This window comes from Geotrypetes seraphini, chromosome 10 (genome assembly GCF_902459505.1).
Source record: "Geotrypetes seraphini chromosome 10, aGeoSer1.1, whole genome shotgun sequence".
Classification (NCBI taxonomy): Eukaryota; Metazoa; Chordata; class Amphibia; order Gymnophiona; family Dermophiidae; genus Geotrypetes; species Geotrypetes seraphini.
In genome coordinates, this window is record NC_047093.1 from 135,606,250 (window position 1) to 135,669,120 (window position 62,871).

The following is a 62,871-nucleotide window of genomic DNA, read 5'->3' on the forward strand; positions in this document are numbered from 1 at the left end:
ACCACTACCCACAGGTCAGAGAGATTCTTAATCTTACTTTGAGGCCCATTTTTAAAAGAGAAAATAACCCGAAATGTGACATAAAACGTCCATTGGAGTCTGATTGGTCCAGATACCAAAGGCCTCTCCCAGGGCATCCCAGGATGTACCAGCAAGGAGGCCTAAGACTCTGATTGGCCTAAGTGCCTAAGGCCCATCCTATGGTGGGGTCCTTAGGTATCTGGACCAATCAGATCCTTAAGTCCCTCCCAAGTGCATCCCAGCCATTTTGGAAGAGGCAGACCTGCCAGACAGGTGTCCTATACAGAACCAGCTCCTGAGTGCTATCGAAGTCTATGATTTATGTAATTTAAACAATGACAAAGTTGGTGATGTGTTCATTATTTTTTCACAACAGATCACGTACACCTCACAGAGTCTTTATATGAGTGACACCAATAGGTTTCCTTATTTCTACCGGACTGTCCCCAATGAGTTGTACCTCTGTGCTGGAATAGGTAAGTTACTGAAGCATTTTGGCTGGAACTGGGTCAATATCATATCACCCAATGATGACCGCAGTGTGAAGGTTGTTCAGATCCTGAGAGAAGGGATTGAGCGGAGCAGTGGCTGCATCGCATTCCATGAAACCTTCCCACACCATGGTAAAATCCCAAATGAGCAAATAGAGAAAATCCTGGCACTAATTGAAGAATCATCTGCTGTGAACATTCTATACTTGAATGAAAACTATGCATTTGCAACGCATGAGACATTCAGATTTTATTCTCTGCTGATGCCTGGCAAAGTTTTCATTACCATAGATCAGATAGAGATAAATAGAGACACTTCAATTTACTTTCAAATGAAGAACAACACTTTGATCTTCAAAATATATAGGAGTGATATGCCAAACTTTTTAAAATTTATCCGTGAGATGAAGCCTATCTGGCTTACAAATGATGCCTCCTATGGTTTGAATTGGTGGTTGGGCATGTGTGATGGTCAATGCCCGAAGAATATCAAAAGACAATGCAACTTTTCAAAGGTATTCACCCCTGTGGAAAAATCTATGTTCAGCTCTCACTGTCAAACCGAATACTTTGGGAGCAGCTATGGTGTGTACAATGCGGTATATGCCGTGGCACACGCACTGCATGACATGATCATGTCTGGATCAGGAAATGACACCACACGGACTAAAGAAAATAGGGAAGTTTTGGATTATTTGCCATGGAAGGTAACTTTAATATTTATTAGTGAAATTATTTATTCAAAAGAAAAAGAGTAGTATTCTTTGGCATAGTGTGAAGGGGAAGCTTTCACTGAAGCAGGAGAGGGGTGTTGTAGAGACCGGACGACCACACAGATGCTCAGTCCTCACCATCTCCTTGGATCTCACAGCAGCTTTTGACACAGTCAACAACACACTGCTCCTTGACAGACTTCATTCCTCCAGAATTTCAGCTAAGGCTTTAGACTGGTTCTTTTCTTATTTTCAGGATGGCAAATATCAACCAAGTTTTAATAACACCATATCCACTCCCATCCCTCAAAAATACAGCATTCCAAAAGGTTTCATTCTTTCTTCATTACTCGTCAATGTTTTCCTAGCCCCTTTGCTAATGTTGCCCAATCCATAGGATTCGCCTTATTTGCTTATGCAAATGACATTCACACCCCCTTGATCCCAAAACAATATATGACATCCAAGCAATTAATCTCATACTGACTAAAATCAGCTCCTGGCTTTCACCAAAATATGCTAGAACTGAATGTCATAAATATGAAATTCCCTGCTTCTGATAATGAAGTTCTACCACTGCCCATCATCATAGACTCTGCAACAGTCCAGATAGATACCAAGATTAAAATATTAAGAATAATCTTAGATCAAAAACCTAAATTTTCATGCACAAATCAGTTCCATCATTCATAAAAATATAAGAGTTGCCGCTGTTGGGTCAGACCAGTGGTCCATCATGCCCAGCAGTCCCCTCACGTGTTGGCCCTCTGGTCAAAGACCAGCGCTCTAGATGAGAATAGCCCTACCAGCATATGTCCTTATTTAGCAGGAACTTGTCTAACTTTGCCTTGAATCCCTGGAGGGTGTTTTTCTCTATAACAGACTCCAGAAGAGCGTTCCGGTCTTCTACCACTCTTTGGGTGAAGAAGAACTTTCTTACATTTGTGCGAAATCTATCCCCTTTCAACTTTAGAGAGTTCCCTCTTGTTCTCTTAATCTTGGAGAGGGTGAACAACCTGTCCTTATCTAGTAAGTCTATTCCCTTTAGTATCTTGAATGTTTCGATCATGTCCCCTCTCAATCTCCTCTGTTCGAGGGAGAAGAGGCCCTGTTTCTCTAATCTTTTGCTGTACGGTAGCTCTTCCAACCCCTTAACCATCTTCGTCGCTCTTCTCTGAACCCTTTTGAGTAGTACCGTGTCCTTCCTCATGTACGGTGACCAGTGCTGTACGCAGTACTCCAGGTGAGGGCACATCATGGCCTTGTACAGTGGCATGATAACCTTCTCCGATTTGTTCCTGATCCCCTTCTTTATCATTCCTAGAATTCTGTTTGCTCTTTTCGACTCCTCTTCCATAAACATTCTTATCTACTCTTTAGTAATTTCCCATATCGACTATTGTAATTCATTATACCAAGGAATAACCCAGAACAAGATTTGCAGACTTTAAATTCAACAAAATACAGCAGTTAAACTTATCTACAACACAAAGAAATATGATCATGTAACCCCCCTTCTTTAGGTGCCTATTGGCTCCCCATATCATACCAATCCAACACTCCAGCCTTCATTGACAAACTTGTGAATCCTTACTCACCAAGCATAACATTACGTTCCAACAATCAAGATCTTTTAGTAATTCCCTCTGCTCATGAAATCTTTTACAATTCAACCAGAAAGGGCATTTTCTCTGTCACATCCCCCACATTATGGAATGCCCTCCCTCTCCATATTAAGCTAGAACCTTCTTTACAAAACTTTAGATCCAAAATTAAAACTTTTCTATATAAAGATGCATTTAACGGTTAGGATTTTCTTCCTTCCCTATAAAGGACAACCTCTCTGCAAAGAATAACAACTCAATACATACATTGAACCACACTCATGCCTCCATCCAACCTAATATGGATTCAGATCTCAACACAGCATCGAAATTCTCCTAACTCTCACAGCCATCACCATTCAAACTCTAAGAAAAAGTCAACAAGCGATTCTACTCCAGTTTAACCTCTCTGCAGCCTTCAACTGCAAGGATTATTATCTTCTCCTGTCAAAACTCCTTTCTCCTTCCCTTCCCTACGCCCAGTGCCCTGCATCTCTCCTTCCCATGGTATAGAATCTTCTTTTCTTTCTTCCTTCCTTCCTTCCCCATGGTCTGGCATCTCTTTTTCCTCTCCTCTCCTCTCTCTTACCTGGACTTCATTCCTTCCTTCCCTCTTTCTCCCCAATTGGGAGCAGTATTTCTCTACCCCTCCCCTCTATCCCTCCCTCTCTCTCTCTTTGTCACCACTCCACTCACTCCATCAACAGAGTAGCATTCACAACTCATGGCTCTTGCTGGCTTTCGGCCTTCCTCTGTAATGGGTCCTGCCTGTTTCCACAAAGTCAGGACACAGTAGAGAGGAAGCCCAACACTGGCAGAGTAGTGAATTTTGAATGCTGCCACTGCTGGAAGAAGTTCATGAAACTGTCCCTTGGAGTACCCCCTTATAAGCTGCATCTAGGACAGACTGCCCCCCCCCCCACACACACACACACACTTGGTACACCACTGCCTTAGACTTGGCATGTCCAACATTTTGCAATTAATCATAAAATTTAACAAACATTTTCTACTATCCTCTTTTTAATAATGCTTTTTTGAATTTCATCATCATTTCTTGTCTCCGCCACATTGGTCACCTTACATTACTTCTGGCCTATCAATCCACTACCTCTATTTAAATCCTGCAGTTTTATGGTTTTTCTGGCTCAGGAAAATGTCTGATTTTATATTAATACGTTTCAAGTTTTAAACATCTATATAATATCTCCCCTATCCCTCCTTTCCTCTAGGGTATATATATTCAGGTCTTCCAATCTCTTCTCATACATCTTTTGGTGTAAATCCTATACCATTTTCACCACTTAATTCTTTTTAATTGCTTAGCAAGATGTGGCCTACAAAACTAAACATAATACTTCAAATGGGGCCTCACCAATGACTTGTACAGAGGCATCAGCACCTCCATTTTTCTGCTGGTTTTACTTTTCTCTATGCAGCCTAGCACCCTTCTAGCTGTAACCACTGCCTTGTCACACTTTTTGGTTGCCCTGAGATCCTCAGACACTATCATCCCAAGGTCCCTCACCCTGCCTGTACACATCAGCTTCTCACTTTCTAGCACAAATGGCTCTGTTGAATTTGAACTCCACAAGTGCATCACTCTGCACTTCTTTGCATCAAACTTTAAGTGCAAAATATTAGACCATTCTTCTAAATTTGCAAATCACTTTTCATAGTGCAAAATATAGACAGCGGAATTGACTGGGCAGCGATTAGCAGCAGAACGGAGGTAAGGAGAGCAGCAGTGGCAGACGGGGGAGGGCTTTTTTTTTTTTGCGTGTTAGGGAAGGACAGGAAGCGATTGCCTGTCGCTTTGTCCCCGCGTACAGGAAAATGGACATTGGACCTACAGAAATGGTTTTGAAATTTGTTCTCTCTATAATTATAAAGAAAATAAACTATTTTGTAACTTGAGATTAATGAAAATTTATACCTCACTCTTTAGCTCCATCGTTATCTGAGGAACCTCCACTTTAAGAATGGAATGGGGGAAGAGATGTGGATGGATGAGAAAGGAGACCTCATCACTGGATACATTATTTTAAATATGATCTTTTTACCTGATGGGAGATCGAAATATGACATTGTTGGAAATTATAATCCTTCTGCTCCCCCAGGGCAGGATTTCACTATTAATGAGAAGGCAATCGTGTGGGAGAGTTCATTCAATCAGGTCAGATTTAAGTAGTTTTAGAGCAGGGGTCTCAAAGTCCCTCCTTGAGGGTCGCAATCCAGTTGGGTTTTCAGGATTTCCCCAATGAATATGCATGAGATCTATGTGCATACATTGCTTTCAATGCATATTCATTGGGGAAATCCTGAAAACCCGACTGGATTGCGGCCCTCAAGGAGGGACTTTGAGATCCCTGTTTTAGAGCATGATGAGAAGTGCTGATCAAAACAGGTATCATGAAACTTGTCATAAACCTTCGCACCATAAAACCTGCGCACCATAAAAAAATACTTTGAAGATTCCTCTTTCCGCTTATTGGTACAATCCTCCGTGCTCAGTGTACTAGACTATTGCAATGTCATTTACTTGTGCTCCACAAAGAAAACCATGAGGAGACTAAAATTGATCCAGAACACTGCCGTCCGCCTCATATTCGGCCTGAACAAATGGGACCACATCACGCCTTTCTACCACCAACTGCACTGGCTCCCTTTCGAATCCAGAGTCATATTCAAATTCGCCTGCTTCTGCTACAAAACAGTTTTTGGCTTATTACCGAGTTACCTCAATCACCATTTCACGCTGAATCTCACCAACAAGAAATCACGTAGAACCCAGCTGTTCGCCTTCCCACCCATAAAATTATGCCACTTCAATAGATTTCTCAACAAAACCTTTGCTTACCAGGCGGCTAAGCTGAACCCTTGGCTTGCCCAAATAATACTCGAGGCCCCCTCTTACCTTAGTTTTAGAAAACTCCTCAAAACGCACCTCTTCCGTGAACAGGGATCTCAATCCCATTTGCCACCGGCTTCTCCCCCTTCCCACTCTCCCCCCCTCCACACTTGATCTCACACTCGCTAGCGCGTACCAACCCTTCCTTCTGTCTTACCACTACCCCTGCTAAATCTCAGCTATAGTTTTTTTCCTCTCGCCCCCCCCCCCCTCTTCATCGCTTGTAATTTTTTGTTACAACTCTGTAATTTTGTAGTTTTGACAGTTCTGTAACTTCGTTACAACTCTGTAAATTTGTAATTTTGTCAATATTTTGTAATTTGTGTAAATTTGTAATTTTGTCAATATATTGTAAATCCGTGTATCACCGCGGACTGTAATTAATGAATGTGAACCGCCTAGAACTTTTTGGGTATGGCGGTATACAAGAATAAAATTATTATTATTATTATTATTATTATAAAATGGTTGCCAATCATTGGCTGCTCAGGTAAACTGTATATGTTTTGTGTATTCTGATCCAGTGGCCAAAAGCTTAGCAGGTTAGAACTGAAAGTTCAAGTTTACTGGCTTTTCTGCCACAGTGTAAACATGCCCCAAAAACTCCTGCTCTAAAAGCAAAATTAGACAGTGATAATTAACTGTTGCATGAGGAAATATTTGAGCTAGTTTGATCAAAACAGGTCAGGTATGAGAACCTGGTCCTTCACAGATACATCCAGAACAAGATTCTTTATTATCACAAAATATACTGAGGCTCGTTACTTCATAGGTACAGTCATTTAAGAGTAAAGTGTCTGGAGATTCAGTTCCAATCTTTATACAGACCTGTTTCAACACACCATAAGTCCAAAGTGTGTACAGCCTAACTATGGCATTGTATAAAATCAGGCCTGGCTCTAGCCAGCCCTCAATAAATAGGATTGCTGTAAGACTCTAACACTTAAGCTTGGCCTACTTTAGCCATGTTTCTTAAGCTTGAAATTCAAGTGTTAAGGTTACGCTGTAGGGCTTCTTCTCTCTCTCTTTCTCCTTGGCCTCCCTTGTTTGACTGTGCTCAGGAGTTTTATCTTATTATCTGGACCAGGCTGAACCCTAAATGAGCCATTTCCTCTCTATTTTGAAGTTCAGGACCTGGTTTCTTAATGTGGCTCTGTGGGGTTAAGTGGAAGTAGTATGTGGAACTGGCAACTCCCTATACTCTCTTTAGTATTCCCTCTCCCTCTGCTCAGTCATGTCCTCTTAAACACTACCAGATGCATGCAACGCTGTAAATTAAACACACATGAGATGGTCCCTGCCCAAAAGCGCTTACAATCTAATTATGATAAACATACTGGACAAATGGTGAATCAATATATGGTGCTCATATAGGGAAATACAAAGGGAAGATGTGGTAGAGAGGGCAGGAGACTATGGAGGGAATGACTAACAAATACACTTCCCCCTCCGAATCCGTGGATTCGGTTATTCGCGATTTTTAAAGGGAAAAAAAAGAAAAGATTTGTTTCGGATCTTCTCCATATCTCTCCCGCCTTCCCCCCGGCATCCCAGCCTTACCTGGTGATCTAGCGGGGCTTTCGGGGCAGGAGCGATCTTCCTACGCTTCTGCCCCGTGCAGATTGCCAATAGGAAATGGCTGACATGAGCTCCCGTAGTAGTCTCGAGAGAATACGGGAGCTCACGGCAGCCATTTCTTATTGGCGATCTGCATGGGGCAGGAGCGTAGGAAGATCGCTCCTGCCCCAAAAGCCCTCTAGACCACCAGGTAAGGCTGGCAAAGGTTACCCAGCCCAGAGAGGAAAGATCTTCTCTCTGCCCGGCCCGGAGCGGGGAAAGGAGACCGAAGCACCTGCACTGGCCCCTGCAAACACGCACGGAAGGAGGCGATTGAAGGTGGAGAACACCAGGTAAGGTCTGGGGGTGGGTCAGAGCTGGCACAAAGTTATGCGCGATTTTTCACACTTCACGGTCCGGCTCTACAAAACTGGTAGGGTTAGGACTTAAATGCAGCTTTGAAGAACTGGGCCTTCAGTTTGAATTTGAATCCCGCTACAGATAGAGTTTGATGTATTGAGTCAGGCAGGTTTTCCATGCATATTGCGCAGCAAGGCAGAAGGGATAAATTGGCAGTAGAGGAGAAGGGAGACTAACCCAACAAACAGTGGTCCTGAGATGGAGTATAAGAAGAAATAAGAGAGGAGAGATAATGAGGAGCTACAGAGCAAATACACTTGTAGGTCAGTCAGTAAGAGGAGTTTGAACTGTATGCAGAAGTGGACAGGGAGACAATTATGTTACCTGAGGAGAGGAGAAACATGAGCATAATGACACTGGCAGAAAATGAGGTATGCAGCAGAATTCTAGACAGATGGAAGGGGAGAGAGATGGCTTAGCAGAAGACCTGAGAGAAGCAAATTGCAGTAATCTAGGAGAGAAGTGATGAGAGTGTGAGTGAGGGTCTTGGCAGCTGTGTTCAGAAAGCAAAGTCCAGATTTTAGTGCCATTATATAGAAAGAAGTGACAAGTTTTGGTGGTCTGTTGGATATGAGAAGAGAAGGTGAGCGATCAGTCATAATTACCCCAAAGTTATGAACGAATGAGACAGGGAGGATGAGAGCATTATTCACTGAAATAGAAAATGGAGGAAGTTGAGAAGTGGATTTAGGAGGAAAGACCAGGAGTTCAATCTTGGTTTTGTTCAATTTTAGATGACGGTGAGCCATCCAGGTAGCAATGTCAGCCAGACAGGTTGAGACTCGGGCCTGGATTCCCGTAGGAATTATGGGCATAGAGGTAAGTCATTGGGAACCATTCTTTATGATAAGTCAGCCACTTGAGGGCTCATGGTCTGTTACCAGGGTAAAAAGGCACCCAATGAAATAATATAGGTAGGGTTACTAGATTTTAAGACGGACAACCCTGGATGCATGCCCCAGCCCCACCCCGTCCCCCACCTCCAGCCCCCCACCTCCAAAAAGCCACTTTTCTTTTTCTAGACCCCCAGGCCATGTCTGGAGGGTCTCCAGCATGCATGAATGCATGCGCCATCATCCACGCATGCTTGTCGAAGGCCCTCCAGATGCGGGTGGAGCTCAATGCTTTCCAAAACGTGGACAAACCTCTGGGTTTTGGAAAGTCTGTCCAGGAACCTGGACAATCCCCTAATAAGAGGACATGTCTGTGTTTTCCTAAATATGGGACCATTTCTAGTGCCTGTGTACACTATAGTTCTTATGAGGAAGCAACTTCTGATTGATGAAAGCCATGGGGTATTCTTCTCCCTGTACTTCCTGGACCAGGACTACACTGAGGCTCACACTGGATGCATCAGTTTGCACCACAAATGTTAGACTGAAGTCAGGGCTAATCAAGAGTGATTCGGAAAAAGGGGCACCCATCAGCTTCAGAAGGCAGCATCTAACTGAGAAGACTAGCAAGCCTTATCCAGGGACTTCTTTTGTAAAAGGTGAGTCATCAACAGCTCTGCCTTCTCACCAAAATCATTTATTGGATAACTCAACTATTCCTACCCCCACAAGCTTTGTCCCTTTCCTGTTCCCAAGAGTTCTGTCCCTGTCTCTACCCACAAACTCTGTTCTCATTCCTACCCCATCCCCATGAACTCAGTCTCTCCTGGCTGGTTAAATCATTTTGAATCATTTGAGTCTATTGTCAATAAATTTTGCCACACATCTTCTTTTATTCATGAAAACACTTGTGCTATTTTACAAGACCATTTCTAAGCATGGAAAATGCTATTCCACATGGTCATTTAAAAAAATTATCCTCAAATATCCATTTCAGGTATTCAAAGAAAATGGGACTCAGAAAAGGAGCATTGCATCTTAGAAACAACCATCCAGTGTCAAATGAAGTTACCTAACTTGTTTTCTTAATCCTCAGACACCACCACAGCCCAGATGCAACCCACGATGCCATCCTGGTTACAGGAAATTACCCAGGGAAGGAAAGCCCGTCTGCTGCTATGACTGTATTCGCTGTGCAGAGGGAGAGGTCTCCAACCAAACTGGTGGGCGATATCATGAAACACATGGGGTGAACATAGATATGGGCTATTCATTATGGTGAAAAAACCCCAAAGAAGGCCAGCAAAGAGTCTATAAACCAAGTGGTTAACTCTGTGAGGGAAAGGACTTCAAACCGAACACAAAATCTGAAATCTAGCGATTATATTGGTTTAGTTGTCATTCATTAGTCCTGAAAACACTTTTTTAAATTTTATTTTCTTCTGCATTTTGTGAAAATGCTTATTTTTCCATGTTTATTGGTTCAAATCTTTGAAATACTAAAACTAATTAATTCATCTCTAAACCTCAATTGATTTGAATGCTCCTATAGAAAATACACTTAGAGGGGCATAATCAAAAAATACGTCTAAGTCCATTTTGGGCCTAAGTTGATAGTCGCCCAAGTCAGACATGGATAAAGTCCATTTTCGAAAAATACATCCAAAATGTGGGGTTTTTTTGAAAATTTTCTAACTGTACATCCGGCCGTCAGATCATCTAGACCACTAAGTCATCATTTTCATCCAAAAATTTGTCCAAGTCAAAAATGCCTAGAAAAAGACATTTTGGACGTGGGAGGGTTTAGCAAAGTGATAGACTGGACACCCAATCATTGCACCAGAGTAGTGGAATACCTTACAGGGCACTACTGTGACCTTCACAAAAAAGGTTGCCACATACACATCTCACCACAACAACCTTATAGGACATGGTGAGCCCCCCCAAACACCCCCCAGAACCTACTAGTCCAATAGCCCTTATGGCTGCAGGTGCCACTTATATGGCAGTACATAAGGGTTTTGGGGAGTGCACATGTTTCATCATACATGCAGTGGTTAGAGTGGCTTATGGGCCAGGGTCCTCCTCTCCTTGGTTCACTAGCCCACTCCCAGACTACTTAAGCCACCTCTGTGCAGCTCTACTAGGCTTTCCTATGCTAGGCTGTTAGGTGCTGATGTTCTGGTGGCAGATATGTGAGGTTTTTATTATGAATTTTATGGCGGTGGGGGAGGGGGAAGGTCATTGATCACTGGGGGAGTGTGTAGGAGTCTGTACTTTGTCCCTGCAGTGGTTATCTGGTCACTTTGGATACCTTCTTGTGACTTAGACCTAAGTCACAACGTCCAAGTTCCATCTAGACAGTGATGTTAAACTTTCGGTTATACATACAGTACGACTAATGGCTCCTTTTACTAAGCCGTGTTAGCGGGGTTAGCGCCATGACTTTTAATCACGCGCTAACCCCCGGGCTGTCCAAAAAACTACCGCCTGCTCAAGGCAGGCGTTAGTGGCTAGTGCGGCCGATGGTTTAACGTGCGCTATTATTCGCATTAAACCACTAGCGTGCTTAGTAAAAGGAGCCCTAAGTCTAGGACGCCCCCATGTCCCGCCCAAATCCCGCCCTCACAACTTCTCCTAAAACAATCCTTTTAGCTCTGGGCGTACTACAGCACTGTGAAGGCCTAAGTCGTTTTTAGGTACATCTAAAACCTGGTTCGATTATCGGCACTTGGACGACTTGTCTCACTGATCGTCTAAGTGCCGATTTAGGACGGTTTTTAGATATATTTCCGTTTCAATTATGAGCCCCTTAGATTAAAGTATTGCCAATGGGTTCCTTCATCAGGGCTGGTATTAGGGCAGATTCCAAATTTCCAACTAAAACTTCCCATGAGCTCTTGTGAAATTTAAGTGACTACATGGCTCCTCGGTCTCAGCCGTATTAAGGGGTTTAGGAATTACAGTATTTTATTTAAATTTTCCATTTTTATTTATCCTGGGCATATTTAATTATGCTGTTTTCCTTCTCCTTTTTTCCCCGCCTCTGTTTACTTCTCCCACTACTCCTGCTCTTCCCCTCCTTTAGGCGATCCAAAGCTTATTTACTTTTACCCATATATGGTTTCATGTCCTTCAGTTTGCTACACTCTGTTCTGGCAGAGTCTGTGTTCTCAAGCAGCTGCAAAGAATGTCTTATCTCCCTCTCCTTTCGATCCCAGTCAGCCAGTAAGTTCTTCCCCCTGCCTCTTTCCCCATCCTTCCTCTCACATACTGTTCCTGCATGCATCTGCAACAGTTGACATCAGAATATTAATAAAAGTATTATAAGGCCTTCCCTTCTCATACTTCTCACACTCCTCTTTCTCTTCTTTCTTACTTCCATATTTACTATAATTTAGATTGTGAGCCCTTAGGGACAGAGAGGATGACCTCATTTTACTTTATTAGAAGTGTTAACCGCTTAATACTAATGTACAAGCAGAATATCAAATTTAATAAATCAAATCAAACTAAACCATTATGACCACTAGACTTCAGATTTTGTCTACAGCTTGGTTTTCTGAAGTTCTTTCCCCCACAGATGTACCCACTTGTTGGTTTATGTACTCTTTTGCTGGCTTTGTTTTTCCACCGTTGTGTAGTTTTGCCAGTGGCCATTTTGGATTATCCAGTTATTCGTTATGGTCATATTTCTATGAAATTACGTAGGGAATCCAATCCTCAGAAAGTATGATTGATTATTCCACAGGCTGTTGGTATTTTATTTCCTTTACAAAATGAGAAAAAAAATCAATTAATATGTTCCTCATTTCCAGTCAACTATGGTGATGGCTCTTTACACTGAAAATGTCTCTTTACACTGAAAACATTTTTTAGGGTGTACAGAGTCACCAAAGAATAAATAAATCCTATCAAGGAAATTAAGCATACTGGGCCCCAATATTACCAAAATGTAAAAAAAAATATGATTTTCTATAATGAATAATCTCCCATGAAACTACTGTATGTCAAAATGTCTATAAACCCATTCTAAACTTTAAAATGATATTGGATGGGTCTTAATTGATAGCAGCATCTTCACCCAACTGTCTCAGGTCATTTCCTCCTTCTCCAGCCTCCTCGTCAACCTAGAAACATAGAAATATGATGGCAGATAAAGGCCAAATGGCCCATCTAATCGGCCCATCCACAGTAACCATTATCTCTTTCTCTCTCTGAGAGATCCCACGTGCCAATTCCCGGCCCTTGGGTTTTTGCAGCCCAAATGCATGACCTTGCATTTCTTAGCATTAAATTGTAGCTGTCAAATTTCAGACCATTTTTCAAGCTTCGCCAGGTCTTTCTTCATGTTATTTACACCATCCGGCGTGTCTATTCTAGTGCAGATTTTTGTATCATCTGCAAAGAGGCAAATCTTACCCGACAACCCTTCAGCAATATCGTTTATAAAAATGTTAAAAATAACAGGCCCAAGAACAGAACCTTAAGGCACACCACTGGTAACAACCCTTTCCTCAGAGTGATCTCCATTGATCACTACCCTCTGTCGCCTTCCACTCAACCAGTTCTTGACCTAGCCCATCACTTTGGGACCCATCCCGAGGGCACTCAGTTTATTTATTAGACGTTTGAATGGAATTCTGTCAAAGGCTTTGCTAAAATCTAAATAACCTACATCTAGCGCACATCCTCTATCAAATTCTCTGGTCACCCAGTCAAAGAAATTGATCAGATTTGTCTGACAAAACCTACCTGTAGTGCAGTGGTCCAAACTTGCGGCCCGCCAGGTTCTATTTTGAGGCCCTCGGTATGTTTATCATAATCACAAAAATAAAATAAAACTGTTTCTTGATCATATATCTCTTTAGCTATAAATTACAATATTATTATTAAGACTTAGCCAAAAGGAAAGATTTATAAACTATAAAGAGTTTTACCTCATGCAAAATTGTCATTTCTTTAATAAGATATTAACTACAAATCCAAAATGTGGCACTGCAAAGGGTTTGAGTTTGAAACCACTGCTCTAGTGAATCCATGTCGCCCCTTTAGCCAATGGTTTAGGAGAAAATGGAGAATCCAGGAGAGAATTGGTAATATCAGACATTAGATGTGAAGGGCCTCCAGTTCTAGTCTAATTCTATAGGGAGGAATGGCCTATAGCTTCAGCACCCTGAGGTTGGGGGTTCAAGCCTGTTTAAGGTAGTATTCTATATATATTTTTTTATTTACTATCTTTGTGAATAAATTCACCCATGGAAGTCTACAGCAATGGTTCCCAACCCTGTCCTGGAGACCCTCAGACCAATCAAGTTTTCAGGCTAACCCTAATGAATATACATGAGAGAGATCTGCATATAATGGAGGTGCCAAGCATGCAAATTTGCTCCATGCATATTCATTAGGGCTATCCTGAAAACCCGACTGGCCTGGGAGTCCTCCAGGAGAGGGTTGAAAACCACTGGTCTACAGGACTAAAGACCTAGCCATTGGTAATATGCAATGAAAGTAGTAAAAAAAAAAAAAATCATTCAAATATCAGTATACACTATAACATGGGGTGGGGGGGGGGGCGGCATTTTCAATATGACATCTAAATCTGATTCTGGACTTTTTGCAGAACACGTCCAAAAATCCAATAGCGAACATGATCATTTTCAAAACAAGAAAGCTATCTTTCTGTTTCAAAAAAGGTCAGTACGTCAATCTTTCTTATCCATCTTAGAAAAAAAAAAAATCCAAAAGAAGAACTCTTAAAACAAGCCACTGGGATGCAGGAAGGGTTAGCATTTTTTGTAGACTGGCCACACAGACATCCCAGGAGAGCATTGGGGCACCCTAGGGGGAACTACAGTGAAACTTCATATAAAAAGACCCCCTTATATTTAATGAGAGCCCTCCAAAACCCACCCAAAACCTATTGGACTCAACTGTATACCACAATAATAGCCCTTATGCCTATAGGTATCACTTATATCAGAGGCTGCAACCTTTTTACAGAAAAAAGCTAATTTATCCAAAATGTTTGACCTAATAGTTACAAAGAGCCACAAGGTCTAGTTTCTCTCCCTTCCAACCCCTTGCAGGTTTCTGCACCTCTCATTCCTCCCTCCCCTGCCACTTCCCTTTCCCCTAACCAATAGCCAAGATTCTCTCCCCTCTCGAGGTCCTGACCCTTTAATCTCCCTGCTAACCCCATAATTTTCCCCCCCACAGGCCTATCAAAATACTTGTTAGTCCAGTAGGAGTCTTTGTGGCAGGACTGTAGCTCTCTCGCTCCTGCCTCCTCATGGCTGCCTTCAAAAATCGCTGCCATAGCCTCTCACAGCAGCTTAAGGTACTATAGGATGTGCATGTACTGTATAGAGAACATCCAGACACAGTCCCAAGCTCAGGGAAGGAGACATGTGGTTTGTGTGAGGGTGAACATAAGAACATAAGCAATGCCTCCGCTGGGTCAGACCTGAGGTCCATCGTGCCCAGCAGTCCGCTCACGCGGCGGCCCAACAGGTCCAGGACCGGTGCAGTAATCCTCTATCTATACCCCTCTATCCCCTTTTCCAGCAGGAAATTGTCCAATCCTTTCTTGAACCCCAGTAATGTACTCTGCCCTATTACACCCTCTGGAAGCGCATTTCAGGTGTCCACCACACGTTGGGTAAAGAAGAACTTCCTAGCATTCGTTTTGAATCTGTCCACTACGCATAAAAAATAGGGACGCCCAAAACTAATAGCAAAGAACTGTTCAAGTTGGTAAACAGACACTACCCAAATCCTGCTACGGGAAAGTGAATGTATGCCCTCAGCAGAAACCCTTGACACTTTTTTCAACAATAAAATCTTAGACATAAGAGCGACCATACCTTCACCCTCACCCAACTTCGAATTCCAACTCGGACCCCAGGAAAAAGAACCCAGAGTAGACTTGGCCTGGAACCATTTTGAACCTCCAAATTGGCACCAATTTCTAACCCTGTTCAATAAATATACTAAATCAAACTGCCTTCTAGACGTATGTCCTTCCAAGACCTTGAAAGCAGCCACACTAGATTTTAAAAAGGATCTATTTAACTGGATAACAACCACTCTCACGGAAGGAACATTTCACGAGGAAATGGGAGAAATACTTATCACATCCATCCCTAAAGATCAAAAAAACTCACTAGCCTTGAAGACCAACTACAGACCCATAGCAAGCATCCCTATATTTACAAAATTACTTGAAGGATTGGTCAACTTGGAGCTAGTGAACCACCAAGACAAATTTAGCATTCTCAATGAACACCAATCAGGATTCAGAAAAGGATTTAGCACTGAAACAGTCCTAGCCTCAATACTAAATCACCTATACGGCCTATTCAGCAAAGGAACAAGTGCTCTGATTTTACATTGATCATGAAATAATGCTGCACTGCCTAGATGCAATAGGAATTACGGAAAGAGTAACGAACTGGATAACAAAGAGATCATACCGTGTGGTTAGTGGTGGGACATACTCAAACTTCTGGAGAAACCCCTCGGGAGTACCACAGGGTTCTCCACTATCACCTACACTATTCAATATTTACATATCATCCCTAGGACACTTATTGCAAAAGCTAAACTTGAACTACTACATATATGCAGATGACATTTCCATCTTAGTTCCAGTGAACAGCATAACAAACGAAATCTCAGAATACATTTCCCATATTATGAGCGAAATAGAACATTGGACAATCAACTTCAAACTGAAACTATACACAGAAAAAACAAAAATCTTCCTTGCAAGCCCAACGGACAAAATTACCAAAACAATGCTATATATAAAAAACCACTACTACCCGATTACTAAAACAATAAAAATATTGGGAGTCACATTAGACACAAAATTGACAATGGCAGAACACACGAATATAGTGGTAAAAAAATGATTCCTGATATTATGGAAACTAAAGACCATCAAAAAATACTTTGACCCATTATCATTCAGATTACTAGAGCAATCAATAGTGCTCTCTACACTGGACTATTGCAATATCGTTTATATATACCCCAAAAAAACAGCGAGGAAACTTAGAATTGTTCAAAACGCAGCGGTCCGTTTGATATTTGGATTGAAAAAAAGCGACCATGTTAGCCCCTACTACAGACTACTGCAATGGCTGCCAATCGAGGCACGAGTGATATTCAAGTTCTCTTGCATATGCTTCAAGCTAGTTTGGGGACTAGCTCCTACATACTTGCTATTTCACTTCGTATTATACAGCCTAAAAAGACAAATCAGAAACTGCAAGCTATTTGCATACCCAAGCATCACCGGCTGTACATATAAAACATTTCTGGATAGAACTTTTATGTACCAAGCAAACAAACAACACTGGCTAGACAACTACATTAATGAAGCTAGACTGACCTATGACGCTTTTAGAAAAGTCATAAAAATTGCCTTATTCGACAGATATATCACCCAAACAGTAATTACACCAAACACATGTTCCATTGCTTTTTCCATATGTCTCCTCTGAAATTCTAAACAAACTGTACATTGTAATTCGCTGCATTTCTTTTAAGTTTCTACTTACTATAATTTCACTGACTATTCTACATATTGTAACTCGCTGATTGTCCAGCTCTCTTCATTGTAAACCGCCTAGAAGTCGCAAGATTATGGCAGTATAGAACAATAAAGTTGTTATTATTATTATTATTTCAACTTTTCCGAATACCCTCTTGTTCTTTTATTTTTCGAAAGTTTGAAGAATCTGTCCCTCTCTACTCTCTCTATGCCCTTCATGATCTGGTAAGTCTCTATCATATCCCCTCTAAGTCTCCTCTTCTCCAGGGAAAAGAGTCCCAGTTTTCCCAATCTCTCAGCGTATGAAAGGTTTTCCAAACCTTTTATCATACGTGTCGCTCTCCTCTGAACCCTCTTGAGTATCGCCATATCCTTCTTACGGTAAGGAGACCAATATTGGATGCAGTACTCCAGATGCGGACGCACCATCGCCTGATACAACAGCAGGATAACTTCTTTCGTTCTGGTTGTAATACCCTTCTTGATTATACCTAGCATTCTATTTGCTCTCTTAGCGGCCGCTGCGCACTGTGCCGTCAGCTTCATTGTCGTATCCACCATTGCCCCCAAGTCCCTTTCTTGGGTACTCTCATTCAATAACATCCCTCCCATCGTATAGTTTTATCTCGGGTTTCTGTTACCCACATGTAATACTTTACATTTCTCAATGTTGAACTTCATCTTCCATCTCGTCGCCCATTCCCCTAGTTTGTTCAGGTCCCTTTGCAATTTTTCGCAGTCCTCTTTAGTCCAAGCTCCACTAAATAGATTAGTGTCGTCCGCAAATTTATTATCTCACACTTCGTCCCTGTTTCTAGATCATTTATGAATATATTAAATAGCAGCGGCCTGAGCACCGAGACCTGTGGGACCCCACTCGTGACCCTCCTCCAGTCTGAATAGTTGCCCTTCACTCCTACCCTCTGTTTCCTACCTGCCAACCAGTTTCTGTTCCATCTATGTACATCTCCTTCCACCCCATGATTCTTCAGTTTCTGGAGTAGGTGTTCGTGGGGCACCTTGTCAAAGGCTTTTTGGAAATCTAGATATATGATGTCTATGGGGTCTCCTTTGTCCATCCATTTGTTAATTCCTTCGAAGAAGTGCAATAAGTTCGTTAGGCACGATCTCCCCTTGCAGAAACCATGTTGGCTGGTTATCAGAAGTTCGTTTCTTTCAAAATGTTCATCGATGTTTTCTTTTATCAGTGCTTCCGCCATTTTTTACGGAACCGAGGTCAGACTCACAGGTCTGTAGTTTCCCGGGTCACCTTTTGATCCCTTTTTAAAGATAGGCGTAACATTGGCTATCTTCCAGTCCTCTGGGATCATGCCTGTTTTCAGGGATAGATTGCAAATTTGCTGCAGGAGTTCCGCTATCTCCTCCTTTAATTTCTTCAGAACCCTTGGATGGATTCCATCCGGATCCGGGGATTTGTCAGTTTTTAGTTTTTCTATCTGCTTGCGTACATCTTCAAGGCTCACTTCCATGGATGTTAATTTTTCTGCTTGATTTCCATTGAAGAATTGCTCAGGTGGGGCTGAAAGTGGGGTAGGACTGGGGATAGAATAGGGCATGGCCAGGTGCCCTATATTTTTTTTGAGGAAATCTGTTAACTCTACATTGGTGGGTATCACACTGAGTGATTTCCTTTGGTGAGGGCATTATTGGGACACTCCTTGGGATAATGGTTACTGCAGATGGGCAGACTACATGGGCCATTTGGCCTTTATCTGCCATCATGTTTATATGTTTAATAAACCTGGAGGTATAAAAAGAGAGATCCTGTTCTTCATGTGCTCAAGCTCCTTTGTGTTAATGAACTTAAAGATCAAAGATACAATTTTAAATTTCCCTTATTGAATAGGATCCTACCATGTACCTTGTTAAAAAATTGTCCTGCTCTTGAGGGTGTCCCTCGTGGGTTACGTGGTAGGGTCAAAATGACCTCCAAAGAATTCTGCTTTATTGCCAGTCCAGATTCAAAATGGTGATTCTGACCATAGCTGTTTTCTTGCAGAAAAATCTCTAGGGGGTCAAGATGCCAAAAAAGGTGTATTGCCTTTATATGGTAAGCTGACACCTAATCACACCTACACACCATTTTGAATATTGGCATGTAATGGAACATCGGGACAATCCAGTAAGTGCTCGGCAACCAGGTTGAATGATAAGATGGTCTAAGATCTCATCAGTGGTTATAAGGGAGGGGAGGGGTATCTGGAATCTCATTAATAAATCAGAGAATAGTTTGGAATCTAATCAGTGGAATGGAAGGGGGTAGGATTCAGATTGGGGAAAAGTGATTGTATTGGACTCATTTAGAGTACTGGTCTTTGACCTGAGGGCCGCCACATGAGCGGACTGCTGGGCGGGATGGACCACTGGTCTGACCCAGCAGCGGCATTTCTTATGTTCTTATACAGTGGGTTCTGTTAAGTATTTGCTGGAAGTGTGAGTCTACATAATGTCTGTTCTTAAATGCAGCCACTTTATTTGATGCCATGAAAGTTAGAGTATGATAAAATGCCACATGTGAACTATCTACCCATACCGGTAACATGAAAATTAGAGTGTTCCATTTTGGCGGAATGTTGACATTTCAGGGCTTGGGATATTTAAGTGTACTTTAGTAAAGAGATCCCATGGTATTTGTGAGATAATCAGACAATAATCTTCCTTCTCAGATATGGACACCTGTACAACATGCCCAGAGGATCAATGGCCCAATCAGAAGAGAGATGCCTGTATTCCAAAGGTGATAATCTTCCTGTCATATGAAGAGCCTCTAGGGATAGCTTTGACTTCAATCAGCCTTTTCTTCCTTCTGGTCACTGTTGTCATCCTGGGAATCTTTATTTATTACCGAGACACTCCTATAGTGAGAGCCAACAACCGAGATCTCAGTTACATTTTCCTCATCTCCCTCATGCTCTGCTTCCTTTGCTCATTGCTATTCATTGGGCATCCTGAGGATATTACCTGCATTCTTAGACAGACTACCTTTGGGATTACTTTCTCCATCACTTTGTCCTCCATACTAGCAAAAACCATCACTGTGGTCATGGCCTTTCATGCCACCAAGCCTGGAAGCAAGCTCCGGAAATGGATGGGTTCCAGGGTCTCTAACTCTATCGTCCTTTCCTGTTCCCTTATTCAGACCATTCTGTGTCTTTCCTGGTTGTTCACTGCTCCCCCATTTGCATATCTTAATATGAGATCAGAAATTGGAACAATATTAATTGAATGTAATGAAGGGTCAGGAATTGCATTTTACTGCATTCTGGGTTATCTGGGATTTCTGGCTGGTGTCAGCTTCATCATAGCTTTCCTAGCAAGAAATCTACCCGACAGTTTCAATGAGGCCAAGTACATCACCTTCAGCATGCTGGTCTTCTGTAGCGTCTGGATCTCCTTCATCCCAACCTACCTGAGCACCAAGGGCAAGTACATGGTGGCAGTGGAGATATTTGCTATTCTGGCCTCCAGCGCTGGACTGTTGGGTTGTATCTTTTTCCCTAAATGCTACATTATTCTGCTGAGGCCTGAGAGGAACATCAAGAAGTACCTAACAAAAACATAATGACATGAAATAGAATTAAAAGCACAAAGTAAAAAAAAGTAAAAGTTGTTAATACACATGTGGTGTGACTGTTTAACTTTGTACCACATTGGATTCTCTAGCTTTCTCTTCAGAGCAGCTCAAATATTAAACCAAATTTTCTTACATACAACGCACTCTGACAAGCCTATAACAGTAAATCATAAAATACAAATAATCTTGAAGTAGGCACAGGGAAAACTTGATAATTAAAATCTCACCAAGTATAAAACCCACAATATTACTTTTTCACGCACCATTTTCACCAGTGCGTCATCCACAATTTAAGGGTTTCACAAGGTCTTTTGATTCCTATCTCACTCTATCTATACTCAATCATCAATCAAAACTTGACTTTTGAGTGTAAAATACCACCTCTCACCCTGTCTATGCAGCATATAATCATCCCTATTGCACAGTGTATACAAGAAAAAATTAAATTCTACTTGCCTACTGAAAATCTTCATGAGGAACAGAGACGAGCCCCCAAAATGTAAGGATTAGCCCCTGTCCAAAATGTAAGGTTTGGACAGGGGTTTGGAAGGACAATGTTGACACAAAGAAGCCCCAATTATATAATGTGGCGGCCTTACACTCTGTCTGGTCCTGGGTTCAATACCCTCATAGAAGATTCTCATTAGGAAGTGATATTACTGACAAAGACAGCTAAGAGTGATTGCATAAAGAATATAATGTGCAGAAATAGGCTTCAGCAAGATACATCAAGAATATTCTGGGTTACAAATGTACAGAAAGAAATTAAAATAAGCTTTACAAATACAGAGTGGATTCAGAGACTGCTTCTGTGCTCTTGTGAATGAGAGAGAAAAGACAGGGGGTAGGTGGACAAAGAAAGAGAGGGGGTAGGGGATTTCCTGGCTTCAGGTTCTAGAGAGAGAGAGAGAGCAGGGTGTTCTAACCTCCCATATTTATAAGTTTGAGGCTTGTTCTAAAAAAAGAATCTATTGAAGTTAAGTACCCCTATCTTTTGTAAACTATTTGAAACAATGGTGAATAAGGTGAGTGAGGTGTGAGAGACTGGAGAAGAAAAGAGGGAGAAACTATTCCTCACAGACTGGAGTTAAATGTAATTTCCAGTATCACTTAGACAATGGTTTCTGATTAACCCTAACTATCTGTGTTAGACCATGCAGCTGGGCTTACTGTATATCTTAAGCACAGACATTAACACCTCTTTGTGCCTCTGGGTTGTATCAAAATCTTTTGTCACTTTATGCTTAGGCTGCTAGCCCATCTGCACTGACATACCCTAAGGTCAGATATGAATGATATGATGTCCCATAGGCCTTTGCTGACATTGGTAAGGCCACCAGAAAATACTGACAGCTAAGGCTGGGCTGACATCTTTGTTTTTCAGGACTCAGGCAAAGCGCAGAAATTTGGGACAGAAACTACCTTATAGCCACTTGCAGAGCTTGCCAAGTTGCCACTCTACGACGAAAATGATAGGAGGCTTGTGCCAGAAGACATATGAAGAGAGATTGGAAGCCCTGAATATATTTTCCCTAGAGGAAAGGAGAGACAGGGGAGATATGATTCAGATGTTCAAATACTTGAAGAGTATTAATGTAGAACAAAATCTTTTCCAGAGAAAGGAAAATGGTAAAACCAGAGGACATAATTTGAGGTTGAGGGGTGGTAGATTCAAAGGCAATGTTCGGAAATTCTACTTTACAGAGAGGGTGGTGGATGCCTGGAACGTGCTCCCGAGAGAGGTGGTGGAGAGTAAAACTGTGACTGAGTTCAAAGAAGCGTGGGATGAACACAGAGGATCTAGAATCAGAAAATAATATTAAAAATTGAACTAAGGCCAGTACTGGGCAGACTTGCACGGTCTGTGTCTGTATATGGCCATTTGGTGGAGGATGGGCTGGGGAGGGCTTCAATGGCTGGAAGAGTGTAGATGGGCTGGAGTAGGCTTTAACAGAGATTTCGACAGTTGGAACCGAACAGTACCGGGTAGAGCTTTGGATTCTTGCCCAGAAATAGCTAAGAAGAAAAAAAATTAAAAAAAATTTAAATTGAATCAGGTTGGGCAGACTGGATGGCCTTTCTGGGTTCCCTTTTGAGGGGTGGAGGAGGTCTGGCTGTCAGTTCCTTGGCCAGCTGACCCTGCAGGGAAGTGGTACCATTCTCTCATTTCCAGCTTGCCAGATGACTTGGTGTCTCCCAGCCACTCACTTTTTTGCATATTTGCAGGCCCACCTGCCTCCCACAATAAATTGGCGGTGTGGTATAATATGGGACGGGAACGGTGCCCTATACCATTTTTCTCTGCCTTGATGCATTTTTGGGAGACCATTCTGGGAGAGGGGGGTCTCAGATCCGGATCTCGCCCTTAGCTTTTCCTTGGCAGCTTCCTCGGGATCTAATGCAGACCTCCAGGAGCTTCAATACAAACTACTTCACAATTCTTACGTTAGTAGATGCAGGGGTAAGCAGATGGGCTTATGGGATGATGATAGTTGCCTTAAGTGTAAGACTGGCCGGGGATCCCTACTACATCACTTCTTGGAATGCGCTTCCCTTTTTGGAATGGGTGCTTGCAGCGTTAGGGACGGTGGTATAGCATCCATGTGAGTGGTCCTATAGGATCATTTTGTTGGGTCTGACCTTTGAATTGGAACAGCAGGGCTGAGTGCTGTTTTCTCATGGTGGGCATCTTATTGGCGAAAAAAGCTATATTACAACTGTGGATGGCTGAAGAACCGCCGGTCTTGCAACTGTGGACATGGTGGGGTGGGAGTGTCTTCGTTGTTTACAGCAGGGACCCTCGCTCACTGCTTATGCTCCTCTTTGGAAACAGTTTAGAATCCTACGCACTGTCTACTCCATAGCTTCTTGGGGGGAGGAGAGGTAGGGGGCCTGGGTAGGTGGGGCATGAGGAGATGGTGGGAGGAGGAGAGGGCGGAGGTGGAAAATGTAAAATCGTTTAACTTGAAGCAGATGTTTATAGAATTGTGCTATCCATGCTCCATTGGTGTTCTTGACACATTTGTTTCTGTACTCATTGCTGCATATGTACCGTATTTGTTATTACATGCTTGTACGTTGTTTCAAGTTGACTTAAATAAAGTTTTTAAAAAGAAAAAAATTACAACTGGGAACCTCACTCACTTCGAAACTGTCTCCCACGATGACATATCCAAGATACTAGACCTGGGCCCCTGTCCACCATGTCTCCTAGCGGCAGTGAAAGACACCTTTGTAGACTCCAGCCTTCCTCTCATCAACACCTCTCTACAAATAGACGTATATTGCCCACAAACTGGAAGTCAGTGGTCAGGCCAATCTTGAAAAAACCCACACTCGGCCCTAATGTGTCCCCCACGCTGACTGTCCTAAGTGACAGCACATGTTAATTAAGCTAACTGTAGGGCATATGGAGGGGCATAATCAAAATAAATGTCTAAGTCCATTTTAGACCTAGGGCATTAGTCACCAAAAGTCATCAGCATCCAAAGTCCATTCTAAAAAAATACATCCACCCAATTTTTTTTTTTTTTCCCCAAAAAAATCGTCTACTGTTTGATCATCCAGACCGTTAGTATATCTTTCTTTATACTACATTCTCATTCAAAAAATTGTCCAAGTCCCAAGTGCCAGTAAAGTGACATCTGACATGGCAACAGAGTAGTGGGGCACCTTACCGGGCACTGATGTAAACTTCACAAAAAGGTTCCACATATACATCTCACTACAACTCCCTTGCAGGTCATGGTGAGCCGTTATGGCTGCTGGTAGCACCTATATGGTAGTACAATAGTTTTGGGGGTTTTTTTTGGGTGGACTCACATTTTCCATCATGAATGCAGTGGTTAGAGTGGCTTATGGGCCTAGGTCCTCCTCTCTATGGTTCACTAGGCCACCCCCAGACTACTTAAGCCACCTCTGTGCAGCTCTACTAGACTTTCCTATGCCAGGTGCTGATGTTCTGGAGGCAGGTATGTATGTTTTTATTCTGATTTTTATGGTGGTGTGTGTGTGGGGGGTGGTGTCAGTGATCACTGGGGGAGTGTGTGTGGGTCTGTACTTTTTGTCTGCAGTGGTTATCTGGTCACTTTGGATAACCAAGGCAAGACAGATCCTAGGTTGCATTCGCAGGGGTTTCGTCAGCCGTAAGCCGGAAGTCATTATGCCATTGTACAGATCCATGGTGAGGCCCCACCTGGAATACTGTGTGCAATTCTGGAGACCACATTATCGCAAAGATGTGCTGAGATTGGAGTCGGTTCAGAGACTGGCCACCCGGATGGTCTCGGGACTCAAAGATCTCCCGTACGAAGAGAGGTTAGACAAACTGCGGCTATACTCGCTTGAGGAGCGCAGAGAGAGGGGGGACATGATCGAGACGTTCAAGTATCTCACGGGCCGCATCGTAGCGGAAGAAGATATCTTCTTTTTCAAGGGACCCACGGCAACAAGAGGGCATCCGTGGAAAATCAGAGGCGGGAAACTACGAGGTGACACCAGGAAATTCTTTTTCACTGAAAGGGTGGTTGATCGCTGGAATAGTCTTCCACTGCAGGTGATTGAGGCCAGCAGCGTGCCTGATTTTAAGGCCAAATGGGATCGACACGTGGGCTCTATTCACTAGGCAAAGGTAGGGGAGGGTCATTAGGTTGGGCAGACTAGATGGGCCGTGGCCCTTATCTGCCGTCTATTTCTATGTTTCTATGTAACCTCTGGGCACTTAGACCTGTTTTTGATCACCTAAGTCACAACGTATATGCTCCGTTCAGACAGCCTCATAAAACTTTCAATTATCCCTTCAGTACGACTAAGTCTAGGTTGGCCCATGTCCCACCCACATCACGCCCTAACCACTCCTTCAAAAATGCCCCTTTCAGCTCTGGGTGCACAGCAGGATTCAGAGGCCTAAAAAGGCTCTGGATACGTCTAAAGCCCCGTTTCGATTATCGCTACTTGGATGACCTGCCTTTTAGGTCGTCCAAGTGCCAACTTGGGCGGGTTTTTAGACGTATTTCTGTTTTGATTATGAGCCCCATATTTTATAAATGGCACTGTAAATTAGACTGCAGTAGGTGCCCTACCGCGGCCTTACATAATTGTTTTAAATGGCTTTAATGGATACAGTAATTAACTGTGTTGTTTAAAACAGATTCAAAGTTCATTTTTAAAAAAGTAGGCGCCAGGAGCATCTACAGTGTAGGCGCCAGTAATGGGTCTACAGCTGGGCACCTAATATGAGACTTAGATGGGATTCGCTACATTTCAGGCGTCTAAGTTTTTTCTGTGGTATTGTTAGCCATGATCCTGTTAATGGCATCTAAGTGTGACTGGTGTGGCCGGCGTGTGTTTCTGCTGATGCTGCCGATTGAGGCACCGTTTACAGAATCCAGACCATAGTGCGTCGTTTGTGTAAAACTCAGTGGGCTGTTGGGCAACTCTAAAAGGGGCGTGGTAAGGGGAGGGGCATGGGTGGGTCAGGGGCATTCCCAAAATTCTGGCACCAGGGTTATAGAATAAAATCACGGATGAGCCCAACCGCTATTGGTTATGTGCCAGTCTTTACATCAGGTTTCAGCAAGCGTATGCCCTTCTGTCCAAAGTTGGGCCTGGCAGTCCGGGCAAGGACTACAAAGGTTGCTTCGTGCTCTTTACAGAATTGGTGCTTGGCACCAGGGCAGGATTAATTCGTTGAGAGCCCCTAGGTACACAAGTACACTGGGCCCCCTGACCCTCCCCCACCCACCATGCGCCTAGGCAGAAACAGGAAACTGTGTCAGAGGGAAGCTTTGGGCAAGCAGCATCACTTGTACAATTACAGTTCCCGTTGCCTTTCTTACCTGCGTTGCTTGCTTGTCTTACTTTCCGTCGATCGGAGGCGCTGCGTTGCCGATCGATGCTGGAGGGGCCATCACCGTTTGGAAAAAACAATGTTGATGCCCTCCTTCATTGGGCCCCCCCTGACCTTTTCGGGCCATAGGCACGTGCCTACTAGGCCTATTCGTTAATCCTGCCGTGCTTGGCACAGATCTTCCTGGGGATTAACTTTGGGCTTCTTACTTTTATTTGTGCGGAGAGTACATGAGAATTGCCCAACCGCTATCGGTTATGTGCCAGCCTTTACCTCAGGTTACAGCAAGCGTAAGCCCTTCTGTCCAAAGTTGGGCCTGTCAGTCCGGGCAAGGACTACAAAGGTTGCTTCGTGCTCTTTACAGAACTGGTGCTTGGCACCAGGGCAGGATTAATTTGTCGAGGGCCCCTAGGTACACATGTGCACTGGGCCCCCTGCCCCGCCCCACTCCACCATGCGTCAGAGGGAAGTTTTGGGCAAGCAGCATCACTTGCACAATTATAGTTCCCGTTGCCTTTCTTACCTGCCAACAACTTACAGTACCAACATATAGGTGGCACCTGTAGGCATAAGGGCTGTTGGTACAGTCGGGTATACTAGGTTTTGGGTGAGCTTTGGAGGGGCCACCATACAATATAAGGAGTTTATGGTGAGATGTATACCTGGGACCTTTTATGTGAAGTTCACTGCAGTGCCCTCTAGAGTGCGCTACTACTCTGCTGGGATGTCTGTGTGGCCAGTCTGCTAAGAATGCTGGTTCCTCCCATCGTCCAATGGCAGATCAAAAATGCCCCTCCTCGTGTGGGAAGTAGTGTGTGCTAACTGTAAACTGTAAATAGCCCAATCACATTCTCTTCCCATAACTCACCCAGTTCCACCCCCAAACACAGCTTGGAGTTTACTCACAAATTAAAGTATGGTATGAATTCCCTATACCTATACACTGATATACAGGACACCAAGGGCTCCTTTTATCACACCGCACTAACGGGCTTAACGCGTGTGACTTTTCATCATGCGTTAACCCCCACACTGGCCAAAAACAACCGTCTGCTCAAGAGGAGGCGGTAGTGGTTAGCACGGCTGGCGGTTTAGCGTGCGGTATTACGCCCGTTAAACCGCTAGCATGGCTTGATAAAAGGAGCCCCAAATGACTCTAAGGCTGAAGATATTTTTCTGTATATATTGGCCTCTTCCCTGTCCTGCAGGTGATTCTATATCTGGCAGATTCTGATTCAAAGGCATATGGTTTTTTACTAAACTTTATTTTTTGTTGATTATAAACCAAATCCACAATTCCTCTGACTGGTATGATTATACTTCTTACCAAGCACTCCTTTCAAATTAACATTTGTCTTACATTTAATGAAGGCAACACTTCTGTACGGTCATATTTATAAAAATAACTTATATTTAATATTAATTGCACGGAGCAGGGACAACATCCCTTGAGCCTGAACCTTTCAGGAGTAGAGTCCTATAAAGATCACAGGGTATGTCCACATAGCTGCTGGATACTTTCTCCGATAAGAGTCCACATCAGTATCAGCAGACGATTTCTGTGGTCATCTGAAATGTGAATTGTATCCTTCGAAGGGTCTTCTTGTGTCCAGTCTGAAATTGCTTGATTCGCATGTTACCTTCGAAGAATGTGAATCTTTTAAACTCATTATACAGAGATTCAAAAGGATGAAGGTCACAAAGATCTTGACAGTATCCTCCAGTGCGCCAATAAACTAACCATGAGGAGCAGCTGTTTCTCACCTTGAAAGATGGAAGCTCATCCTCTTCTGATTCTATTAATACTTTACGCTGATATCTGGAAGACCATCAAGTGTCGATGTTTACCACTATCTATAGTTGCCTTAGATGGTGGCTCCTACTATAGCCATGGGGACATTATAATTGGGGGATTCATTCAAGAGTTAGGTGCTAAACTAACTAAACCCTCTGACAGCATTATCATGCAATTTGAAATGAATGAGTAAGTATCATTGTGGCTTTCCTCCTGTCTGAGACACCCTTTTGAGTTTCATTGTGACTGATGTAGCTTGAACATGAGTGATGAATCTTTTGTGTTTGTATTTTCTTGGAAGGTTACATTTTCCTCTCTCTATTCTATGAGATGTTACAGACTTTGAAATTATATTTCTGGATTGAATGTCCCAATTCAATCTGTTGAATATTTGTGCCGGTTTAATAGCTAAACAGATGAGAAAACTGTAGCAAGTGATTTCTTACCAGCCATATATATGTTGCTAATGTTTTATCATATTTTGGAAATTTTATTTGTAGATTTATATTTCTGAAGTTTAGCAATTTTTAAACAAATGAACATGCCCCTTGCTTGTCCTCTCCAAAAATGTCCTCTGCCCAGTTAAAAAGTACTTCTAGCGTTAAGGGATCCCCAAGGGTTTGCTTTGACCTGTCAAGAAAATCACAGCCATGCAAGCATCCTTCTTGTAGTTTTCTAGGTAAGGAGGGCTTTGGAACCAGGTGGGGAGCTGTGGGCTGCACAAGAGGTCCCCACAGGCCACCAACATCTCACAGGTCTTGCAATGAAGAATAGTGGCACAGACTATAGAAGTCCTTCAGGAACCATTCTTAAGTTCCAGCTATTGAAGTTTCCATCAAAGCTCACTCAAGCATGTGCAAACCATTTTGTTATTTAAAGAATACAGATCATAAAAGTCTGCCCTGTACTGTCTTCACATTCCACTTACTGGAGTTTCCATCGAAGCCTTCTTCATCCCATCTTAAAGTGCATTGCCATATAGAGGGACACAGACCGTGAAAGTCTGCCTAGTACCAGCATTAATTCTTCACAGTCAGAATCACCACCTAAGCACAACTAGACACATCAAACACACATGCAACCATTAAAGTTTTGGTTTTATACCATTCATTTTTCTACTGTATTACTAGGAAGAGTGTTGGATGTGGTCTTATAATTTCCTGCTCTTTCCAGAAAGTAGGAATGTCCCCTGTGACTTTTGATGTGGGGCTGGGGTATACTTGCAGATACATGGATACAGTACACACTCACATCTATGCCATCTCTGAAACAAGTGAATAATTTTGGCAGATTTTAAGTGCTATTAGGCTATTTTTGAAAGCTTGTTTTATATAGTTATATGAGCATCTCTGTCGCATTTATAGATATAAAATAGGTGCATTTTTGCAAATATTTCTAGGTGCCCTGTTATAATAAAATGATCCTCTTCATGTTATTATAGGTATTTTCCAGAAAATAGCTTTAACTTCTTGGCCTTCCTGTTTGCAGTGGAGGAAATTAACAACAGCTCCGAGCTCTTACCCAACATCACACTGGGGCTCCACATTAAAGGGCATTTGAGGGTTATAAGCAGTATCATTACTGCGGCCTTAAATATTTTAATAGGTCAGATCTCGATCATAAATTTCAAGTGCAATTCATCTCAACCAGTGGCTGCCATCATTGAAAACTTTTCAGCTGAGGAATCATATCGATTCTATGACATGTTCCAGATATACCACTACCCACAGGTCAGAGAGATTCTTAATCTTACTTTGAGGCCCATTTTTAAAAGAGAAAATAACCCGAAATGTGACATAAAACGTCCATGGGAGTCTGGTCAGGATACCAAAGGCCTCTCCCAGGGCATCCCAGGATGTACCAGCAAGGAGGCCTAAGACTCTGATTGGCCTAAGTGCCTATGGCACATCCTATGGTAGGGTCCTTAGGTATCTGGACCAATCAGATCCTTAAGCCCCTTCCCAGTACATCCCAGCCATTTTGGAAGAGGTAGACATGCCAGACAGAATCAGCTCCTGAGTGCTCTCGAAGTCTCTGATTTATGTAATTTAAACAATGACAAAGATGGTGATGTGTTCATTATTTTTTCACAACAGATCACGTACACCTCACAGAGTCTTTATATGAGTGACACCAATAGGTTTCCTTATTTCTACCGGACTGTCCCCAATGAGTTGCACCTCTGTGCTGGGATAGGTAAGCTACTGAAGCATTTCGGCTGGAACTGGGTCAATATCATATCACCCAATGATGACCGCAGTGTGAAGGTTGTTCAGATCCTGAGAGAAGGGATTGAGCGGAGTAGTGGCTGCATCGCATTCCATGAAACCTTCCCACACCACGGTGGAATCCCAAATAAGCAAATAGAGAAAATCCTGGCACTAATTAAAGAATCATCTGCTGTGAACATTCTATACTTGAATGAAAACTATGCATTTGCAATGTATGAGACATTCAGATTTTATTCTCTGCTGATACCTGGCAAGGTTATCATTACCATAGATCAGATAGAAATAAATAGAGACACTTCAATTCAGTTTCAAATGAAGAACAACACCTTGATCTTCAAAATACATAGGAGTGATATGCCAAACTTTTTAAAATTTATCCGTGAGATGGAGCCTATCTGGCTTACAAATGATGCCTACTATGGTTTGAATTGGTGGTTGGGCCTGTGTGATGGCCAATGTCCAAAGAATATCAAAAGACAATGCAACTTTACAAAGGTATTCACCCCTGAGGAAAAATATATGTTCAGCTCTCACTGTCACACCGAATACTTTGGGAGCAGCTACGGTGTGTACAATGCGGTATATGCCGTGGCACATGCACTGCATGACATGATCATGTCTGGCTCAGGAAATGACACCACACGGACTAGAGAAAATAGGGAAGTTTTGGATTATTTGCCATGGAAGGTAACTTTAATATTTGTTATTGAAATACTTTATTCAACAGAAAAAGAGTAGTATTCTTTGGCATAGTGTGAAGGGGAAGCTTTCACTGAAGCAGGAGAGGGGTGTTGTAGAGGCCGTACGACCACACAGATTCTCAGTCCTCACCATCTCCTTGGATCTCACAGCAGCTTTATACACAGTCAACAACAAACTGCTCTTAACAGACTTCATTCCTCCAGAACTTCAGCTAATGCTTTAGACTGGTTGTTTTCTTATTTTCTGGATCGCAAATATCAAGCAAGTTTTAATAACACCATATCCACTCCCATCCCTCAAAAATACAGCATTCCAAAAGGTTTCATTCTTTCTTCATTACTCGTCAATGTTTTCCTAGCCCCTTTGCTAATGTTGCCCAATCCATAGGATTCGCCTTATTTGCTTATGCAAATGACATTCACATCCCCTTGATCCCAAAACAATATATGACATCCAAGCAATTAATCTCATACTGACTAAAATCAGCTCCTGGCTTTCACCAAAATATGCTAGAACTGAATGTCATAAATATGAAATGTATACTATTCCCTGCTTCTGATAATGAAGTTCTACCACTGCCCATCATCATAGACTCTGCAACAGTCCAGATAGATACCAAGATTAAAATATTAAGAATAATCTTAGATCAAAAACCTAAACTTTCATGCACAAATCAGTTCCATCATTCATAAGAATATAAGAGTTGCCACTGCTGGGTCAGACCAGTGGTCCATCATGCCCAGCAGTCTGCTCACGTGTTGGCCCTCTGGTCAAAGACCAGCGCCCTAGCTGAGAATAGCCCTACCAGCGTATGTCCTTATTTAGCAGGAACTTGTCTAACTTTGCCTTGAATCCCTGGAGGGTGTTTTTCTCTTTAACAGACTCCAGAAAAGCGTTCCGGTCTTCTACCACTCTCTGGGTGAAGAAGAACTTTCTTACATTTGTGCGAAATCTATCCCCTTTCAACTTTACAGAGTTCCTTCTTATTCTCTTAACCTTGGAGAGGGTGAACAACCTGTCTTTATCTACTATGTCTATTCCCTTTAGTACCTTGAATGTTTCGATCATGTCCCCTCTCAATCTCTTCTGTTCGAGGGAGAAGAGGCACAGTTTCTCTAATCTTTTGCTGTACAGTAGCTTTTCCAACCCCTTAACCATCTTCATCGCTCTTCTCTGGACCCTTTCGAGTAGTACCGTGTCCTTCTTCATGTACGGTGACCAGTGCTGTACTCAGTACTCCAGGTGAGGGCACATCATGGCCTGGTACAGTGGCATGATAACCTTCTCCGATCTGTTCCTGATCCCCTTCATTATCATTCTTAGCATTCTGTTTGCCCTTTTTGACTCCTCTTCCATAAACATTCTTATTTATTCTTTAGTAATTTCCCATTTTGACTATTGTAATTCATTATACCAAGGAATAACCCAGAAAAAGATTTGCAGACTTCAAATTCAACAAAATACAGCAGTTAAACTTATCTACAACACAAAGAAATATGACCATGTAATCCCCCTTCTTTAGGATGCCTATTGGCTCCCCATATCATACCGCATCACCTTTAAAATTTTCCTTCTTACTCACAAAATTAAACAATCCAACACTCCAGCCTTCATTGACAAACTTCTGAATCCTTACTCACCAAGCATAACACTACGCTCCAACAATCAAGATCTTTTAGTAATTCCCTCTGCTCGTGAAATCTTTTACGATTCAACCAGAAAGGGCATTTTCTCTGTCACAGCCCCCACATTATGGAATGCCCTCCCTCTCCACATTAAGCTAGAACCTTCTTTACAAAACTTTAGATCCAAAATTAAAACTTTTCTATATAAAGATGCATTTAATGGTTAGGATTTCCTCCATTCCCTATCAAGGACAATCTCTCTGCAAAGAATAACAACTCAATACATACATTGAACCACAACCATGCCTCCATCCAACCTAATATGGATTCAGATCTCAACACAGCATGGAAATTCTACTAACTCTCACAGCCATCACCATTCAAATTCTAAGCAAAAGTCAACAAGCAATTCTACTCTAGTTTGACCTCTCTGCAGCCTTCAACTGCAAGGCTTATTATCTTCTCCTGTCAATACTCCTTTCTCCTTCCCTTCCCTACGCCTAATGCCCTGGCATCTCTCCCTCCCATGGTATAGAATCTCCTTTCCTTCCTTCCTTCCCCATTGTCTGGCATCTCTTTTTCCTCTCCTCTCCTCTCTCTTCCCTGGTCTTCATTCCCTCTCTCTCCCCAATTGGGAGCAGTATTTCTCTACCCCTCCCCTCTACCCCTCCCTCTCTCTCTCTTTGTCACCACCCCCCTCACTCCATCAACAGAGTAGCATTCACAACTCATGGCTTTTGCTGGCTTTCAGCCTTCCTCTGTGCTGGGTCCTGCCTGTTTCCACAAAGTCATGACCCAGTAGAGAGGAAGCCCAACACTGGCAGAGTAGTGAATTTTTAATACTGCCACTGCCGGAAAACGTTCATGAAACTGTCCCTTGGAGTACCCCCTTATAAGCTTCACCTAGGACAGACTGCCCCCCCCCACCCACCTTGGTACACCACTGCCTTAGACTTGGCATGTCCAACATTTTGCAATTAATCACAAAATTTAACAAATATTTTCTACTATCCTCTATTTAATTATGCCTTTTTGAATTTCATCACCATTTTTTGTCTCCGCCACATTGGTCACCTTACATTACTTCTGGCTTATCAATCCACTACCTGTATTTAAATCCTGCAGTTTTATGGGTTTTCCGGCTCAGGAAAATGTCTGATTTTAGATTAATACTTTTCAAGTTTTAAACATCTATTTAATATCTCCCCTATCCCTCCTTTCCTCTAGAGTATATATATTCAGGTCTTCCAATCTCTTCTCATACATCTTTTGGTGTAAATCCTATATCATTTTCACCACTTAAGTCTTTTTAATTCCTTAGCAAGATGTGGCCTCCAAAACTAAACACAATACTTCAAATGGGGCCTCACCAATGACTTGTACAGAGGCATCAGCACCTCCATTTTTCTGCTGGTTTTACTTTTCTCTATGAGGCCTAGCACTCTTCTAGCTGTAACCACTGCCTTGTCACACTGTTTGGTTGCCCTGAGATCCTCAGACACTATCATCCCAAAGTCCCTCACCCTACCTGTACACATCAGCTTCTCACCTTCTAGCACAAATGGCTCTCTTGAATTTGAACTCCACAAGTGCATCACTCTGCACTTCTTTGCATCAAACTTTAAGTGCAAAATATTAGACTATTCTTCTAAATTTGCAAATCACTTTTCATAATGCAAAATATAGACAGCAGAATTGACTGGGCGGCGATTAGCAACAGCACGGAGGTAAGGAGAGCAGCAGCAGCAGATGGGGGGGGAGGGTTTAAATCAGGTGCTGGAGTAAGGCTTTTTTTTTTTTTGCGTGGCAGGGAGGGACAGGAAACGATCGCCTGTCCCGTTGTTCCCGCGTACAGCTTCGGGACGCTGTGCCTGAAAACAGGACAGGGGTCTAAAAACAGGACGGTCCCGTTCAAAATGGAATGTATGGTCACCTTACCCATGGTCCAACATTTTGCTCCCTCTCTTTTCTGTTTTTCTTCCTCCCGTCCCCCCTTGAGGCTGAACAATGAAATGGCCACAGGCCTAAAATTTCTCACTACCTCCCTTCCATCCCCAGATCCAACTTCTCTCCCTTTCTCTTTCCAATTGCCTCCCAACTCATCTCTCCCCCTGCCTGCCAACCTCTCCCAGGTCTACCATTTCTCCCTTTCTCTTTCTGGTGTTCCATGCAAGCCAAAACCATTATCACTACTCTCATAAAGTCATCTTTAGTGCTGATGGAGCCCTAATTGCCAAAGCATCTCACATGGAAATTACTTTTCCTACTTACAACTCAGTCAGGATGTGTAAGCCTTGGTTATCTTGGTTATCTAACTGATCCAAAATACCTGGCTCCCTTACTGCAGTCGTCCGCGGGTGGCGTTGGTTCCTCGTGTGCGATTCGCGACTGGTTTGGAAGCCTTCTCTCTGACGTCGTGATGTCAGAAGGAACATTTCTGACAGGGCCGCGGATCGTGCGCGGGGAGCCAACACAGCCCGCGGACGACTGCAGCAAGGGAGCCAGTTATTTTGGATGAGTTTTAAGGAGCCAGCCAGAAAATTACCTGCTGGAGGGAGGCACAGAAGGGAGGGAGGGAGGAAGAAGCTGGGCTGCACAAGCCGCATTCTCTATCAGAGCCACACTCAAGTGACTAAAGAGCCTCGGTTTGCCAACCACTGATCTAGTGTATGTCCTTTATCTAGTTCTTTGGTCATCCTGTCAACAAAATCAATTAGATTCATTTGGCAGGATTTTTCTTTGGTAAAGCCATGTTGCCCCAAATCATGCAACCCTTTGGATTCTAGAAATAGAACTATTCTCCCTTCCAATAGTTGCGTTGGATAATGGACTTATTGGACCTACAGAAATGGTTTTGAAATTTGTTCTCTCTATAATTATAAAGAAAATAAACTGTTTTGTAACTTGATATTAATGAAAATTTATACCTCACTCTTTAGCTCCATCGTTATCTGAGGAACCTCCACTTTAAGAATGGAATGGGGGAAGAGATGTACATGGATGAGAAAGGAGACCTCATCACTGGATACAGTATTTTAAATTTGATCTTTTTACCTGATGGGAGATGGAAATATGACATTGTTGGAAATTATAACCCTTCCGCTCCCCCAGGGCAGGATTTCACTATTAATGAGAAGGCAATCGCGTGGGAGAGTTCATTCAATCAGGTCAGATTTAAGTGGTTTTAGAGCAGGGGTCTCAAAGTCCCTCCTTGAGAGTCGCAATCCAGTCGGGTTTTCAGGATTTCCCCAATAAATATGCATGAGATCTATGTGCATACATTGCTTTCAATGCATATTCATTGGGGAAATCCTGAAAACCCGACTGGATTGCGGCCCTCAAGGAGTGACTTTGAGATCCATGTTTTAGAAGCAGTGGTTCCCAACCCTGTCCTGGAGGAACACCAGGCCAATCGGGTTTTCAGGCTAGCCCTAATGAATATGCATGAGAGAGATTTGCATATGATGGAAGTGATAGGCATGCAAATTTGCTTCATGCATATTCATTAGGGCTAGCCTGAAAACCCAATTGGCCTGGTGTTCCTCCAGGACAGGGTTGGGAATCACTGTTTTAGAGCATGATGAGAAGTGCTGATCAAAACAGGTATCATGAAACTTGTCATAAAATGGTCAAAGGAATGGTTGCCAATCATTGGCTGCTCAGGTAAACTGTATATGTTTTGTGTATTCTGACCTAGTGGCCAAAAGACTATGGAGGGAATGACTAACAAATACACTTCCCCCTCCGAATCCGTGGATTCGGTTATTCCCGATTTTTTTTTTTTTTTAGGGGAAAAAAAGAAAAGATTTGTTTCCGAACTTCTCCGCCTCTCTCCCGCCTTCCCCCTGGCATTCCGGCCTTATCTGGTGGTCTAACGTGGCTTTCGGGGCAGGAGCGATCTTCCTATGCTTCTGCCCTGTGCAGATTGCCAATAGGAAATGGCTGCCGTGAGCTCCCGTAGTAGTCTCGAGAGAATAAGGGAGCTCACGGCAGCCATTTCTTATTGGCGATCTGCATAGGGCAGAAGCATAGGAAGATCGCTCCTGCCCAAAAAGCCCGCTAGACCACCAGGTAAGGCTGGCATAAGCTGCCCAACCCAGAGAGGAACGATCTTCGCTCTGCCCAGCCCGGAGCGGGGAAAGGAGACCGAAGCACCCGCACTGGCCCCTGCAAACACACAACACGCACGGAAGGAGGCGATTGGAGGCGGAGAACACCAGGTAAGATCTGGGGATGGGTCAGAGCTGGCACAAAGTTATTCGCGATTTTTCACACTTCACGGTCCGGCTCTGCCGAGGGAAAAGTGTATGTTGCTTTACAAAACTGGTAGGGTTATGACTTAAATGCAGCTTTGAAAAACTGGGCCTTCAGTTTGAATTTGAATCCCGCTAGAGATAGAGTTTGATGTATTGAGTCAGGCAGGTTTTCCATGCATATTGCGCAGCAAGGCAGAAGGGATAAATTGGCAGTAGAGGAGAAGGGAGACTAACCCAACAAACAGTGGTCCTGAGATGGAGTATAAGAAGAAATATGAGAGGAGAGATAATGAGGAGCTACAGAGCAAATACACTTGTAGGTCAGTCAGTAAGAGGAGTTTGAACTGTATGCAGAAGTGGACAGGGAGACAATTATGTTACCTGAGGAGAGGAGAAACATGAGCATAATGACACTGGCAGAAAATGAGGTATGCAGCAGAATTCTAGACAGATGGAAGGGGAGAGAGATGGCTTAGCAGAAGACCTGAGAGAAGCAAATTGCAGTAATCTAGGAGATAAGTGATGAGAGTGTGAGTGAGGGTCTTGGCAGCTGTGTTCAGAAAGCAAAGTCCAGATTTTAGTGCCATTATATAGAAAGAAGTGACAAGTTTTGGTGGTCTGTTGGATATGAGAAGAGAAGGTGAGCGATCAGTCATAATTACCCCAAGGTTTTGAACGAATGAGACAGGGAGGATGAGAGCATTATTCACTGAAATAGAAAATGGAGGAAGTGGAGAAGTGGGTTTAGGAGGAAAGACCAGGAGTTCAATCTTGGTGTTGTTCAATTTTAGATGACGGTGAGCCATCCAGGTAGCAATGTCAGCCAGACAGGTTTGGACTTGGGCCTGGATTCCCGTAGGAATTATGGGCATAGAGGTAAGTCATTGGGAACCATTCTTTATGATAAGTCAGCCACTTGAGGGCTCATGGTCTGTTACCAGGGTAAAAAGGCACCCAATGAAATAATATGTGTAGGGTTACTAGATTTTAAGATGGACAAACCTGGATGCATGCCCCAGCCCCACCCCGTCTCCCACCTCTAGCCCCCACCTCCAAAAATCTACTTTTCTTTTTCTCGACACCCAGGCCATTTCTGGAGGGCCTCCAGCATGCATGAATACATGCGCCATCATCCACGCATGCTTGTCGAAGGCCCTCCAGATCCGGCTGGAGCTCAATGCTTTCCAAAACCTGGACAAACCTCTGGGTTTTGGAAAGTCTGTCCAGCAACCTGGACAATCCCCTAATAAGAGGACATGTCTGTGTTTTCCTAAATATGGGACCATTTCTAGTGCCTGCATAGTTCTTATGAGGAAGCAACTTCTGATTGATGAAAGCCATGGGGTATTCTTCTCCCTGTACTTCCTGGACCAGGACTATACTGAGGCCCACACTGGATGCATCAGTTTGCACCACAAATGTTAGACTGAAGTCAGAGCTAATTAAGACTGATTCGGAAAAAGGGGCACCCATCAAGCTTCAGAAGGCAGCATCTAACTGAGAAGACTAGCAAGCCTTATCCAGGGCCTTCTTTTGTAAAAGGTGAGTCATCAACAGCTCTGCCTTCTCACCAAAATCATTTATTGGATAACTCAACTATCCCTACCCCCACAAGCTTTGTCCCTTTCCTGTTCCCAAGAGTTCTGTCCCTGTCCCTACCCCACAAACTCTGTTCTCATTCCTACCCCGTCCCCATGAACTCAGTCTCTCCTGGCTGGTTAAATCATTTTGAATATTGTGTCCTTTGAGTCTATTGTCAATAAATTTTGCCACACATCTTTTATTCATGAAAACACTTGTGCTATTTTACAAGACCATTTCTAAGCATGGAAAATGCTGTTCCACATGGTCATTAAAAAAAATTATCCTCAAATATCCATTTCAGGTATTCAAAGAAAATGGGACTCAGAAAAGGAGCATTGCATCTTAGAAACAACCATTCAGTGTCAAATGAAGTAACCTAACTTGTTTTCTTAATCCTCAGACACCACCACAGCCCAGATGCAACCCACGATGCCATCCTGGTTTCAGGAAATTACCCAGGGAAGGAAAGCCCGTCTGCTGCTATGACTGTATTCGGTGTGCAGAGGGAGAGGTCTCCAACCAAACTGGTGGGCGATATTACATTACATTACATTACATTAGGGATTTCTATTCCGCCATTACCTTGCGGTTCAAGGCGGCTTACAAAAGATTTATAAACGGGGGTTACAATGGGAGAACAATTGGTTTAATAGAGTAGTAAAGAGTAGATCTTTTGACATTTCTCGGGTTGTTATGATTAAGGCGGCTTACAAAAGATTTATCAAAGGGGGTTACAATGGTAGCAAAATTGTCATTACTAGGGTATTAAAGAGTAGATCCTTTGTCATTTTTAGCGTTGTTAAGAGTAAGTGAAGTTAGGGTTGTTTCAGGAATTTCTTGAAAAGTATTGTTTTTATTTCTTTTTTGAATGTCTTGTATCCTGGGGTGGTCATCAAAAGGTTGGAGATCTGGTTGTCTAGCCTTGCGGCTTGAGTGGATAGGAGGCCGTCGTGTAGTTTAGATCGTTTTACTTCTTTGATCGGAGGGGGTATGAATGGGGAATGCGTTTTTCTGTGTCTGGTTGTGGGTGCTTGGATGAGGCGGTTGTTCAGGTAGGATGGGCTATCTCCGTTTAGGGTTTTAAATAACATGCAGTAGAATTTAAATTGTATTCTTTCTTGGATTGGTAGCCAATGTGAGTTGATGTAAGCTTCTGTGATATGGTCATGTTTTCTTAATGAGTAGATGAGTCTCAGAGCTGTATTTTGGATTGTTTGAAGTTGTTTGGTCATAGTAGCAGGGCATGGAAGGAAGAGGATGTTGCAGTAGTCCAGCAGTCCTAGGATTAAGGATTGTATCATGAAACACAAGGGGTGAACATAGATATGGGCTATTCATTATGGTGAAAACCCCCCAAACAAAGCCAGCAAAGAGTCTATAAACCAAGTGGGTAACTCTGTGAGGGAAAGGGCTTCAGAAAAACAAACCGTGCACAAAATCTGAAACCTAGCGTTTATATTGGTTTAGTTGTCATTCATTAGTCCTGAAAACACTTTTTTAAATTTTATTTTATTTTCTTCTGCATTTTGTGAAAATGTTTATTTTTCAATGTTTACTGGTTCAAATCTTTGAAATACCAAAACTAATTTTTATAAAACCAAATTAATCTCTAAACCTCAATTGATTTGAATGCTCCTATAGAAAATACACTTAGAGGGGCATAATCAAAAAATACGTCTAAGTCCATTTTGGGCCTAAGTTGATAGTCGCCCAAGTCGGACATGGAAAAAGTCCATTTTCGAAAAATACATCCAAAATGTGTTTTTTTTCAAAAATCTTCTAACTGTACATCCAGCCGTCAGATCATCCAGACCGCTAAGTCATCTATCTTTATACCCCATTTTCATCCAAAAATTTGTCTAGGTCAAAAACGCCTAGAAAAAGACCTTTTGGACGTGGGAGGGGTGAGCAAAGTGATGGACTGGACACCCAATCATTGCATCAGAGTAGTGGAATACCTTACAGGGCACTACTGTGACCTTCACAAAAAAGGGTGCCACATACACATCTCACCACAACAACCTTATAGGACATGGTAAACCCCCCAAAATATCCCCCAGAACCTACTAGCCCAATAGTCCTTATGGCTGCAGGTGCCACTTATATGGCAGTACATAAGGGTTTTGGGGGGTGCACATGTTTCATCATGCATGCAGTGATTAGAGTGGCTTATGGGCCAGGGTCCTCCTCTCCTTGGTTCACTAGCCCACTCCCAGACTACTTAAGCCAGCTCTGTGCAGCTCTACTAGACTTTCCTATGCTAGATTGCTAGGTGCTGATGTTCTGGCGGCAGATATGTGAGGTTTTTATTATGAATTTTATGGCGGTGGGGGAGGGGGGAGGTCAGTGATCACTGGGGGAGTGTGTAGGGGTCTGTACTTTGTCCCTGCAGTGGTTATCTGGTCACTTTAGATACCTTCTTGTGACTTAGACCTGGTTTTAGATGGCCTAAGTCACAACGTCCAAGTTCCGCCTAGACAGTGTTGTTAAACTTTCGGTTATACAAGCAGTACGACTAATGGCTCCTTTTACTAAGCCGTGCTGGCGGGGTTAGCGCGCGTGAACTTTTAATCACGCGTTAACTGCTGCGCTGGCCAAAAAACTACCGCCTGCTCAAGGTAGGCGTTAGTGGCCAGCGCGGCTGGCGATTTAACGCGCGCTATTATGCACGTTAAACCGCTAGCGTGGCTTAGTAAAAGGAGCCCTAAGTCTAGGACACCCCATGTCCCGCCCAAATCCCGCCCTCACAACTTCTCCTAAAACGCACATTTTAGCTCTAGGCGTACTACAGCACTGTGAAGGCCTAAGTCGTTTTTAGATACATCTAAAACCTGGTTCGATTATCGGCACTTGGACGACTTGTCTCACTGATCGTCTAAGTGCCGATTTAGGACGGTTTTTAGACATATTTTCGTTTCAATTATGAGCCCCTTAGGTTAAAGTATTCCCAATGGGTTCCTTCATCGGGGCTGGTATTAGGGCAGATTCCAAATTTCCAACTAAAACTTCCCATGAGCTCTTGTGAAATTTAAGTGACTACATGGCTCCTCCGTTTCAGCCGTATTAAGGGGTTTTGATCTTAGAAACTGTGATCGACTAGGATTTATTTAAATTTTCCATTTTTATTTATCCTGGGCATATTTAATTATGCTGTTTTCCTTCTCCTTTTTTCCCCGCCTCTGTTTACTTCTCCCACTACTCCTGCTCTTCCCCTCCTTTAGGCGATCCAAAGCTTATTTACTTATACCCATATATGGTTTCATGTCCTTCAGTTTGCTACTCTCTGTGTCCTCAAGCAGCTGCAAAGAATGTCTTATCTCCCTCTCCTTTCTATCCCAGTGAGCCAGAAAGTTCTTCCCCCCCCCCCCCCCCCTTTCCCCATCCTTCCTCTCACATACTGTTCCTGCATGCATCTGCAACAATTGACATCAGGGTATTGGAAAAAGTATTATAAGGCCTTCCCTTCTCATACTTCTCACACTCCTCTTTCTCTTCTTTCTTACTTCCATATTTACTATAATTTAGATTGTCAGCCCTTAGGGACAGGGAGGATGACCTCATTTTAATTTATTAGAAGTGTTAACCGCTTAATACTAATGCACAAGCAGAATAAATCAAATTTAATAAATCAAATCAAACCAAACCAATATAACCATTAGACTTCAGATTTGGTCTACTGCTTTGTTTTCTGAAGTTCTTTCCCCCACTTGTTGGTTTATGTACTCTTTTGCTGGCTTTGTTTTTCCACCGTTGTGTAGTTTTGCCAGTGGCCATTTTGGATTATCCAGTTATTCATTATGGTCACATTTCTATGAAATTATGTAGGGAATCCAATCTTCAGAAAATATGATTGATTATTCCACAGGCTGTTAAGAACATAAGAACATAAGAAATGCCTCTGCTGGGTCAGACCTGAGGTCCATCATGCCCAGAAGTCCGCTCAAGTGGCGGCCCAACAGGTCCAGGACCTGTGCAGTAATCCTCTATTTATACCCTTCAATCCCCTGAAACAGTCCTAGCCTCAATACTAAATCACCTATACGGCCTATTCAGCAAAGGAACAAGTGCTCTGATTTTACAACTAGACTTCAGCAGTGCTTTTGATCTCGTTGATCACGAAATAATGCTGCACTGCCTAGATGCAATAGGAATTACGGGAAGAGTAAGGAACTGGATACAGGGTTTCCTAACAAAGAGATCATACCGTGTGGTTAGTGGTGGGACATACTCAAACTTCTGGAGAAACCCCTCGGGAGTACCACAGGGTTCTCCACTATCACCTACACTATTCAATATTTACATATCATCCCTAGGACACTTATTGCAAAAGCTAAACTTGAACTACTACATATATGCAGATGACATTTCCATCTTAGTTCCAGTGAACAGCATAACAAACGAAACCTCAGAATACATTTCCCATATTATGAGCGAAATAGAACATTGGATAATCAACTTCAAACTGAAACTATACACAGAAAAAAACAAAAATCTTCCTTGCAAGCCCAACGGACAAAATTACCAAAACAGTGCTATATATAAAAAAACCACGACTAAAACACTAAAACAATAAAAATATTGGGAGTCACATTAGACACAAAATTGACAATGGCAGAACACACGAATATAGTGGTAAAAAAATGATTCCTGATATAATGGAAACTAAAGACCATCAAAAAATACTTTGACCCATTATTATTCAGATTACTAGTGCAATCAATAGCGCTCTCTACACTGGACTATTGCAATATCGTTTATATATACCCCCAAAAACAGCGTGGAAACTTAGAATTGTTCAAAACGCAGCGGTCCGTTTGATATTTGGATTGAAAAAAAGCGACCATGTTAGCCCCTACTACAGACTACTGCACTGGCTGCCAATGGAGGCACGAGTGATATTCAAGTTCTCTTGCATATGCTTCAAGCTAGTTTGGGGACTAGCTCCTACATACTTGCTATTTCACTTCGTATTATACAGCCTAAAAAGACAAACCAGAAACTGCAAGCTATTTGCATACCCAAGCATCACCGGCTGGAATCACTATGGGTTAAGCTATCCGGAGGAACTGGAGCAGACATAAAATTGGGTCTGTACTATCGCCCACCGGGACAAACGGAAGAAATCGACCAGGATCTGGAGGCTGAACTGGGGCAGGTATGCAAAAGCGGAAGTGTGGTGGTGATGGGGGACTTCAACTACCCGGGAATAGACTGGAGTATAGGGCACTCAAACTGCATGAGGGCGACCAAATTCCTGGAGGTCACGAGGGACTGTTTCATGGAACAACTGGTCATGGAACCAACACGGGGAGATGCCACTCTTGACCTAATCTTCACCGGACATGGGGGACCCGCTAAAGAGGTGGTGGTACTAGCCCCACTAGGAAACAGCGATCACAACACGATCCAGAACAGGCTAGAATTTAGATCATCAAAGGTGAAAAGATCTACGACAGCACTGAACTTCAAGAAAGGGAATTATGATGCCATGAGGAAAATGGTAGGAAAGAAACTCAACGACACCGCAAGGAAGATGGAGTCCATAGAAAAAGCCTGGACCTTACTCAAGGTCACGGTACACGAAGCACAAAACCTGTGCGTCCCCAAGTTCAGGAAAGGGTGCAAAAAAAATAGAACAAAAACCCAGTGTGGATAACAAATGCAGTGAAAAAGGCGATAAGTGACAAGAAGGCAACATTCAAAAATAGGAAAAAGGACAAATCAGAGGACAACCAAAAGGAGCACAATAAACACCAAAAGGAGTATCACCGAGTGGTTAGGAAAGCAAAAAGAGAATATGAAGAGAGACTGGCAGGGGAAGCAACAAACTTCAAATCATTCTTCAGGTATGTCAAGGGGAAGCAACCAGTAAGGGAGGAAGTGGGACCCTTGGATGATGGAGACAGAAAGGGAGTGGTAAAAGAGGAAAAGGAGATAGCTGACAGGCTAAATGAGTTCTTCACTTCAGTTTTCACGAAGGAGGACACAACCAACATTCCGGAACCCGAGGAGATCGTAAAAGGAGATCAGGATGAAAATCTGGTCCAACTAGAGGTGAGCAAAGTGGATGTCCTTAGGCAGATAGAAAGCTAAAGAGCGACAAATCGCCAGGTCCGGACGGCATTCACCAAGGGTACTCAAGGAACTAAGGAACGAAATAGCTGAGCCACTTAGACAAATATGCAACTTATCCTTAAAAACTGGAGAGATTCCGGAAGACTGGAAAATAGCAAATGTCACGCCCATCTTCAAGAAAGGCTCAAGGGGAGACCCAGGAAACTACAGGCCGGTGAGCTTGACCTCGGTCCCGGGAAAGATGATGGAAGCGCTGATTAAAGACTGCATCTGGGAACACATCGAAAACACTGGGCAGCTAAAGCCGAGCCAGCATGGCTTCTGCAAGGGCAGGTCATGCCTCACTAACTTATTATACTTCTTTGAGGGGGTAAGCAGCCAGGTGGATAAAGGGGAATCTATAGACATCATTTACCTTGACTTCCAAAAAGCCTTCGACAAGGTACCACATGAAAGACTGCTAAGGAAGCTATGGAACCACGGGGTGCAAGGGGAGGTCCACCGATGGATCAAAAACTGGCTGGCGGACAGGAAACAGAGGGTTGGAGTAAAGGGCCATTACTCAGACTGACAATGGGTCACGAGCGGAGTTCCGCAGGGGTTGGTGCTGGGACTGCTCCTGTTCAATATATTTATCAATGACCTGGAAGCAGGAACAAAATGTGAGGTTATTAAATTTGCGGATGACACTAAACTATACAGCAGGGTCAAAACCATGGAGGAATGCGAAGACTTCCAAAAAGATCTGATAAAACTGGAAGAGTGGGCCAAAAAGTGGCAAATGAGCTTCAACATAGGGAAATGCAAGGTCATGCATGTAGGGAAAAAGAACCCGATGTTCACTTACAAAATGGGGGGATCACCGCTAGGGGTGAGTAACCTTGAAAGAGACCTGGGAGTGATGTAGACACATCATTGAAGGCGTCGGCGCAGTGCACCACAGCCTCAAGGAAGGCGAACAGAATGTTGGGCATCATTAAGAAGGGTATCACGACCAGGACGAAGGAAGTAATCCTGCCACTGTATCGTGCAATGGTGCGCCCGCACCTGGAGTACTGTGTCCAGTACTGGCCGCCGTACCTCAAGAAGGACATGGCGGTACTTGAGAGAGTCCAGAGAAGAGCAACTAAGCTAATAAAGGGTATGGAAGACCTCTCATATACTGACAGACTGAAGAAGTTGGGGCTTTTCTCCCTGGAAAAGTGGAGACTTAGAGGAGACATGATAGAAACCTTCAAGATCAAGAAGGGCATAGAAAGAGTAGACAGGGACAGATTTTTCAAATTATGGGGAACCACAAGTACAAGGGGGCACTCAGAGAAATTGAAAGGGGAAAGGTTTAGAACAACGCCAGGAAGTTCTTTTTCACTCAGAGGGTGGTGGATACATGGAACGCGCTACCGGAGGATGTGATAAGCAGAAACACGCTACAGGGCTTCAAAGAGGGTCTGGACAGGTACCTGGAGGACAAAGGGATTGAGGGGTACAGATAGGAGTAGAGGTAGGTAATAGGGATAGGATTAGAGGATTAGAGGCAGTTACAAAATTAGTCAGGGACACTGTTCAGGCAATTAGGCCTGATGGGCCGTCGCGGGAGCGGACCGCTGGGCAGGATGGACCTCTGGTCTGACTCAGCGGAGGCAACGTCTTATGTTCTTATTTCTGGATAGAACTTTTATGTACCAAGCAAACAAACAACACTGGCTAGACAACTACATTAATGAAGCTAGACTGACCTATGACGCTTTTAGAAAAGTCATAAAAATTGTCTTATTCGACAGATATATCACCCAAACAGTAATTACACCAAACACATGTTCCATTGCTTTTTCCATATGTCTCCTCTGAAATTCTAAACAAACTGTATATTGTAATTCGCTGCATTTCTTTTAAGTTTCTACTTACTATAATTTCACTGACTATTCTACATATTGTAACTCGCTGATTGTCCAGCTCTCTTCATTGTAAACCGCCTAGAAGTCGCAAAATTATGGCGTATAGAAGAATAAAGTTATTATTATTATTATTTCAACTTTTCCGAATGCCCTCTTGTTCTTTTATTTTTCGAAAGTTTGAAGAATCTGTCCCTCTCTACTCTCTCTATGCCCTTCATGATCTGGTAAGTCTCTATCATATTCCCTCTAAGTCTCCTCTTCTCCAGGGAAAAGAGTCCCAGTTTTCCCAATCTCTCAGCGTATGAAAGGTTTTCCAAACCTTTTATCAGACGTGTCGCTCTCCTCTGAACCCTCTCGAGTAACGCCATATCCTTCTTGAATATTGGCATGTAATGGAGCCTCGGGACAATCCAGTAAGTGCTAGGGAACCACGATGAATGAGAAGATGGTCTAAGATATCATCAATGGCTATAAGGGAGGGGAGGGGTATCTGGAATCTCATTAATAAATGAGAGAAGAGTTTGGAATCTAATCAGTGGAATGGAAGGGGGTAGGATTCAGATTGGGGAAAAGTGATTGTACTTTTATACGCAGGTGAGGCTGGACTCATTTAAAGTACTGGTCTTTGACCTGAGGGCCACCACATGAGCGGACTGCTGGGCGGGATGGACCACTGGTCTGACCCAGCAGCGGCATTTCTTATGTTCTTATACAGTGGGTTCTGTTAAGTATTTGCTGGAAGTGTGAGTCTACATAATGTCTGTTCTTAAATGCAGCCATTTTATTTGATGCCATGAAAGTTAGAGTATGATAAAATGCCACATGTGAACTATCTACCCATACCGGTAACATGAAAATTAGAGTGTTCCATCTTGGCTGAATGTTGACATTTCAGGGCTTGGGATATTTAAGTGCACTTTAGTAAAGAGATCCCATGGTATTTGTGAGATAATCAGACAATAATCTTCCTTCTCAGATATGGACATCTGTACAACATGCCCAGAGGATCAATGGCCCAATCAGAAGAGAGATGCCTGTATTCCAAAGGTGATAATCTTCCTGTCATATGAAGAGCCTCTAGGGATAGCTTTGACTTCAATCAGCCTTTTCTTCCTTCTGGTCACTGTTGTCATCCTGGGAATCTTTATTTATTACCGAGACACTCCTATAGTGAGAGCCAACAACCGAGATCTCAGTTACATTTTCCTCATCTCCCTCATGCTCTGCTTCCTTTGCTCATTGCTATTCATTGGGCATCCTGAGGATGTTACCTGCATTCTCAGACAGACTACCTTTGGGATTATTTTCTCTGTCACTCTGTCTTCCATACTAGCAAAAACAATCACTGTGGTCATGGCCTTTCATGCCACCAAGCCTGGAAGCAAGCTCCGGAAATGGATGGGTTCCAAGGTTTCTAATTCTATCGTCCTTTCCTGTTCCCTTATTCAAATAGTTCTGTGTCTTGCCTGGTTGTTCACTGCTCCCCCTTTTGCATATCTTAATATGAGATCAGAAATTGGAACAATACTAATTGAATGTAATGAAGGGTCAGTAATTGCATTTTACTGTAATCTGGGTTATCTGGGATTTCTGGCTGGCATCAGCTTCATCATAGCTTTTCTAGCAAGAAATCTACCTGACAGTTTCAATGAGGCCAAGTACATCACCTTCAGCATGCTGGTCTTCTGCAGCGTCTGGATCTCCTTCATCCCAACATATTTGAGCACCAAGGGCAAGTACATGGTGGCGGTTGAGATATTTGCTATTTTGGCCTCCAGCACTGGACTGTTGGGTTGTATCTTTTTCCCTAAATGCTATATTATTCTGCTGAGGCCTGAAAAGAACAGCAAGAAGATCCTAACAAAAAACATAATGACTTAAAGGCCTAGAAATGATAGTAGTAACATTTTCTTTTAAAGAAAGAACAATAAATCCTATAATAAAGAAGTATCGTGTTACTGTCATATGTGATTCTCTCACCAAGATATATATCAAGCTCAATATATATCTCAAACTCCTCCTCACCTCTAATGTATAATCCCTAGCTCCTCAGAAGTACCACCTGGGCTCAAAAGCTTTCACAGCCCTAGGCTTTATGTACTACCTCCTCACTGGAGCCGTTATCAATTTTTACTCACAAACTTTATTTTTAAATTTTTATTTAACAAATCTTCTAGCATATTTCAAGGGTACTTAGCTTTTAATTGTGGTCTTCTTTTGAGGGAAATAGGAGCCAACATGTTTCATCCACAGAAGGATTTTCAAGGCTTATCATTCCTTAGCAAGCTTTACACCGACATATGATCACTGAATCAACATGATAAGCCATGAAAACCCTTCTGTGGGTGAAACATGTTGGCTCCTATTTCCCTCAAAAGAAGACCACGTTCTTGGTGTCTCTTCTTGGTGTAAAACATAGTAAAGTTTTCCTGCTTAAAAAAGGCCTGGGTTTCTAGTGTTCTTTGTCTGGGTTGTCATGAAACCTCATAGCTTAAGTATTAACAGATGGTCCTGACATTCCAATGCTGGGTATAGAAGAAAGTGAATATAATTTCTATTTAAGTATTGAATGGTTAATGAATGTTTTGGGGCCCCGAATGTATGAGAGAATGTGAGTGATTATGAATATGAATGTATATTAAACATGAGAATTGATTTTGAAAACAGTATTTTTATATATTTTAAACCTGAAGTAAACCTGAGAAGTAACACATCTGCAGTTTGACCAATCTGACCTTTCAGGTAGCCTACCATAGAAACTTGTTAAGGGTGGGCTCCTGTAGCCCTCATAGGAATTTCCAGTTAGGGAATGTTATATGGGTTGTATGTGTGTCAGTGAAACATGAAACTGTCAGTTTTACCAAAGCAAGATTTCTCCTGACACTGAAAGCTGTTTTGGATTCAAAGTTTCTGGGGGTATAGTATAATGTTTATACATATGCAGAAAGTTTTGTGAATAGATGTATAGTTTGTAAAATTTCTCTTAAGCCTGGTAACTATGTTAAAAGGAATTTTCTTTCTTCAAACCTAAGGACAGCCTCTGTTGGCTGATTGGTTGACAGGTGTAATGTCATACTAGGCACTGCAAAAGTATATAAGTGAACCTTGAATGAGTGGTTCTTTGAGATCATATTTTTCAGGAGAGGTGCAATTTTCACACCTGACGGGTCTCCTGCACCAATTACCTAATGAACGTTGATCATGATAAAGCTAAAAAAAATAACCGATTGGAAAAGATTTGTACAATTGTCATTATTCCCGGGCAACTAATTGCAGAGTTTGGTAAGCTAACCTGTTCAATTGGCACTCCAGATGGGACTGTCACTTTAGGGTGCGCTTAGGTCAGATTACCCTGCTTATTGTTTACCATAAGATTTGCGCTAATCATGTTAGATGGCCACCAAACTCTTGAATGAATCCCCCAATTATTATGTCCTCATGGCTATAGTAGGAGCCATCTTCAAAGGCAATTATATATCAGGATATATATTGGCACTCGATGGTCTTCCAGATATCAGCATAAAGTGTTAAAAGAATCAGCAGAGGATGAGCTCCCATCTTCCAAGGTGAGAAACAGCTGCCCTTCCTGCTCTTATGACATTGGTTAGTTTCTTGGCGCACTGAAGGATACTGTCAAGGTCTTGGTGACCTCCAACCTTTAGAATCTTTATATAATGAGCAAAAAAGACTCACATAGTAACAGTGGCGTACTTAGGGTATGTGGCACCTGGGGCCCATCATTTTTTGACACCCCCCCATGTAAAAATTTTTTTTTGTAATAACCATGAAACTGAATAAATGGTCATAATAGAAACAGGCAGTGAAAATTTTATTTTATTGAGCCTCATATATGTAACCATTATTCCAAACATACCATAACATAACATAAATTATGTCTGAAGTACATATGGAGTAGTTGCAGGTGATGCTTGGGACAGTTCTGATTGTGTTAGTTCGGTTTTATGTGTTTTTTGAATAGAAGGGTGTTTATTTCTTTTTTGAAGGTTGTGTAGTCTGTGGTCGAGGTCAATAGGTTGTAGAGTTGGGGGTCGAGTGTTGCAGCTCGAATGGCTAGGAGGTTGACGAACTTTTTTTCTTTTGACGTTTTTGGTTGGAGGGTGTGTGAATGGTGCGTGAGTTCTCCTATGTCTGGTTGAGGTGGATTGAATTATTTAGCTGAAGAAATTAGTTACCCCCCCCATTCCACACACATTAATTCTCTTCCATTTTTGTTCCCATTATAAAAAACACTGATAAGTTCCCAGAAAAAAAATACATTAAAATAAGAAGTGAAAACAAAGGCCCCTACAGATGAAAACATAACATAAGAATAGCCTAACTGGGTCAGACCAATGGTCCATCATGCCCAGTAACCCATTCTCATGGTAGCCAATCCAGGTCACTAGTACCTGGTCAAAACCCAAAGAGTAGCAACATTCCATGCTACCGATCCAGGGCAAGCAGATGTTTCCCCCATGTCTTAATAACAGACTATGGACTTTATATCCAGGAATTTGTCCAAACCTTTCTTAAAACCAGCTACGCTATCTGCTTTTACCATAACTTCTGGCCACTTCATTTTTAAGCTGAGATCTTTCCTTCCAAACAGAGACCTTGCTAGATGTCAAATACAGCACAAGGTAACTTCACACGGACTTAGCTGTGCAGGAAATGTGAATCTCCTCATATACCAACTATATAGTGCAAAAATGTGCAAAGGAACACCTCACTGGGTAGGCCAGCAATGCTATAAACTTTATAAAACACATTATTATATTTTCTTATAAAGCACATATTTTAACTGAACTCTGACATCCTCAGCCTTTCCATTCACAAAAATAGAAGGAAGAAAAGTTCCCATTTCCTGCTGTCTCATGTCCCCGGCCTATACAATATTTTTCTTCTGCAGAACCTTCAAAAGTCTGACCAAATCCTCATTTCACTTGCATTATAAAGTACTGAGGATGCCATCTCTACCCAATCCCAGGTACTAAAGTCTAAGACAATAACACAAACTAGATTCAGAAAAAAAATTTCGATTTGATTCAGCTTATTGAATTGGTTTATCGATTCGATTTTCCTGGCCAATTGGGTGTTTTTCAAACATCCTGGTGGGTTTATTTTATAACTTTTTCACCCCCCTTTGTCTTCTCCTAACCACACTGGCGCTATGGTGTAAATAAAATAAAGAAACAAAAAGGACTTTTCCTCTCTCTGTTAAATCCTAGCTCGCATTTGTGGTCTAACACCAGCTCTGACAGGATACACATTTCAAATCTGACATATTGTAATCACAAAACAGAAAATAAAATTAGTTTTTCCACCTTTTGTTGTCTGGTTATTTTTCAAATCTTGTTGGTCCAAGGCTCTGATAACTTGCTTGCCAGGGTCTCCTTCTTTCTCCATGCTAACCATCCATCTGCCATCTCTGTCCTCCCCTTCCATTTCCTTTCCCTCCCCCGGATGTCTGGCATCTTTCCTTTTTTTTGTCTCCCTCCACAGATCCACCTTTTCTTAACTACCCTTTCATCCAGCAGCTCTCCCTCCTTCCCCACCACCCCAGGGTCTACCATCTCTCCCTTTCTTTTCCCAACTACCCTCCTAACCAGTATCTCTATCCCCCCTCCACACCATCCCTTGTGTCCAACTTCTCTCCCTTTCTGTTCCTTCCCTCCCTAAAACCCATGTCCATCATCTCTCTCCCTCTCCTATATTTTCAGACCCATTATTTCTTCCCGCCCAAAGTCCGGTCTATGCACATCTCTTTGAACCCCTCCCCCTTCCCTCTGTGTACTTCTACACTAGGGCCCCCCTCCCCTGAAGGCCTGTCCCCCCTTAAAGGTCCACATCCCACCCCTGAAGGCCTGTCCCCCCTTGAAGGCCTGCACTCCCCTGAAGGCCTGCACCCCCACGAAGGCCTGCATCCCCCCCGAAGGCCTGCACCCCCCTGAAGGCCTGTCCCCCCCTTGAAGGCCTGCACCTTCCCGAAGTCCTCCCCCCTTGAAGGCCTGCCTGCTTGTTCCCCTTGAAGGCCTTCCACCCCTGAAGGCCTGCACCCCCCCGAAGGCCTGCACCCCCGCGAAGGCCTACACCCCCCTCGAAGGCCTGTCCCCCCCTTGAAGGCCTGCCTGCCTGTTCCCCTTGAAGGCCTGTCCCCCCCTTGAAGGCCTGACCCCCCTTGAAGGCCTGCACCCCCCCTTGAAGGCCTGAACCCCCCCTGAAGGCCTGCAACCCCCCATAAGCTTGCCCCCCCAGAAGGCCTACACCCTCCTGAAGGCCTGTCCCCCCCTTGAAGGCCTGCCTGCCTGTTCCCCTTGAAGGCCTGTCCCCCCTTGAAGGCCTGAACCCCCCCTTGAAGGCCTGCACCCCCCAGAAAGCCTCTCCTCACCTAGAAGACCTGCCTGCCTGTTTCCCTTGAAGGCCTGTCCCCCCCCGAAGGCCTGCACCCCCCTGAAGGTTTGCCTGCCTGTTCTCCATGAAGGCCTGTCCCCCTGAAGGCCTGCCTCCCCCCCTACACAAGGTCTGTCTGCCCGCCACACTCTGAAGGCCTGCTGCCTCCCCCCCACCCACTACCTCAAAGGACCGCTTGCCCCCACCACCAACACCATGAAGCACTGCTCATCCCCCCGGCCTCCCCGCTCCATTTCCCTGGGAAAACAGCCTGCAGCAAGATCGCGCGATGCCAGTGATCTTTGCCTGCTTCGGCTATTTCCTCTGCCGCGGTCCCTCCCCTCCTCTGTCAGAGGAGGGGCGGGACCGTGGCGGAGGAAACAGCCGAAGCAGGGAAAGATCGCTGGCATCGCAATCTTGCTGCAGGCTGTTTCCAGATGCGACACCCGGCGCAGGGGGGGGAACCAGACCGGGAGCACCCCCTCAGGGCTTGGCACCCGGGGCGGACCGCCCCCCACGCCCCCCCCTTGGTACGCCACTATATAGTAACATAGTAGATGATGGCAGATAAAGACCCGAATGGTCCATCTAGTCTGCTCAACCTGATTCAATCTATAAATTTGTTGGGGGGTTTTTTTTCCTTCTACTTAGCTATTTCTGGGCAAGAATCCAAAGCACTGTCCGGTACTGTTCTTAGGTTCCAACTACTGAAGTCTCCGTCAAAGCTCACTCCAGTCCATCTACACCCTCTCAGCCATTAAAGCCCTCCCCAGCCCAACCTCCATCAAACAGCCATATATAGACACAGATCATGCAAATCTGCCCAGTACTGACCTAAGTTCTTCAATATTTACTATTATTTTCTGATTCTAGATCTTCTGTGTTCATCCCACGCTTTTTTGAAGTCCTTCATCGTTTTCCTCTCCACCACATCTCAGGCATCCACCACCTGAGGAGTAGTGGCTAGTGGCCAGTAGGGGTTGATGTTTATGGGACGGTAATGGAATGGATATCAGAACATGATAGTGCAGTATTTTTGTGGAGTTTTTCTACAAAAGTTTTTCGTATGATTCTGGATAATTCTAGTTAGATACAAGCATATGTGTTAGTTAAGGCCACGCCCAATAGAAGCGTACGACAAACTTGTGAATAAAAATCTAAATATAAATGTAGCTAAAGCCAGAAAAACACACTACAGATTAATATAAGGGAAAGAATGGTGTTCTTTTTGTGTACTTTGCTGTTAGGCTAGATCATGGAGGAAATCATAAAGGATACATGGAATCCATTTTGGTTCTCTGTCTTTTCTATATCTTCTCAGTCTTTGGAATCCATTTTGTTTTCCAAGTCTTTGTTCTCAGCATCGTGATGTTAATTAATACCAGCTGTGCTTAGACTGGTTAGGAAGATAACGTGTCCCAAACTAAGATATAACAGGAATTAAATATAGTTATGAATGAAAATTATGAATGAAAGCTTGGCCAAGCAAGTATGAATCAAGCAAATATGACTGAAGTATGTGATTGTATGACTGTGTATTGAACAAAAGAATGGGTTTTGGAAAAATATATTATATATTTTTGCAACCTAAAGAAATTCTAAAACATCTGGAAATGAGTAACAGTTTCTAGTGAAGAGAGGGGGAGACCAGCCCCTCCTCCTCCTCCTCCTTTTCTAGGAAGGCTTCTGTGGGCTAAGGCTATGTAATTTGAACCTGTCAATTTAGGGAGAGTCCTCTTTTCCTCTAAGGCTGACTAATTTTCAGCATGGTTCATAGGGCTGAGAACTTTTCAGCATCTTTTTAACAAATAATGTTCTTAATATACTTTTGTGAAAATTATGATTTATATTCAGAAACGACTATAAGTAAACAAATGTAATTTTCTGAAACTTTTAAATGTAGAGGAATTTTCTTTGTCTAACTTTTAAGACCACCCATGTTAATTGTTATTGGTTGAGAGACTGATGATGTCACAATAAGCCAAAAGTATATAATAGAGGGTCATGAGATCCTGAGGTGAGCTTGTTATCAGAAGGCCAGCATTTGGTAACTATAACGATCTCCCATTAGCGCAACTGTTAATGCAAGCAATTATGCTTTATTCTTTTGAATTTCATAATGGAAAAATAGAAACAACTCAATAAATCTTAATTATAATTTTTAAAACCTTGCGCTGGTATCATTTTACATGTTTTATTATTTTTCAAAACTTGAGCTTTCAAGAGGCGTCAATGTCCCTTGCTCACACCCTCTCTGTAAAGAAGAATTTCCTTACAGACTGGACACAAGAAGACCCTTTGATGGACACAAATCACATTACAGATGACCACATAAGTCTTCTGCTGATGCTGATGTGCACTCTATTCTGAGTGAGTATCCAGCAGCTATGTGGACACCCTGTGATCTTTATAGGACTCTACTCCTAAGGCTCAAGGGATGTTGTCTCTGTTCTGTGCAGTTAATATTAAATATAAGTTGTTTTTATAAATATGACTTTACGGATGCTTTGCCTTCATTAAATTTAAGAGCAATGTTAATTTGAAAGAAGTGCTTGGTGAGGAGTGCAATTATTCCAGTCATAGGAATTATTTCATTTATAATCAATAGTAAATAAAGTAAACAAAAAACCCCATATGTTTTTTTTAATCACAATCTGCCAGATACTCAATCCTCTGCCACTGTATACAGAATAATATCTTCAGTCTTAAAGTCATTTGGTCTCCTGTATATCTGAGACCAGTATACAGGGAATACATTCCATATTGGAAGGAAATTATGCTGTGCTTTGCTTCTTTTGTTTTGGATTTAATTAAAATAATACTAAATCTAATAAAGATATTTCAGTACATCTTTTCCTCCTGATTACACTGATGTAACATCAGCAGCCATCTGATTTTCTGTTGATCATGCTTTTTTGCACAGCAAGCACAGAATTTAAGGGTGTTTTGTAGTTTACACGTAAATTCATCTCAATAGATACTGCACTGCACAGTCACTGTTACTGCTCACTTTAATTTGTGGGTAAAGTCCAAGTTGTGTTTGGGGGGGGGGGCAGGACTAATGGGATGAGAATTGGGTTGGGCTGTGTACACTACAGCTAGTGCACACTACTTCTCACAAGCGGAGGGGCATTTTTGATGTGATCTATAAATCTGATTTTAGATGTTTTGCAGAAGGTAGACAGGGACAAATTCTTCAGGCTGTGGGGAGCCACAAGTACAAGGGGGCACTCGGAGAAATTGAAAAAGGACAGGTTTAGAACAAATGCTAGGAAGTTCTTTTTCACTCAGAGGGTGGTGGACACATGGAACGCGCTCCCGGAGGCTGTGATAGGCCAGAGCACGCTACAGGGGTTCAAGGAGGGTCTAGATAGGTTCCTAAAAGAAAAGGGGATTGAGGGGTACAGACAGAAGTAGAGGTAGGTTATAGGATTAGTCAGAAACCACTTCATGGGTCATGGACCTGATGGGCCGCCACGGGAGCGGACCGCTGGGCGCGATGGACCTCTGGTCTGACTCAGTGGAGGCAACTTCTTATGTTCTTATGAAAGTGACCATTTTCAAAAATTACCATTTCCTAAATCTGTTTGTTCTCATTGTGCCTACCCTTTTTTGAAACATTTTTTGAAAAAAATAATGTCCAAACCAGCCACTGGGACAGAGGAGAGACCAGTATTCTTAGCAGACTGGCCACACATACGTCCCAGCAGAGCAGTAGCGCACTCTAGGGGGCACTGCAGTGAACTTCACATAAAATGTCCCAGGTATACATTTCATCATAACCCCCTTATATTGTATGGTGACCCCTCCAAAATTAACCCAAAACCTACTATACTCAAATATGTATTTATTTAATTCATTCATTTTCTATCCCGTTGTCCATAAAGAGCTCAGAATAGTTTACAGGTTAACATACATAATTTCAGTACAAGTTTATGAGTTTTTATCCTATCTTAACACATACTGGGGGTCTAATATACAGTTTACTGGTTACAGTTTACCTTAGTTCTCCTTACAGTGTAAGGTTTTCGGTTCAAGTTTTATCCTAATTTGACAGTTTACACAGGTTAGATTTGCAATAGTTACAGTGCAAAATTTTACAATACAAGTTTTTCTTACGTGACACATACTGGTTCTGGTACCACTATACATTTCTTTGTAGTCCATCGGTGAAGGGCAGGGGTTCAGGTGAAGAGGTATGTTTTTGTTACTTTTCTAAAGTTTAGGAGTCCTTCAAGGGTTCTGATCTACGGGGGCAGTCGATTCCAGTGGCTCGGTATGATACTGTCTCATTTACATGTTTGGGGATGGGAGGAGGTTAGTGACCCCTGGGGGAGTATGGGGGCCATGCCTTCATCCCTCCAGTGGTCATAAGGTCAGTTTGGCCACCTTTTTTTTACCCTTATTCATTATAGAAACAGGTCTAGCCTGAAACGGCCAAATTTTACCCTGGACATTTTCTGTAATGTTCAAGTACTGAATAAAACAAACCATCCACATTATAAGTTCATCCTATATATGAATTATATATGAATTACTTGTTGTACAATTGTAGTTTGAAAATCTAATAAAGATATAAAAAAAAAAAAAAACAACTTCATAGGGCTATTAGACAGAAAAAATGCCAAATGGTTCTTATATTCCAACCCTTCTTTTGATTCATGGGAAGTAATCATTTAATCATGTGAATTTTTACAGATATACAAGTTCAAACATATTTCTATTTTGTATGTAATCAAATATAACAGTAGATCATAAACCAGAAATGGCCAAACATGGTCACTAGGGTGTCAGTTTGATTATTTAAATATAATGTGGTTAATATAAATGATGTTCCTTTTAACATTGTAGGGTCACCTTGAAAAAGCTATTTAGCGAAACAAGGGTGAGACACCCTAGTGACAGGACCACATCCTTAGAAGATAAGTAACAGTTATGACTTCACTTTATAAATGCTATAAGCACTATTAAAATATTAATTTACGTATATTAAAGATTATAGATCCGGTGACGAGATAAAACATAAAGCCCGAGGCAATGAAGTTTTGAACAACTGGTGGTGTTTTCTGAGGATCTGGATTCGAGTGTGTAAGATCTACGGGGAGTGCTGGACAGTTGGTTGAGATAACTGGAGGCATGGAGATACATGAAATCAAATATAACAGTAGCACGATTCTCCAATTTTTTTTCTTTATTATAGGATTTACTGTTCTTCCTTTAAAACAAAATGTTACTACCATCATTTTTAGGCCTTTAAGTCATTTTGTTTTTTGTTAGGTACTTCTTGAGGTTCTTTTCAGGCCTCAGCAGGATAATATAGCATTTAGGGAAAAAGATACAACCCAACAGTCCAGCGCTGGAGGCCAGAATAGCAAATATCTCCACCGCCACCATGTACTTGCCCTTGGTGCTCAGGTATGTTGGAATGAAGGAGATCCAGACGCTACAGAAGACCAGCATGCTGAAGGTGATGTACTTGGCCTCATTGAAACTGTCGGGTAGATTTCTTGCTAGGAAAGCTATGATGAAGCTGACACCAGCCAGAAATCCCAGATAACCCAGAACGCAGTAAAATGCAAATACTGACCCTTCATTACACTCAATTAGTATTGTTCCAATTTCTGATCTCATATTAACATATGCAAATGGGGGAGCAGTGAACAACCAGGCAACACACAGAACTATTTGAATAAGGGAACAGGAAAGGACTATAGAGTTAGAGACCCTGGAACCCATCCATTTCCGGAGCTTGCTTTTAGGCTTCGTGGCATGAAAGGCCATGACCACAGTGATCGTTTTTGCTAGTACGGAAGACAGAGTGATGGAGAAAGTAATCCCAAAGGTAGTCTGTCTGAGAATGCAGATAATGTCCAAAGGATGCCCAATGAATAATAATGAGCAGAGGAAGCAGAGCATGAGGGAGATGAGGAAAATGTAACTGAGGTCTCGGTTGTTGGCTCTCACTATAGGAGTGTCTCGGTAATAAATAAAGATTCCCAGGATGACAACAGTGACCAGAAAAAAGAAAAGGCTGATTGAAGTCAAAGCTATCCCTAGAGGCTCTTCATAAGACAGGAAGATTATCACTTTTGGGATACAGGCATCTCTCTTCTGATTGGGCCATTGATCCTCTGGGCATGTTGTACAGATGTCCATATCTGAGAAGGAAGATTATTATCTGATTATCTCACAAATACCATTGGATCTGTTTACTAAAGTGCACTGGAATAGCATAAGCCCTGTAATGTTATCATTCAGCCAAGGTGGAATACTCTAATTTTCATGCTAATTTTCATGCATTTAAGAACAGGCACTACCACCAGCAAATACTTACCACCACCCACTGTAAAACTACAATCATATTTCCCCCAATCAGAATCCTACCCACTTCCATTCCACTGATGAGAATCCCAACCCTTTTCTATTTCCTGATGAGATCTTTAACAAATTGTATTTCTCCAATAATCCTTCTGTCTCCATTATGTCAATTAAGTCTAATTGTTTAATGTTTTCGCCTTGATTTTAATGACTAAGATTCTGTGAACTGCTTAGACAATTTTTTAAACGGTATATGGAATTTTAAATAAAATTTGGAAAACTTGAATCTTAGACCCATCTTCTCATTCACCCTAGTCCCCTAGAACTTACTAGCTTAGTAATAGACTGTTAGGCTAGGCTCCTCCTCTTTACTGACATCACTTTTGCCCAGTATTAGACTCCTCCCCTTCATTGACATCACAAGTTTGGACCTCCCTTTTTCTACCTTAGTTTAGCATTAGATTCCTCCCCTTTTTTACATCATGCTTTGGGTCCTCCCCTTCTTTGCCTTACACCAATCCCACAGCTCCATGTGTCTAATTGCACTTTTCGTACAGTTTAAGCGTGCGTTTTTTCTCCCGCCTTTGAAGATTTCTCAACTGTGCAGAGGTTCACTCAGGATCGGTAAGCGTCGCCTCTTTAAAGTTTATCTACTTTTCACCAATCATTTAGCAGTTTATGTATTGTTTGCAATACTGCTTTAAGTTGTTGATATATCACCTCTTGTATAAATGTCAATACTATACATATGTTCAATGGGACAATACTTCCTTTATGATAGCTGGTTTTCCATCATGCCCTCTGCAACTTATAAGAGTCCCTTCCGGTTACAAACGCTTGGCATTTTTAATGTAAGTATTTTTTAAACGTGAGTCTATACGTGTTCTCAACATTAATGTTTTTTAATCATAGTTGTTTCTATATTGTATTTATGAATTTTTGTTGTTTTGTTTTTGAAACACAGTATGTCTATGTAATAATTTACCTATGTTTTTAGATATTTGTAACCATTTTGTATATCGCCTAGAATGTAGATTAGGGGGTTAATCAAACTATATAATAAACTTGGAAACTTGGATAGTATTTTTAGCATTAAATGGGTTTTATTATGAATAGATGTTTGAATATGAGATCTTGTTTCCCGTTGTTCCCCCTTCATCTTGTTTTGTCATTATCCCTATATACATTGCTCCAATTTAATTTCAAAAAAATAACCAACAAATATTCAGAATAAAGCTGCTAATAGTGGAAGGAAACAGGCTGAAAGGCAAATAACTAACATGGAGAAAAAGACCTCAGTGTTTCAAGGAAACAGCCAAGAAACAATATGTTCAGTTATAAACTGCCATACAAAACACATCCCAGGTCAAAAAACTCCATGGAAAAGATTCATAAAGATACAGTTTAAAATACACAAGTTAAACTGCAAAAAAACAGCAAAAAACTGTAAAAACTTGCACTTATCTTCCATTCATCTCCCACAAGCAGTGGAAATAAATATCCGTTGCTCCAATACGGAACCAAACACACTTTTCAAAGAATGAACTCAGTATTCCCGACAGGCCCTGTTTCGCCAAGCGGCTGCGTCAGGGGAATATCTTTAGAAAGAGAGCAACTGCTTCAAAAAATCTTCCACGGGATTTAATTCCAACATGACTATTTCAGTTTTTAGTCTTTGATCCATGATATTCTTATCAGGACCTTCAGGGTATGTATTTTATTCTTTTACCAAGGCACTCTTTTCTTCTTTATTTTGTATTTCCTGACCTCTTTCAGGCATGTTTGATCCAACATGATGGATAAGGAACTTTTGTCACTCAATCACATCACTTTCCACTTTTTAAATGTGAGGCTGGCAGATATTCTCCACACATGCACATTTACAGTCATTTATAGTTTTTATCACCAAAACACACTCCTCACACTAGTCACTATTTACAAGTTATTAAAAATCCACATTATCACACACTAAGGCACAATTTATTGCATCATTTTATTACTTCATTAAATATTTCATCTATCATATCATTATCCATAGGACCCCTGAGGAAGACAGTTTTGTCAAAACATGGACCGTGTTGGGTCCATAGTCCCCAATGCTTTAGGTCCTAGGTATTTCTTCATGTGGATTATTGGACTGTACCTTTAATAAAGCCTGCATCTTGAACGTCATCTCCTCAGGGCAGGATTAGCTCTTCGAGGGCCCCTAGGCACCCAAGTACGCTGGATCCCCCGGCCCGGCCCCGCCCATGCCCCTGTCCCGCACCCCCTGCCCATGCCCCGCCCCCATTTATCTGTTTTCTTATTTACTTCTTTATTCCCACTTGTATTTCTTTTCTTTTTTTTAAATTCAAAACAAAGTGCACAGTTTTTCTTCTATGCAACCCCCAAACATCTCTGAACAAATCCCCCTTCCTTCCCTTCCCACCTACTTACCCAGGACTTTAACTCTGAACCCTTTCCATGCATATATAAAAGTGTTCAAATATTTGTAAAGCAGTAATACTATCTGAAATATAAGTCTATATTAATAACTAATTTACAATGCCTCTCAACTGCCTCACTCTACATCAACCACCTGTAACCCATATGTTCAAAGAAGCATGGGATGAACACAGAGGATCTAGAATCAGAAAATAATATTAAATATTGAACTAAGGCCAGTACTGGGCAGACTTGCACGGTCTGTATATGGCAGTTTGGGGGAGGATGGGCTGGAGAGGGCTTCAATGGCTGGGAGGGTGTAGATGGGCTGCAGTAAGTTTTGACGGAGATTTCAGCAGTTGGAACCCAAGCACAGTACCGGGTAGAGCTTTGGATTCTTGCCCAGAAATAGCTAAAAAGAAAAAATTTAAATTGAATCAGGTTTGGCAGACTGGATGGACCATTCGGGTCTTTATCTGCCGTCATCTACTATGTTACTATGAATAAACAACCAAATCTGTAACTCCTCTAGCACGTTCCACTCCATGTATGTTAACTTGCAACAAAACAACAAGGCAAGTAGTCCACCAAAGAATCCAACATGAAACTAAAGAATATTGTCAGAAAAATAAGGAGATTCAAATCAGGTTAATTCAAGGTGCTCCCAAGAACCATGCCTGATGCATTTTGTCAAACAAGGCTGGTCAACGCTAACAAAAAAACATGTCTTTCATACAATAGAACACAGAAAACACATTTTCCTAGTATTGAATATGTAATCAAAATTGTAGTATGGTTTTTAGCCGCGGCCAATGCTAAAAAATGCTCTACAGTTTTGTAAAAGGGGGGATAAAATATAAATACATATACAAAGGTTAAATAAAACCACCAAGAAGCTGGACAACACCACAAAAACAGCGATGTCCCCTAAAGCAAACAGCGATGTCCCCTAAAGCAACAGCAATGTCCCCTAAAGCAAAAAAATAAATAAATAGAATTTTTTTTTCTACCTTTGTCTTCTCT

At 42.4% G+C, this 62,871-nt stretch overlaps 2 protein-coding genes across 2 annotated transcripts in view; both read left to right on the forward strand.

Moving 5' to 3' along the window:
- LOC117368618 (vomeronasal type-2 receptor 26-like) overlaps positions 1-20,693 on the forward strand; it is a 22,434-nt gene extending 1,741 nt beyond the window's left edge. Inside the window, exons 2-6 of the mRNA XM_033962347.1 lie at positions 1-14; positions 398-1,219; positions 4,778-5,005; positions 9,647-9,773; positions 19,798-20,693. The exon at positions 1-14 is cut by the window's left edge and continues 275 nt beyond it. Coding sequence (XP_033818238.1) covers positions 1-14; positions 398-1,219; positions 4,778-5,005; positions 9,647-9,773; positions 19,798-20,693 — 2,087 coding nt within the window. The remainder of the gene's footprint in view (positions 15-397; positions 1,220-4,777; positions 5,006-9,646; positions 9,774-19,797) is intronic.
- A 7,632-nt stretch (positions 20,694-28,325) lies between these two features.
- Positions 28,326-48,597, forward strand: LOC117368619 (vomeronasal type-2 receptor 26-like). Its single transcript, XM_033962348.1, has 6 exons — positions 28,326-28,537; positions 29,790-30,078; positions 30,445-31,266; positions 35,846-36,073; positions 39,147-39,273; positions 47,693-48,597. The coding sequence occupies exons 1-6, from the start codon at positions 28,326-28,328 to the stop codon at positions 48,595-48,597; spliced, it is 2,583 nt and encodes an 860-aa protein (XP_033818239.1).
- The last annotated feature ends 14,274 nt before the right edge of the window (positions 48,598-62,871 follow it).

What these genes read in the sequence shown, in the direction of transcription:
- LOC117368619 (XM_033962348.1), top strand. Translation starts at nt 28,326, where the DNA reads ATGGAAGCTCATCCTCTTCTGATTCTATTAATACTTTACGCTGATATC. An exon ending in AGATATACCACTACCCACAG is followed by an intron (nt 30,079 to 30,444) that starts GTCAGAGAGATT and finishes TTTTCACAACAG; the next exon opens with ATCACGTACACCTCACAGAG. An exon ending in AGAGGTCTCCAACCAAACTG is followed by an intron (nt 39,274 to 47,692) that starts GTGGGCGATATT and finishes CTTCCTTCTCAG; the next exon opens with ATATGGACATCTGTACAACA.